At 33.2% G+C, this 72,089-nt stretch overlaps 6 protein-coding genes across 10 annotated transcripts in view; 1 reads left to right on the plus strand and 5 right to left on the minus strand.

The window, feature by feature from the left end:
- Positions 1-26,365: 26,365 nt before the first annotated feature.
- Positions 26,366-39,333, plus strand: LOC137828986 (transcription factor PIF1). Of its 5 annotated transcripts, none has more exons than XR_016523241.1 (10): positions 26,366-26,654; positions 26,769-26,858; positions 26,953-27,682; positions 28,949-29,047; positions 29,132-29,197; positions 29,316-29,381; positions 29,823-30,212; positions 38,149-38,224; positions 38,921-38,991; positions 39,073-39,333. XR_016523241.1 is itself a non-coding variant. In XM_068635784.2 (8 exons), exons 2-8 carry the CDS (start codon positions 26,776-26,778, stop codon positions 30,936-30,938), a joined length of 1,452 nt encoding a protein of 483 aa, XP_068491885.1. In that variant the 5' UTR covers positions 26,366-26,654; positions 26,769-26,775; the 3' UTR covers positions 30,939-31,462. The 5 variants fall into 5 exon arrangements, 3 of the variants coding, with proteins under 3 accessions (XP_068491885.1, XP_068491887.1, XP_090161015.1); XR_016523242.1 differs by having other exon boundaries at positions 26,447-26,654; positions 26,795-26,858; XM_068635784.2 differs by lacking the exons at positions 38,149-38,224; positions 38,921-38,991; positions 39,073-39,333 and adding an exon at positions 30,921-31,462.
- A 1,509-nt stretch (positions 39,334-40,842) lies between these two features.
- On the minus strand, positions 40,843-43,240 carry LOC137828987 (HIT-type Zinc finger family protein). Its single transcript, XM_090305247.1, has 8 exons — positions 43,058-43,240; positions 42,799-42,895; positions 42,675-42,706; positions 42,330-42,374; positions 41,632-41,706; positions 41,436-41,524; positions 41,255-41,305; positions 40,843-41,151 (listed from the first exon to the last, which is right to left on the minus strand). Exons 2-8 carry the CDS (start codon positions 42,870-42,872, stop codon positions 41,128-41,130), a joined length of 390 nt encoding a protein of 129 aa, XP_090161373.1. The 5' UTR covers positions 42,873-42,895; positions 43,058-43,240; the 3' UTR covers positions 40,843-41,127.
- Positions 43,241-48,367: 5,127 nt separating this feature from the next.
- On the minus strand, positions 48,368-50,339 carry LOC137829324 (uncharacterized). The gene is made up of 2 exons (XM_068636133.2): positions 49,612-50,339; positions 48,368-49,209 (listed from the first exon to the last, which is right to left on the minus strand). The coding sequence occupies exons 1-2, from the start codon at positions 50,212-50,214 to the stop codon at positions 48,373-48,375; spliced, it is 1,440 nt and encodes a 479-aa protein (XP_068492234.1). The 5' UTR covers positions 50,215-50,339; the 3' UTR covers positions 48,368-48,372.
- A 1,685-nt stretch (positions 50,340-52,024) lies between these two features.
- Positions 52,025-57,910, minus strand: LOC137828989 (26S proteasome regulatory subunit 4 homolog A). The gene is made up of 6 exons (XM_068635789.2): positions 57,323-57,910; positions 56,402-56,647; positions 54,749-54,918; positions 54,414-54,630; positions 53,821-53,961; positions 52,025-52,301 (listed from the first exon to the last, which is right to left on the minus strand). Exons 1-6 carry the CDS (start codon positions 57,794-57,796, stop codon positions 52,218-52,220), a joined length of 1,332 nt encoding a protein of 443 aa, XP_068491890.1. The 5' UTR covers positions 57,797-57,910; the 3' UTR covers positions 52,025-52,217.
- A 5,728-nt stretch (positions 57,911-63,638) lies between these two features.
- On the minus strand, positions 63,639-66,156 carry LOC137828990 (ATP-dependent RNA helicase). Its single transcript, XM_068635790.2, has 2 exons — positions 65,809-66,156; positions 63,639-63,841 (listed from the first exon to the last, which is right to left on the minus strand). The coding sequence occupies exon 1, from the start codon at positions 66,089-66,091 to the stop codon at positions 65,825-65,827; it is 267 nt and encodes an 88-aa protein (XP_068491891.1). The 5' UTR covers positions 66,092-66,156; the 3' UTR covers positions 63,639-63,841; positions 65,809-65,824.
- A 5,891-nt stretch (positions 66,157-72,047) lies between these two features.
- The window catches only part of LOC137829325 (uncharacterized), a 610-nt gene continuing 568 nt past the window's right edge, over positions 72,048-72,089 (minus strand). The window contains exon 1 of the mRNA XM_068636134.2: positions 72,048-72,089. This exon is cut by the window's right edge and continues 568 nt beyond it. The gene's annotated coding sequence lies outside the window, so the exon portion shown is untranslated.

Genomic DNA, 72,089 nt, shown 5'->3' on the forward strand with positions numbered 1-72,089 from the left:
CCTTAACATCACCTACTTCTTATAATATGCACATTTATGTACTGCAACATTTTGTGCATTGGATAATAATTACATTCAACTTCCACTATTTAAATTGGACTAAAATGTTTTCTCTTCTTCTATGATCTTCAATTCATAATTTTGATTCTCCCACATATTTCAACTTTTTTTTCTTGGACATGTTATTATTATTTCATTGAATTTACTTTACTCTAATGGGATTTATTAGTGATGTTTGATGATAAGAATGAATACAAGTTTTATTATATCTCATTGTTTTAAAAAGTAAACATTCATACTAATCTTTTTATTTAATATTTAATGAAAATGAATTTTGTATCTAGTTATTGATGGGTAGGTAATGATACGTATTTTCTTTCCATTTATATTTGTACATATCCAACTACTTATTAGGTATCATGAATTTAATGCTAAGAGAAGATATTTTTTTTAAATCAAATAACAATGAATAATTTATATTCACAATATTTTTGTATATGTAAGATAGAATATCAAATAAATTAAGTGCGTTTTAATAATTTAAAATAGAGATATAGAATGAGAAAATATATACATATTTATATTTGTCCTCATACCTAATTTAAATTAGGTATTAGTAGTATACTTATATCATTACAATAAAATTGGTATTTAGGATTCACCAAAATTGATAATAATAAATAAAAGTTTACAATAATTAATTAATAGATTATTTTGCAGAAACAACTTACTCTAAAGTTTTGTATGCTAACTCATTAACATCACCTTTTAAAGGTAGACTTTAAGTAGTATTGGTTAAACTAATGTGATTTCATTACGAATTATTAAATTAATGTCTAAAACATTTGATACGTTAGTGCATGATCTCATGTTGTGGTAAGTGTTTCAGTTATACTTTAAATATTTTTATACTTCTCTTGTTTAATATAGTGTAATTATGATAGCAAACTAGTACAGTATACATTTTTACTTTACTACTTATCGCTGCAAACAATATTGATGTCTAATTTTCTTATTATAGAATATATTGATGTGTGATTTTCTTATTAAAAAAAAAAGTTGAATTAAAGTTTAATAAAACTTGACGAGAGGGAAGACTTCCTTCTTAATTATTTGTAGATTAAGATATCATTTGAAAAAATTACATAATATTTTAATATACAAATAATTACAATTAACAAATTATAATAAATCTAAATTTTACGACTTTTTTTTAAATAATACAAAAAAATAACTTTTCAAAATTGATAAATATATATATAAAAAGATTAAAGTCATTCACGTATTAAACCAGTTTTTTTCACAATTAAACTAAACTTGTGCATAGATGACACAACTTCAGTGCAAAATAATAGAATTGAAGTTGTAGACGGGTGACACAATTTCAGTTGCATTATTCTATACTAAAGTTGTGTCACAAATGCATAACTTCAATTAATTAACATAATTAAATAAAGTTGGGCAAATGACATACAAATTCTACTTAGAATCGTTTTGATTCTACACAACTTAATCCAATTTCATAATTTTTTTTACCCAAATTAATAATAAAAGTTTTAAATTGACTTATTTACATACTTGAACAACATAATAATATTTTTTTTATTTACATAATAAAATTTATGTAATTATATTATTTTATGTCATTTTTATATTTATCAACTAGTTGACCAAACATTTAGTTTGGATTAGTTTATGAACTTAGAAGTTATAAGTTAGAAATTACTTAGCTAAAAGCTAATTTATCATCTACCATCTACTTCTACCAAAAAAAAAAAAAACTCTTAGAAATTACACAACAAGAGTAATGAAGGTATATAAAGGTAATTTATTAGATGGTCAAAGAGATATAAAACTATAATGATTTGATATAACTCTTTATTATAAATTATTATAAATTAGAAGTTTATCAACTAGAAGTTAGATTATCACCTACCAATTATTAGTTTTGTACTGATTGGGTTGAGAGATCGAAAGGATGTCAACATATTAAAAATTAAAATAATATAAATAAATAATAGAATAAATAACATTGTATCAAAGCTAATAAATCAGCCAAAAATACTAAAAATATATTAGTAATTGTAAGGTGTGAAAAGTAAAAACCTAATCAAGTTAAAGTCCAACAACAACCACTATAAATAGGTGATTTGTTTAATAGGTAAGTAGAGTGTTTTTGATTTGATAATCAAACAAACTGATTCTGACTTTATTATTGGACACACACCCACCCGAGAGTGATCATAAACCTAAAGGCCGAGAGTTGACCTAGATCCAATAGCTGAGAGCAAGCTCAAGCCCACGTAACAAAGAGTCCAAGCTAGTTGATCCAGTAACTGAAAACCCAAGTCATGAGTAAGAGACCGAGAAGCCGAGAGGAGGAGAAAAAGAAGTTAATTGTTTCTAAGGCCTTGTAAGAACATTTTGGTGTCCACCGTGGGCCCGAAGCAAGTTAATTAAAGAAGTAAAGAATGATGAGCACTATAAAAAAATCATTAAATAGCAATCAAATTTAGAGACAAAATAATTAGTTACTATATTGACTAAATTAGATACTACTTTAAGACTAACAAATTATTGGTATCTAAAGTTGTTTCTATTATTCATAAAAAAATTATAAAATGGTTTCTACCAAGGTTTTAGCTACTAATATTTTAGATTCTAAATTAGTCTATAAAATACTAATAGAGACTAATTTATAATATAAAGTAATTATAGTTAAAACCTTGGTAGCTAATGGTTAGATACTAATTTAGAATTTGGTTTATAATTTTTTATTAATAATAGAAGCTACTTTAGATACCAATAATTTTTTAGTTTATAAAATGGTTTCTAATTTAGTCAATATAGCAACTAATTATTTTGGTCTCTAAAATTAGTTTGTATTTAATGATTTTCTTGTACTAGAGTCCAAGAGGAGATCAAGAAGGAGGACAACCAGAATGCCATGTCAATGGCTATGTTGATGAGATTACAACATGAGTTTGAAACTCTAAAGAAAAACAATGAAGAAGAGCTGAGTATGTTGAGAGCTGAAAATGCATATCTGAATCAAAAGTTGAATGAAGAAACAATTTTGAACACAACTTCATATGAAACTGTTCAATCGAGAGCACATATTCATTAGAGCACATATAATGAAACAAGTTTTGTAGCGACAAGGAGGAGGCAACTGAAAATATCAGGCACATTTTTTAGAACATTTGTGAGAAGACATCATTTTTCTGAAGCAATTATAGAGACTCCACTGCCCGAGAACTGGAAAAATCCAACTATGGATAAGTACAATGGAAGCACAAACCCTGATGAATAAATAACAATTTATACAACACAAATAAGCTTATATACTTAGAATGATGTCATCTTATGCCGAGTATTTCCAACAACTTTAAAGGGAGAAACTTTAAGTTGGTTTACTCGTTTGCCAGCGTTGTCCATTGATTGTTTTAACACTTGTTGAGAAGTTGAAGCACAATTTGCTACAAGTCGACCACATCACCTAACTTCAATCGCTATGGTGAATATAAGGCAGGAGAAAGGAGAATCACTCAGGTTGTTTATGAAGCATTTTGGAAAGGTTATACTGAGTATCCGCAATCTAAGTCCAGAAGTAACAATGCATCATATGATCACGGTGTTAAGGTCGAGACCTTTTGTCGACAACCTTTGTAAAAAGCCAACAACTAATCTTGATGAGTTGAGACAACGTGCAACGAAGTTTATGCAAATGGAAGAGTTTAGGGATTTTCAGAATCAAGTGAGAGCGGATGACAGAGTTGAAAACAACCATAATGAAAAAGAAGGAAGGTAACAATATAGAAGAGTTAAAGAAGGACCTCGTGGACAAAAGTTTCCATATTATACACCTTTAAGCACTAATAGAGCTTGAATACTACAAGAGGTAATGGCTGCAGAGATAATACCAGCACCAAGAAAAGCATGAACACCAGAACGAGCTGATCAAAGTAAGCACTGTCAATATCACAAAAATCATGGCCATCACATAAAAGAACGCATAGCTTTGAAAGACCGAATAGAAGTGTGAGTTCAGGCTAGGCTAAAGCGTTTCGTAAGAGATGGAGGGGTAACGAGAAGGGGAAGAAGTCCAGAACAGAGGGAAAAATGGTATGTGAGTAGAAGTGAAGAACAGTTCGATAGGAGGGATGAAAGAAGGGAATGAAGAGTCGAAAGAAGAGAAGAGAGGAATCATCAAAGTCCTTAAAGGAGGAGAAGCTGTGAGCGAAGTCTAGGAAGGCCTGTCTAAGGTTTTATTAATACTATTTCTGAAGGATTTGCTGAAGGAGAAGTATCATCATCTGCCAGGAAGAAGCATTTGAGGAATGTTCAAACGATAAATTTTGTCTTTAAAAAGAGAAGTATGCCACCAATTGTGTTTACTGATGAAAATTTTCAAACAATTGATCCCGAACAAGATGATCCAATGGTGATAATGGTGGAGATAGCAGAATATGGGGTTATGAAAACTTTGGTGGATCAAGGAAGTTCCGTTGATATTTTATTTTGGGAGACTTTTCATAAGCTAAATTTGAAGGAAGTAGATATTATACAACACCGAGAACAGATAATTAGGTTTTCGGGTGTGAGAGTAGATGCAAGGGGTTACATAGATTTGAAAACAACGTTTGAAATGGGAAATGTGACGAAATCAATTAAAACCAGATACTTGGTTGTTGATGCATGCACTTCGTATAATGCTCTGTTGGGGAGGTCATTGTTGAACAAGTTGGGAGCCATAATGTCAACACTGCACTTGGTTATGAAGTTTCCAACTAAAAAGGGAGAAATTGCAACTATTTATGTTGATCAAAGAGCGACACGAGAATGTTATATGACAAGCCTCAAAATAGTTCAAAAACCAAGATTGTTGAGAAGAAAGAAGGACGAAAGAAATGTGATTGCAATGGTTAATCTTGATTCAAGAATGCATGATGAAGAAATGATGGAGCCAAAGGAGGAAACAACACTCATTGAATTAGGAGAGAATGAAAAGCAATGCAGATATGTTGGAGGGAGTATGCCTGAAGAATTGATGAATGAGCTGGTTAAAATCTTGAGAAGGAATAATGATTTGTTTGCATGGAAGGTTACATACATTCCTAGGATTAATCCTAATGTTATTTCCAACAAGTCGTCTTTATGCCAAGAGGCCAAGTCGATATCTTAAAAGAGAAGAATGAGGGGGGAGAGAAAAGAAGGGCAACTTTTGAAGAAACTGAGAAGTTAATTATTACAAGTTGGGTTTATTCGAGAAATTCAGTATACAACTTGGCTGGCGAATGTGGTGTTGGTAAAAAAGCCAAGTGGAAAATGGAGAATGTGCATTGATTATATAAATTTAAATAAAGCGTATTCGAAATATTCATATCCATTGCCTAGTATTGATAGGTTGGTAGATGGAGCTTCTGGTCAAGCAATATTGAGTTTTCTTGATGCTTATTCGGGGTATAATCAAATACTAATGTATAAGCTTGATGTACCAAATAAGGCTTTTACTATTGAGGTGGCTAATTATTGCTATAAAGTCATGCCTTTCGAATTGAAGAATGTGGGGGAAACATACCAAAGAGCAAATGGGGAGGAATATGAAGGTGTATGTAGATGACATGATTGTTAAGTCATGTGAAGTGAAAATCCATGTTAAAGATCTTAAAGAAGTATTTGCAAGAGTGAGAAAGTATGACATAAGGTTGAATCATGAGAAATGTGTTTTTGGGGTGAGAGGTGAAAAATTCTTAGGGTTTATGTTGACTAACAGAGGGATTGAAGCAAATCCTAATAAGTGTGAAGCAATCTTGAAAATGAGAAGTCCAAATAACTTAAAAAAATTTCAGAGGTTAGTTGGAAGATTGACTGTCTTAGCAAGATTCTTACCAAAAGGACGAAACCTATATTCAAACTGTTGAGAAAAGCATAAGCTTTCAAGTGGAATGAGCACTGTGAGCAAACCTTTTTAATGATCAAGAAAATGATAGCTGAACCCCTAATTTTGGTAAACTAGTGTCATCTCAACCCATCGTTGTGTACCTAGCAACTTCACATGAAGTTATAAGAGCATCCTTGATCCAAGAGTTCCCAGAACAAAAGCCAATCTACTTTGTGAGTCGAGCCCTGCAAAATGCCGAAACTAGGTACCAACTTGTAGAGAAAATAACCCTTACCCTAGTATATACAACAAGATGCCTCTGACCATATTTTCAGAATCATCATATAATAGTGAGAACCGACTGTCCAATTGCCAAAGTTTTGAGAAAACTTGAGTTTGCAGGAAGAATGGTAGTGTGGTCAATAGAGCTTTCAGAGTTTGGAATCAAATATGAGCCAAGAGGAAAAATTAAAGCGCAATTCCTTGCAGATTTCATCATTGAGTTGCCGACAACACCATTTGAAGAAGAAACGTGGACTTTATACATATATGGGTCATCAAATAAGAAAGGAAGCGAAACAGGAATAGTGTTGGAAGGATCGAGACATTTCCAACTTGAACTAGCTTTGAGATTTGATTTCAATACCTTTAATACTCAAGCAAAATATGAAGCTTTAATTGCAGGACTATTGCTTGCTAGGGACATGGGAGTTGTTAAGGTCGTGTGTAGAAGTGATTCTCAATTAATTGTGAAACATATAAGAGGTGGGTATCAAGTAAAAGATCCTTTGTTGTTACAATATTATCATAAAGTTTTAAATATCATGCAAAAGTTCAACAAGGCCAAAATAGAGCATATTCCAAAAGAACAAAATTCAAGAGCAGATTCCTTATCGAAGTTAGCCAGTTAAAGAAGACAGACTCAACACAATTCAATCATACAACAAAAAATGAATAGTCCAACAGTTGCAGTAGAAAGATGTTTGACAACAACAACTAAAGATGATTGGATCAAAATGTATAAAGAAGTAATCAAGAATCAAAAGCAAGGTGTCGAGAGCGATATCATTATTGCAAGAAAAGCGACGAAATTTGTTATGATAGGAGATGACTTGGATGAAATAGGGCACTCAACACCATTGTTAAAATGTCTTTCACAAGAACAAATTGAGTACATTCTCTGAGAGTTGCATGAAGGGTTATTTGGATTACATTGTGGTGCTCGAATAATGGCAACAAAGGTTTTACGTGTCGGGTATTATTGGCCGACAGTACGAGAAGATTGTAATGCATTTGTTAGATCTTGCAAGAAATGCCAGGAGTTTGGCAATCTTAGCCATATACCATCTCATGAGTTACAAGGAATTTTCTTGCCATGGCCATTCGCAAAGTGGGGAATGAATATCTTAGGTCCATTTCCTCTGGGACAAGGACAAACAAAGTTTTTAGTGGTGGAAGTAGATTATTTCAGAAAATGGATTGAAGCAAAAGCTCTTACAAGAATAACAACTCAACAAGTTCAAACATTTGTCTGGAAAAATATTATTTGTAGATTTGGTATCCCACATGCCATAATAACTGACAATGGTCGACAATTTACTGATAAACAACTTATGGAATTCTATGCAAATCTAGGGGTCAAGCCAATAACAATCTTAGTTGAACATCTACAAAAAAATGGACAAGCAGAATATGCCAACAAAATCATTCTCAATCAACTAAAAAGAAGACTTGGAAATGCGAAGGGATTATGGGCTGAGAAGTTGCCAAAAATATTGTGGGCATATAGTGGCACGCCACAAACGTCAACTGGAGAAACTCCATTCAACCTTACTTATGATATTGATGTCATGATACTAGTAGAGGTAGGCGAGCTAACTTTTCAAAGATAGATTGAAGATTGAGGAATAAATAATGAATGTTGAAGAACAAATTTGGACTTGATAGAGGAACTCTGAGAAAAAGCAAAGATTAGAGAAGAAGCAGTAAAGTGAAGAGCTTGTAAAGGATTTAATGCAAAAGGTCAAACTGAGAACTTTCAATGAAGGAGATTTAGTATGGCTGATGAGGATTGAAGTAAGAAAAAATCCAACCCAGAGAAAGCTAACACCAAACTGGGAAGGATCATTCAGAATAATTGAGACTATACAAAATGGAGCCTATATATTAGAAGCTCTAGATGGAAATGCAATTTCAAGAACATGGAATACAAGTCATTTGAAGTTTTATTTCAGTTGAAGACTTGCATGTATAGTATCAAGACTCAACCTATGTACATAATACCTCTCGGTCAAGGATGCTTTTTTATTCCAAAAGAGAATCCCTCCCGAGATGGAACTCTTTAATGAAGAAATCATTTCTAAAAGCGTGTTCTCATTCTCTTACTTCAAGAAAGAAAAGTAACAACTCTTGGCCAAGGAAGTTTTTACTCCAAGTGAATCCCTCCCGAGAGAAATTTTATTTAATCCACCGCTTCAAAACTCTCAGCCAAGAAAGTTTTCACTCCAAGTGAATCCCTCCCTCGAGAAAATTTATTTAATCCAAGGCTTTGAAATTCTCGGCCAAGGAACCTTTCACTCCAAGTGAATCTCTCCCGAGAGAAACTTATATAATCTAGTGCTCCAAAACTCCTGCCTAAGGAACTTTTCATCATAATTGAATCCTTTCCGAGAGAAATCTATATAATTCAACTCTTCATAACTCTCGATAAAAATGTTTTCACCATAAATAAATTATTATTTTGTTTAAGTACTATCTCTCGGTCAAAAATGCTTTCAATATAAATGAGTCCATTTTGAAAAGCATCTTATCTTGCTAAATGTTCTTCACCAAAAAATAATCATATCAAGTAAATGTAAGCTCTCGGGTAGTTTTCTTTAAAATGTTGGCTTAAAACCACTTAATCATTTTTACATGATTTGTTTTATAACAAGTAAAAAATGTCGAGAGGTTGAAAGGTCGTAAGCATATATAGTTTAAAATGTAAGCTTAAAACCATTTAATCATTTTTACATGATTTGTTTTATAATAAGTTGAAAATGTCGAGAGGTTGAAAGGTTGTAAGCAAATGTCATTTAAAATGTAAGCTTAAAACACTTAATCATTTTTACATGATTTGTTTTATAACAAGTTGATAAGGTGATGATGTCGAGGTTGAAAGGCCGAAAGAAAAATAAGAACAAAATAATAATGCTGAAACTATTATATTAAAACTAATAAGTTCAAAATGGTTGACAAAGGCCAAACCAAATCACACAAAGCCAATAACTAATAACCGGGAAGTACATTAAAAAGCAAAAAAAGAGAATGATCTTAATCATTCAACATCCATTACAGCGTCATTGACATTGGCGGCTTCTTTTTATTGACATTCTTCATAAGGTATTTCTTCGATGGGAATGAGGTTGTCGTTATAAAAAAAAATATTCAAACATTAAAATTGCCTTCATTAAAAAAAATTGTAAAAGTATTCGGTTTGTTGGAGAGCTTTAGAAAAACTCAACTTATGTTGTTCTATTACAAAACTCTGGGCTTCCTCTAACTAATTTATCTTCTCGACATCAGCATGTTTGGAAGCAGATAATTTTTTCAAACCTCCTTTCAATTTTTCATTCTCAGCTTACAAGGAAAGTCTTTCGGAAACAAAGGTAGCAATTTCATCTTTAAAAGACTCCTTCTCGGCATCACAACGAGAATGAACATCTGAAATATCTTTAATTTGAGCAGTTAAAGCCAAATTGGCATCAAAAGAAGACTATTCTCAGATTCAGCAAACTCTCTCTTTAAATTTTCATGTTTAGTGGTAGAAACACCATTTACAACTTCTTCCTTAAGTTTCTTCGATATTAGCAAACACCGAGTTGAAAGCTCAATAGTTGTATCCGCTAAAGAAGGAATGGTTGCTGACCGAAATACTTTCCTTTCAGGTCCATTTAAATTTATGTTAATAGATTCGGAAAACCGCATGGGGGCATCAAAAAGACTCTCTCAAAGAGGTAGAGAAGAGCTACCAGCACCATGACGATGACACCTTGGTTGATGAGTGGGATCGTCTACTAACTCTATCCCTTTTCTTGCTCTTCTTTTGAGGTTCAACATGAGCGTCTTCAAGAACATAATCAACCAAAGAAATGGGCTTGACATTTTTGGCTTCTCTTCTCGGTTGAGGGGTGGAGCCAATAGGCTTATCAAGAAGTTTTTGAAAATATGCTAGGCCTTTTGGATGAGTAGAAGCCATTAAACGTGTAATTCAAGAGAAAAGTTAGCAAAGTTAAAACTCTTCTATAAAGCAAGTCAAACTAGAATAAAGCATATCGATAAAGTTTCTTTCCGATTTGGGGGAGAGGTATATTCTTAGCAAGCCACAAGTTGGAAGCTTCTGGGATAAGTGATCAAGAACCGAAGTGACTTGAAGATCTTTCGACTTCATTGAATGACGCAACCAAGAGATTGATTTCAAAGGACTATTAGTCAAAAAGAAAGGAAACTTTGGAACATTTCCATCATAAAAATATATCTTCCCAGTTTCCACTATAAGAAAGTGAAAGGTGAAAGTAAACAAGCCTTAGACTGACTGATCAAAGATAGCCAACCATAACACTTGCCAGGTCGAGAGCTATAAAAATGAAGAAAAACTTCATAAGTAGGAGTTAATGAAAGAAATTTACTAACAATATGAAAAGCTTGCATTGAAACCCAACTATTAAGGTGTAATTGAGTAGGAGCTACATTTAAAAAGTGAAGAACACCCATTTGGAAGTCATCAAGAGGAAACCGAACATGAATGTTCGTAAAAAGACACTCATAAAAAAAAAATTGTAAGTCTCACCCTCATGACCATGGCAAACATTGTCGATAGCTCGACAACGCTGAAAATAAATGATTTCCTCAGTAACTTCATGAGAATAAATGAAAATATTTGACAAAAAACTACGTAAGACTGACAAACAACGATACCGAGAAAAATACCCTTGGACTCTACAGACGACCAATTATAACCTCTTATGAGGCTCCGATTTTCTTTTTCCCTTTCAGCTCGTTCTTTAGCCTCAAGGTCTAGAGCTTCATTGCTTGAGGTTAAATCTATAGAAGCTTTATTTCTTGCCATTGACATAGTTGTTGATGAAGCAGCCGAATGAACACTCCTATTGATATCTTCAATCACTCTCTCAACAGCTTGTTCACCCGTGCTCGAAAACCCCGAATCCCCATCAGAACTAGAAACAAAGATTGAGGAAGACATAATACCTTCTTAAAAATTTGAAGAAATACTTCTCGGCAACAAGACAAATCCAACAAAAGGGCCATTGTCACTCAATAACAACTATTTATAGAAATAAAAAACCTCTTCCAAACGAAACAACACAACATCTTGATCATTGAATTTCAGTGCATTCAATGGTTAAGGATTAAGAGATGTTTCACATCAAAGGCACAATAATCTTCACGCACACAAAACGATATGATATTCCATACACAATGCATTTAATATATAAGATACCCTAAAAACGAAAATGGCAATGTCAATGAAATTCATAAAATTTGGTGATTCTTATCGGCATCTCGTCATTTCCAAAATCCTCATCCCTGGGGGCTAATGTACTGACTAGGTCGAGAGGTCAAAAGGTCATCAACATATTAAAAGATAAAATAATATAAATAAATAATAGAATAAAATAACATTGTATCAAAGCCCAATAAATATGCCCAAGACACTAAAAATATATTTAGTAACTGCATGGTGTGAAAAGTAAAAGCTCAATCAAGTTAAAGCCCAACAACAACCACTATAAATTGGTGATCTGTTTAACATGTAAGTAAAGTGTTTTTGATCTGATAATCAAACAAATTGATTATGACTTTATCATTGGAGAGTTGACCCAGATTCAATAGTTGAGAGCAATCCCAAGTCCACATAACAAAGAGTCCAAGATAGCTGATCCAGTAACCGAAAGTCTAAGTCATCAGTAAGAGACCGAGAAACCCAAGTCCACGTAACAAAGAGTCTAAGATAGCTGATACAGTAACTGAAAGCCTAAGTCATCAGTAAGAGACCGAGAAACCGAGAGAAGGAGAAGAAGAAGTTAATTGTTTCTAAGATTTTGTAAGAACAAGTTTATCTACACCAAGCCAATCACGATCTCAATTCCTCATATGCTAGTAACTACAATGGATTTTATTACATTGAGGATTTAAGATAAGAGTATAGAAAAGAAAAAAAATAATATTATTTAAACTTAGAGAAGGAAGTAGTAAGGGAAGAAAAAATTAGTTATTTCGCTAATATTTTATTTAGTTTTTCTTAATTTAAATAATTCAATTTTTCACTTATTTTCTTTCTTTTCCACGGTTTGTCCACTTGTCAAATGAAAATTTTGTAGAAGTAAACGAAATTAGCCAACTATGTATTTTAATTATTGATAAAATTTATCTTATAGATCAACAAAAATTTGTTATAACGAATGTATACAAGCTTTTGTTTCATTATATAAAAAAATATTCAAAAACTAAAGAAAAGTAGGATTTATTTATTTATTATTGTATTAAGCAATATTAAATAATACATCCGTATTGTATTTACAAATCTAAATATATTCATTAATATACATATATTTTTTTCTTTATTTTTGTAACCACTACACATCGCTCTATATAATTTTCTCCAAATCAACAACTAAAGCACTTGTCATTGATAGAGAAGAAGTTGTACTATAAAAATAAAGAAGCACTTAAAAAAATTATTATTTTATTATAATATAATATTTTATTTTAGAAAATAGTTGTAGAATGATTGTTTGTATTATTTATAGTGTCAAACAAATTTTATTCATAACTAAAACTACAACTAAGGATTAAGATTAATTTTGGCCTTTAATTTATCAACGTAGTAAAATATTGTGAAAAAAACAGTTTGTATTCGACCACAAGTTTCCCTTTTGTCTTGCTTAATTAAACATGAAAGTCTGTCAAAAAAAGCTTATACTCACAAAATTATAACTATGGTGCCATTTTTTGTCTATCACTACAAGTGATATTTTTTTTTATAGTGATGTCAATAGTTTGACCATTTTCTTTTTATATATAATACTCTTACAAGAGGCTGTGATAGTTGAATAAATCACAAAAGTTATAATATTTGTTTGCATTTTCTCTTCTAAATTTTCCAATACTTTATGAGGAGAGTATGAAATGAAAATAAATAAATATACCTAACCTTTAAAAATTAAACACATTTAATAAATTAATACTTTTTTTTATATTATGAGTAGAGAGATCAATGAAGATATTTAATGATGTTCTTGAACGGGATTGGAATCAAGAGAACGATTCGAGCTACTCCTTGGTCGGTTGGTCTACACTTTCTCTCTTCCTCTTTGTACGAACTCTCTCTTCTTCTTTCGTCACTCTGCCTCTCGGTCTTCGTGAAGTCCAGGCTCGGATGGTACCTGCAAAAGGTACTACGATGCTCAAGTAAGAATTCAGTATTCGTCACCTGAGTACTGTGTCGTGACGTACCTGATTCTTGGAATTTGTGCCTATTTATATTATTATCATGAACCCTTTTTTATTGGGTCAAATTAGGGAATTGGGTCATGCTTAGGGATACATTACCTAATGTTTGATTGTTGATTAGCCTCATTAATCCTGCTTAAGCGTAATGGTCTTTGTGGTGTCTTCGGCTGGGATCGGGTGTCGAGTCATGGTATCGGTCATGCGGACCCTACAAGTACACTTGCCCCCAGGTTTGAGGATGCTTAATCCGAAGATTCTTTGTCTGAGGCCATTGTGACGGTTGGGCTTCCTGAGATTTGACGTGACGTTGGCAGCGACGAACGCATGATGTGATGCGTATTAACGACGGGGTTTTTGGCGCCATCTGATGAGGACCATTGGATCGAGGGAGATCCAACAGCTGAGATGAAAGTGATGCTTTGTCCCTCGAGCTCTTCAAAGGCTATAAATAGTGGTCCCCTACAGTTCTGAGGTACTGCTTAAGTTGTTCTGACATCCGAAACTCAATCGTCCTGGCGCGTTGCTTACCTTACACCCTGAAAGGTTAGTCATGTCTTCCTCTGGCTCCTCCACAACCAAGCCTTTTTCAGTCGGGGAAATTCAAACATTGCCCCCCATAGATGGTTTTGTAAAGGCTGATGACCGGGATGATGCTTCCGATCAGTTGGGTTCCCCTGAAGATTATCCCATACTTCGAGATTTGGTTGGGTCGATCCCAAGGTGACCGAGTTTATCTCTATCTACCGGGACTCATCTTCCATTAACTCCTTCATGGATAAGTACCATTTTTTAAAGTCGGATGCTTTTGACAGTATCTTGGCCATTGATTATTGTCGTTTGACCAACACCATCTGTATGGGTCGGTCGTCCTTTGATGGTCCTTTTTTCTTTGTATATTCCTGTCTTTTTTTCTAACCTCCATGTCGCCCTGCCCTTTGATGACTTCATGATGGGTGTCCTTCGGATGCTCAACGTTGCTCCTTTGCAACTCCATACCAACACATGGGCCTCACTCCAAGCCTTTTGGCTCATGTGTGACATGCTTCGTCTTCGTCCTACTCCCTCCACCTTCTTGTACTACTACACATCGCACCCGTCCGACCCGGTTAGCTGCTGCATTGCCGAGGGGTGGTGCTGGCACGACTTGCTGCTAACTTTTGAACCTGAAAATTTGAAGAGATATCTCGGCTTGATTACGAGTTGTCCGAGGCTACTACTTCTTTGAAGTCGACACTGGATCAAGTGTCGATGAATGAGTCGAGGGTAGTTTGGGCCGAAGCTGAGCTCGAGCTAAGCAATGCTCGGTATGCCAAGTTGATGGCCTGGCAGGAAGCTGAGAAGAAGGGGATGGTCGAGCTGGAGAAGGCCATGGAAGAGTTGAACTTGGAAAACTCGGTCTGCAATCCAATAAGACATCTTTGGAGGACTAGCTCTTCACACAGGAGAAGAACATGCTCATCATGCTGAGCAAGACCTTTAATCAGACTGTCCAACAAGCTCACCTTCTATACGGGGGTCCCCCTACAGAGGGTGACTTCGACGTCAATAAAGATGTGTATGAAGGTCGGCTGATGACCTCGGAGGCAAACAAACTCCGGGCTTTGGCATCGAGGGCTGCGCGCGAGGATGAAGACGAAGACCATTAGGCTTAGTCTTTATTGCTTTTTACCTCGAGGCTGGGGTGTGACCTCTTTTTGTTCCCTTTGGGCCAGGGTGTGGCCTCCACCTTCTTCTCTTATCAATGAATCGGTTGATCTTTCTTCATTTTCTATTTCAATAAGTTATGAATTTGAATTACCGTTCGGTCGGAATAATCATAATAAGATTTATCTTTTCTGCTTAAGTTGTTGAGTCTCAGTCGTTATGATGGATGAGGTTGGGAGTGGTTGTTTGAACCAAGTCTTTAACGTATCGGGAGGTATAGGTTACATCCTTGACTGATCCAAGTCTTTAGGTGTCAGCAGGGTATATCGGTTAAGGTTACGTCCTTGACCAATCCAAGTGTTTAGGTGTCGGCAGGGTATACCGGTTAAGGTTACGTCATTGACCAATCTAGGTCTTTAGGTGTCGGTAGGGTATACTGGTTAAGGTTACGTCCTTGACCGATCCAACTGTTTAAGTGTCGACAGGGTATACCGGTTAAGGTTAGGTCATTGACTGATCCAGGTCTTTAGGTGTCGGTAAGATATACCGGTTAAGGTTACGTCCTTGACCGAAATGAGTGTTGTAAAGTACATGAATTTATATGTTAACACATGATTGAAGAGAAATGCCTCATTAAAACCTTCCTGATCGAAAACCCTTCTTAGGGAGAAAACAATTGGGTGAGGAAAAAGTGCATAATTTTATTAAAGTTTTAATTATAGTAAAACTTGAGGTGTTTGATATTCCACGTCCTTAGTACAATTTTTCCCGATAACCACTATAGGTAGTATGCCCCCTCGACTGCAACATCTCGGATCTGAAAAGGGCCTTCCCAGTTTGATGAGAACTTGTCGTTCGTCTTCTTTGCTTCACTTCGCATCCTTCATATGAGGTTTCCCTTTTGAAAGCTCCTCGATCGGAATTTCATTTTATATCGCCTAGCCGCTCGCAGCTTGCATGTAGTTTCACGAATCTTGCTCTTGTCACGGAGCTCATTAAGTAGGCCGAGTCCGATCAAAAGAGTCTTTTATTTCAGGGACAAATCAAAGAGTTGTCTTCTGAGGGAAGGTTCGCCTACCTCAACCGATATCAAGGCTTCGGTCCCATACGTTAGACTATAGTGTGTCTTTTGTGTTGAGGTTTGGGTGTGCAACGGTACGCCCATAATACCTCTTTCAACTCTTCGATCCACCGTCCCTACGTCGTGCCGAGCCGCTTCTTTAACTCATTAAGAATAACCTTGTTTGGTGTCTTGACCTACCTATTGGTTTGGGGGTACTCGATTGAGCTGGTTATCGATTTAATGTCGAGGTCCACGTAAAAGGATTGAAGTCCTCCGTCGATGAACTGTCGACCATTATCGGTTATGATGGTGTGGGGGACTCAGAACCGACATACAATGCTTCTCCATACAAAATTTTGGACATTCTTCGCCTAGATGGAAGCGAAGGGCTCGACCTCGATCCATTTGGTGAAATAGTCGATTCCGACTAAGAGAAACTTCGCCTGCCCATTGCCTGGGCTGAAGGGACCATTCTGCAAATGGCAAATGGCCATGGCGATACCATACTATGAAGTCTCTCGGGCTTGAGGTGGGATAAGGGGTCGAACTCCTAACATTTAGTGCATTTCTTTACATAGTCTTCGGAGTCGCTCTAGACGGTCGACCAGTAATATCTGTCTCTGAGGACTTTCGCAGCCATTGTCCTCTTGCCCGAGTGTTTTTCGCATGCTCCTTCGTGGATCTCTGCCTGCTCCTTGGTAATACATTTTAGTAATACCTTGGAATACCCTCTTCTTTAGAGGTCCTGACCGATCATGGTGTATCTAGCACATTGCTGCCCCATTGTCTTTTCCTCCTCAGATTTGTGTGTGGCGAACTCCAGGTATTGAATGACTGGAGCCATCCAATTGTCGGCCTCGATTACAACTAGGCATTCATCCTCTCCTACACTAACATTTTTCAAGTGAATTTGCACCACAAATCTGTGGTGACTCTTCTTCTTAGTTGTAGTGAGTCAGGACAACGTGTCGACCCTCGTGTTGTCTTCCTGACGAAAGTGCTCCATCGTTACCTTCTTGAACCAGGTGATGAGGTTGGAGACAGTGTGGTAGTACCTTTGCAACAAAGGCTCTTCACCTCGAACTCTCCCTTTATCTGACCGCTCATCAACTGGGAGTCGCTTTTGCATGTTACTTCACAAGCTCTCATTCGTACGCCAGGTTTAGTCCATCTAGGATGGCCTCGTACTCAGCCTAATTATTGGTGGCCTTGAACCCGAATGTAAGTGCATGCTCTAGAGTGAGGTCGCCCAGGCCTTCAAGGACAACCCCTGCTCCACACGCAACCTTATTGGATGAACCATCCGCATATACCGTCCACTCGACTGAAAGATCCTACTGGGGAGTTAGCTTGGTGGAGAAATCAGTTAAGCATTGGGACTTGATTGCTCCTCTTGGCTCGTAGCGGATCCATCGACCACCGTATGATGCACCCTGCAAGGAAGTGGATACGAATCTTTTAAGCATGCCTTGTTGAGGTTTGTGTAATCGACACACATCCTCCATTTGTCATAACCTTAATGACCATGACTACGTTGGCTAACCAAGTAGTGTATCCGACTTCATGTATCAACTCAGCTAATAAGAGCTTCTCATCCTCTTCCTTCGTTGCCAATCTCGTCTCCTCGCCAAGCTTACGCTTCTTTTAAGCTATCGGATGCGCCTCTCTGTAGACCGAAAGCTTGTGGGTGATGATATCCAAGCTCACTCCCGACATATTTGATGTGTCCAGGCGAAGAGGTCAACGTTCCTCTTCAATGCTTGATGTATTGAATCGGCCTCGACTGTTGGTATGGTCGTGCCTACCAGGTGCTGTGTTCCTCACCAAGGAAAGGAACTTGACACAATTCTTCCTTAGCTTCCAGCCTCGGCTCAACCGTTCGAGGATCTAGGTCGAGTTTCTCTTTGAGGGAACCTTCGTCCTCGAGAGGATTTGTGCCTAAAGGATCGATTGTCACAGGTGTCCTACCGTGTAGGCTCCACCTTTAAGCTTTATGCGTAGCATCCTCATGCCACTTTCTGATCTACATGCACCGTGAGAATGTTTCCTGATGCCGACGAGAACTTCATGGCCAGATGTGGTGTGGAAATGATCACCCTCAACCAATTGATGGACGTTCGTCCCTACATAATGTGTTAAGAGGTGTTGGCATCGATTACCAGATAGCGGATTTTGATTGTCTTGGTTGACTTCCCCTCATCGAAGGTGGTATAAAGCTTGATATACCCTCGGTGCCCACTCTTCACCGGGAAACCAACTACATGGTCGTCATACGGCTTCATCTCCTCCTCGGCTAACCTCATCTGTTTGAACGTCTTTCAGTAGAGAATGTCTATTGAACTCCCCTAATCCATCCGCGTCTTCATAATGGTGAATTTGTCAATGTCGACCAATATCACCATAGGATCATCCTGTGAAGGGTCAACACCCTTGAAATCTTCGTCGGTGAAAGTGATGGGTGGCATCCTCGGTCGAAAAGAAATGGTGTTCATCTGATGCACTGCCCTCAGGTGTCTCTTCCTGACGCTGTTGGAGTTGTCTCTCCTAGCGATTGTGTTGATGACCTCTCGGTCACCCCTTCTTCCATCCCTTCTTAAAGGGTTCTCCCTTCTCGATCGACGTTCGGGTCAGCGGTCATCTTCTCACGCACTCAGAGGGGTGTAGTCTCTTTGTCTCGCTGGCTCTTCCCTCTGTGGGGATCGCTTCGCACCTCAGTCCCCTTGACAGAGATGCCCGACTTTGATAAGTTCATTGATCTTATCCTTTAGTGCCTAACACTCCTCAATGGTGTGTCCATTGTTTCTATTGTACTGACATTTACGAGTCTAGTCGGCATTCTCAAGGCTTGCAGCTCTCCTCGGTGGTGGAATCAACATGACACTCAAAGCCTCATCTAAGATCTTTCTCTATCAGTGCTTAAGGGGGTATATCTTGCAAATTGGTGTCTCCAACTGTCTTTATGCCTATCTCCTCGATTAGGGGCTGATCAATTCTGACACTCCTTTTTTCCCTTGTCCCCACTAGTTTCGGCCCGGGCCTGATTCCTAACTCTCTCAGGTCTTCCAGTTGCATGAACTTAGCAGCCCTCTGCCTAAGCTCGTCCAAGTTTGCAACCAGCTGCATGCATAAGTTGTCAACAAAAGGTCTCGATCGCAAGGTCGTGAGCATGTGATGCATGGCCACGTCTGGGCTGAGATTTTGGATGCTCATGGCTACTTTTCCGAACCTATCAACGATCTTCCTCAGTGATTCCCCCTTCTCCTAGCGAATGTTGACCAGGACGATGGAGGTCAGATGATGCGGTTGGCTGGTGGTGAATTGTGTCTCAAACTTGGACACCAATGTCTCAAACTTGTCGACGAAGTTTGAAGGGAGCTCTGTAAACCAACTCATAGCTCCTCCTTTTAGTGATGTAAGGAACACTCGTCATAGAACTGCTTCGTTCGAAGTGTACAAGCTCATGTGTGTGATGTACACATCCATGTGCTTGTCAGGGTCAGTCGTGCTATCGTAACGATCCCTATGAAAGTCCTTTCACTTATCTGGTAGCAACACTTCGATTATGGAGACGGTGAAGGGAGTCGGCAGGCCGAGTCCAAAGTGTCGGTCGTGAGGATCAACCTGTTTAGGTAGGATTCCCCGTCAACTTCTTGGATATGGATCTTATCCTTCGGCTTCTCAACAGTCTTTGGGCTGGTGAAGGACCTCCCGACAAGGTTGGTCGATCCGGCAGATGGACCCCCGTCCACGAACTTCCTTTTCATCTCTTCATTCTCCTTTTGGAGAGCCAAGATCTCATCCTCATTCTCCCGCTTAGTCTCCTCGTTCCTTCTCTTCATCTCAGCCATCTCTTTCTGTAGAGACATCGAAAGCGCCATCTGCTTAGCATCAAACATCTTTTCGTTCACCATGCTTCTGGTTTATACCATCTACTTTCTTCTTTATGCTAATCTCTCGGCCCCACGGTGGGCGCCAATTGTTTTCGAACGGGGTTGGAATCAAGAGAATGATTCGAGCTAATCCACGGTTGCTCGGTCTGGACTTCCTCTCTTCCTCTTTGTACGGACTCTCCCTTCTTCTTTCGTCACTCTGCCTCTCGATCTCCGCAAAGTTCAGATTCAGATGGTACCTGCAAAAGACACTTTGATGCTCAAGTAAAAATTCGATATTCAACACTCGATGTTTTATGTAATGACGTACCTGATTCTTGAAATTTGTACCTATTTAATTATTATCATAGATATTTTATTATTGGACTAGATTAAAAAATTAAACCATACTTCAAAATACATTATTTAATTATTAATTAACCTCATTAATATGCTTAAACATAATAACTTCTGCAATACCGAATGTCAAATCTTAGTCTTATCATGCGAAACATACCTATACAAAATTCAGTTATTAAAACAATTGAAATTAATGCAAATTACTGTTGCTGATAGAACATGTCTACTGCAGCTGAATTGATACTAATAATTTGAATTCCCTTTGTGGACGACAATCAACCAGCATTGATATTTGTGTTTAGCATTAATTAATATTAATATGAGAATTGAAAAAGTGAAACACACCAGATTATAATTATGATGTATTATAATATAATTAAATGTTTTATTTTAATAAAAAAAATTATTTCTTTAAATATTTAAGATTATCAATATATTAACACTCATTTCTGAATTGTTAGATTTACGTAATAAATAGAGTTTTCATGTAAATAACAGAAAATTATTCACCACTGCACCTTTTAAGATAAAAGTTGTAAATGTATAATAAGAAAGAAAAGGAGTAAAAATAAAAATATAAAAATAATAAGATCCAATGTTAAGATATTTTCACTTATTTAATTATTTCTCTCTTTTTTAAGAAAACATTTTTAACTCTCTTCTATATAAGAGTTTTAATATATATATATTGATAATTCAACAATAAATTACTCCAAATTACAATTACTAAAAAAGTAAAAAAAGAAAATTATTAAAATATAAACTCACAAGACGAGATGATTTGTTTTTAAAAGAATTATAAACTAATATATTTGAGTATTGTGAAATTTTATTATTATTATTTAAAAAACCCTATTTGGAACCCTTCACTTATTTCCTTCCATGTATTTTATCTTTGTCCTTGAAGGAAATGGACGATGGATGGGAAAGGTTTGGTTGAAAGAGTGAAATAAATGGTGGGATTGGTTTGGCACATCAACTTCATTCCAGGTTAAGATGAAAGCACCTGGCTAATGTTAGGTAATGTCAGAAAGCCACTCATCATTGCATAATCATAATAATTTTCCAACCAATTCAAATTCACTACATTTCTTTTTCAATCTTTTCAAACCTTCAAATAAATAAATATATATTCATAATGTCTTTTTAATGTTCAAATCATATCACCTCTTCACCAATAATGGTAAGAATCATGATATATATATATATACAACTTGCTCATCTAGATATCATATTTATTTTTTTCTTACAAGTTATATGAAACATTTCAAGATGAACAGATGAATAAAACTACTTTAAAAAAAATTAAGATTAATTGTACAGGATTTATAATTAATTTTTAGAGGAATTAAATGAGATAAATTTCTAAATAATTTATGCACTAATTTTAATTTATGAATCAAATTAATTTATTTTAGTTTTTTATAAATATTAATTAAGAAGAGTATTCAAAACAAGGACAAAAGTTATTGACATTAAATATAAGTGATTTTCATACATAATTTCTCTCTCTCTCTCTCTCTCTCTCTCTATATATATATATATATATATATATATATATATATATTATAGAAGGTCAATTATTTGATTGAAGAATATGTCTAGAGAATATATTGTTGAAAACACCGATGGTTCCTTTTTATTAATATTTTTTTATACATTTCGCATGTTTTATACATTGGTTCCTTTTTATCAACAAAATTTTAAGAAAATTTTCTTTGAAGTAATATATTAGGTATTAATTAATTTAAGAACCATATATAATTAGTCATAAAAACTAACAAAAATAATATTAATTTCTAGTTCATTTTTATCGAAATAATGTTTACGAGTAAGTCCACTACAAAGTGTGTTGTTATTATCTAATATCATTTGAATTCTTTGAATCACATTTAAAAAATCCTCTTAAAAAAATCTCCCTTAGAACTTGATATAAAGAAATAAAGAGTCATTTAAAACAAAATATAAAATAATGAATTAATTCACATTTATTAAAAATTATAAGATTTTTTGGATTTCATAATTTATTTAATGAAATTCTATCTTAATTATATATATATTTTTTCAAATTTAACCAAAAATATGTATTAAAAAAGTGTATTGAGGAATGTATTATGTTTCACCAATTCTCGTTAATTTATAGTCTCAGTGAATCTAAAGTCTATGATAACTTTTCTTATAAGTACTTTTAAGAAAAAAAATTATTTATAAATTAATGTTAATTACTTATAAACTAACTTTATAATTTTTTATATTAGTTATTAAAAATATTATATTTAATTTTTGTATAAATTCATTTTATTTTAAGAAGTTTATATATTATTTATTTTTATTTATAGTCTAAAAATGTTAGTTAAAATACTTTAGTTTATTATTTAAAATTTTATTTTAAGTACTTTTGAGAAAAAAATATAAAAAATATGAAATAAGTAGGAATCACACAAAAATTAATAATTTATAAGAAAAAAAATTAAACCTTTTTTAATGTATTTCATACTAATAAAGATTTTCACCTTGTGCTTTTCTTTCGTTTTTTTCTTCCTATTATATTTTATCACTACCAAACAAAACATAATAATAAGTTGAGTGTACCTTAATGGGCCAATATGTCAAGTATGTGGCTTTTAGTGTTGATTAATCTCATGATGGGTGATTTGATTTTTTGAAAAAATATCATTATAATTAATAACAAGATAGGGTACCCTTTTCTCTCAGCATTAACTTCAGGTATTAATTAAAAGCCAAATCCAAGATGCAACCATGATTAAAATTGATGAAAAATATAGTTAATTATACTAATCTCAAAACTATAAAATTGCTTGTGCCATTACATCACATCCACATCCTCACACCACATGTCATCACTTTAGTTTGATTAGCTTTCGTCACAATTCCTCTCTCAATACACATCATTCCAAGAACAAAACCCTCTTTCTTTCAAAGTCTCTATTGAATTTCCCACAAAACTCAATTTTATATAATTCAATTTTATAAAAGAAACTTATAAATTATAGGTTTGTACTTATTTATATATTATAAAATTTTTAACACATTTTTTTTTACGTTGAGACAACTAACTTGTACGTGAGACTATATATTATGAGTGATCTTATAGCGGTTCAAACTTTATAAGTCTAACAAACTCTCTTTAGGATAAGCTCAAAATGATTCTAATACTCAACTTTATAAAATCGGCTTATAAAATGAGGTTTGCACCAACTTATATATTATGAGATGTTTTAATCTCATTTAACTCAACCTTATAAAACTGACTTATAAATTGAGGTTTACATTCACTTATGTACTATGAAATGTCTTAATCTTTATTTGAGTTTTTGAGGAAGTTGGTCAATTTTTGCCCCTTTTTACCAAAAAAAATTACTTTATAAACTTGAGAAAATCGTGTCAACGTGTTACAACTTTTGTGAAATCACTTGAAACTAAAATTGTGTAACATTAATATTATGAAAGTGTGTTATGTTATCACAACTTCTCTAACTTAAAAAAGCAATAATATTTTAAAGAGCAAAATTACTTCACTTTTGTCAAAAATCCTAAATAATTTAGGAGTATTTTCTATGTACTAATTATTAATATACAGATAAAATAAAATAAAATACATGTCATAACATTTTAATATTAGTGTGAACACTGTACTAATCAATATTGCTTACAGTTTCTAATAATTATTGCTTAGAGTTACGAAGTGCTTATTTTGAGGTATGAATTTCGGTTTTATGAGTAAAGTTCCTTGAAAATATCACAATCAATTTAATAGATTATAAAATCGCTTTACTTCTCATCTTAGGACAAGATTGATTCATTCTTAAAATGAATAACACTTAACATGTTTTTTATGCATTATACTAAACTTGAATGTAATAAATAATCTCACAACATTTACATTTTTTTATTTCATTATTTAATATTGTTTTATTTAAGATTATTTGTATATTAAATGGTTTAAGTCTTTATCTTGTATATTTTATTTTATTTTTATATCAAATATATTAAAAAAAATTGTATTTTCTTTTGTTTGTCTGTAACATTTTCCTCATAAAATGGGAATGCAATTAATGAAGGTCTAAATATGCAAATTTATATATATGATTGACATATTATAGATGATAAAGTGGGTCAAATTCAAAATGAGTCAATTTTTTAAACTCTATCAATCGATATTGACCATGTCTAATCCAGCGGAACGAGGCGAGTTATCTTGTCAACCACCCTATAACGAGGCATATAACTTTGGTGGATGAACCCGTCCCACCTCTCTTATAACGAACCAATAATGAGTGAGACAAAAATGGATTAGATTGTCCGTTATTTTAATTCACTTAATTTTGGTGTAACACATAAATTTTAAATATAGATTAGTCATTCTAAACTTAATAAAATTGGGAAGAAAAATAATTTAGTAAAAATTATATAATAGCTACATATTTTAATTCAACGCATATGTAAAGTAAAATCAAGTATTTGTAATGTAATATGAATATTATGATTTCCTGTAAGAAAAAGAAATTTATTTTAAAAAAATTGTAGAGTCTAATATAAATATCATATAGATGTTTATCTATCTTATATTAATATCCATATTAATGTAACGTGATTACTGAGATCTTACAGTAAGCTATTCTTAACTATATTTTCTATCACAAGATCTAAGGCTTTGTTTGAATTGAGGAGAGGATGTGTGAGGAAATGTGAGGTTGTTTGGATTGAGGATGATAGAGTGAATCTGTGAGAATGGTTTATTGTAAGTTTACAAAATTATCATTCTTATTAAAAAATATTTAAATAATGAATTATGATTTTTTTGTGTAAGTTTAAATTAATTAAATATTTTTAATATATAATATCCATAATTATTGACATTTTTAATAAAAAATTAAAAAATATAATATAAAATATTTTGATGTTAAATTGAAATAAATTTATTAAATATATGAAAATAATATTCATTTGTTACTTTATATAATTATATATATTGTTGATATTATTATTTTATTTTATTATTTTATTATTTATAAGTATATGTTGTTATTAATAGTATAATTAAATATTTTTAAAATTATAAATAATAAATAAATTTATATAATATTTAATTTTATATATTAAAATAAAATACATGTACAAGGGTATTTTGGTAAAATGTAACAATCCTACTAAATTTCCACAAATCTTTTCATTTTGTGAAGAATGAAAAAAACCATTCATCCTCTCCCCATCCTCTCTCCCACTCTCAAAATCATGGAAACAAACACAAAAAAACTCTCTCCTTCCAATTGGAAGCAAACACACCCCTAAAATCGAGAATATCGTTTGAGAAGAATCAAAGTTATAAATTGAAATAATAAAAGGATATGTTATGATTAGGTGAGGTAAAGTTAATGATAAAAAATAATTGTATTGTAAATAAATAATTATTATGAATGCTGATAAAAAAAAACTAATTATTATGAAATAGTAATGACGAAAGTGTTTCACGGGGATCCTTATATAAATTTTAAAATCTGAAATAGGTTATAACACAGTATAAGGTAGAAGTCAGCCATTAATGTCTGCCACTAATCTGAAACAGGTTGAATTGAAATTAATATTTATGAATGAATCTAAACAAAAATGGTTTTTTCACGTATAAATAAGCGAAAAAGCAAACCCAAAACTCAGACAACTTTTAAAATGTACTAGTATTATATGATATTATGAGTAAACCGTTTTAGATTAAGAAAGTTGTGGGGAGAAGAATAAAAAAAACTAAGAATGTAATATTATAGAAATAAATAAGTATGGGCCACATGTAACAACTCGTGTCCCACAAAACGCACTTGAGTGTGCGTGAACAATGCTTATGTTAAGTACATTTTTTAAACAATCCATTCCTCTTAAATTGTTAGATTAGTAAATGGCACTACTGTCTCACTCTGTATCTTTAAGCCACATTTTAAAAGATATTAACTTCTAAACAAAATGACTAATTATTGACTTTTTATTGATTCTTTAACAGGTTCATTGACTGTGTTTAAAACAAAAGTGAATTAATGTAAACCGTCAAAAATGGCTTTCGTCGTTTAGCTTCTTCTCATTATTCGGTGAAACTCCTTATCTTTGCACAAAGGCAAACAAACAACAACAGCAAGAACCCCAGCTCCACCCAAACACACCGCATACCCTTCAATAATCTTAAACATTATTAACTTTTTAAATTAATAAAGAAGAAGAAGAAGATATACCAATTCATTCACAAAAACAAAAGCAACAAAAATGAAGTTCTAAAGAAGGAAATCTTCTCTTATTATGCAGAACTGCTTCAATAGTAAGTTCTCTTCTTTTGCTTCTTCAGTGTCCATTAACAACACCTTCATATTTCTTTTTTTTTTTCATTTATTCTTTGCAAAAATTATAATTTTTTTTATCTTGAACTCAACAGAAGCAAAATGAATCACTGTGTTCCAGATTTCGAAATCCAAATGGAGGACGACGAAGAATTCCCAATTCCCGTTTCAAAGAAACCCTCCATGTAACTCTCTTCTCTTCACTCTTATCTTCAATTCCTTTAGTTTTTTTTTTTTTTTGTGTGCCTAGTAAGTGAATGCGAACAACAATTAAAACAGGCAAAACGACGAGATCATGGAACTGTTATGGCAAAACGGTCAGGTTGTGATGCACAGCCAAAACCATCGACCACTCAGAAAACCGCCGCATACGTTGCCTTCCGGCGGAGGCGACGGCGTCATTCCGGCCAGGGAGATTCGATCTTCTGAACACGAAAACTACGGTAACCAACACTTGTTCATGCAAGAAGACGAAATGGCTTCGTGGCTTCACTATCCAATCCACGAAGATCCTCCTCCCTTCGATCATCACGATTTCTGCGCCGACATGCTCAATCCGCCGACAAACGCAATAGCGAGCCAGAGCCACAACAGCGCCGCCATACAATCCTCCATTCGCACGACGGAGCTTCGGCATCCGGCTCCTCGGCCGCCGATTCCTCCGTCTCGGCTGCCGGTGCCTGCGGCAAAAAGGATGCAGAATTTCGCGCACTTCTCGAAGCAAGGCAATGCGTCGTCGAGTTCGAAGGCCGCGGCGGCGCAGCCGACGATGGTGGATTCGTGCGATACGCCGGTTGCGACGGCGGAGCTTGGTGAAACCGGCCGCGCGAGCGTGACTGCTGCCGATGCAGGTAAGGCGGCAGAGTCTGGAGGAAGGGAGGCGGCGACGTGCGATTTGACGGTGACGTCATCTCCTGGCGGTTCAAGCGGGAGCGCGGAACCGGTTCAGAAGGAAGTGGACCGGAAGAGGAAGGGGAGAGAAGCGGAGGAATCGGAGTTTCAGAGCGAGGTGAGTGAGTCAACTCGTTTGTTTTATTTCTTCTCGAACTCTCACACGTTCCATATGCGTTAGTCTTGGCTATCGTGCACCGGGGGAGTGACGTGGGTTTACGTGAGCACGCTCCCCTGCATTCTATTCAACGTTTATGTAATTACTATCATCAAACTTTCCGTGTGTGGACATGACTTTGGTGTCGTTTCTCTATCGAAACCCTTAAACGCGACGCGGTTACACACGGTGATGCCACGTGTATATTGGAAGATTCAAAACTTCATAACCGAGGAGCATGGTGGGTTTGGTGAACGGAGTGGCTCATGTACATACTTTTTACAAATTTACTGCATATTATATTCGTTTCACATTTTAAAACCCACCCAAAGGAAATATCTACTGGTAAGGTACGGACGGAGGTCAAAATACATAGGAATTAAGCTGTTACGATGCTGACTGAAGTAATGAGTTTGGTCAAAATCTCTTTTCTTGCATAACAGTTATGCCGGAAAGTATGGTAGAAAAACTAGACACGCGAAAAGCGTGTTAACATTAATTCATCTAGTGAGGGCATGGGAGGCATTTTCCACACTCTAAAAAGAAATCCTGTACGCTGATGTAACACGAGCAAAACGGGTAGAGATCACCAAACCAATGTTCAACACCCCTCTCACAAACTGTTTGATTATTTGAGTTGTAATAGGTATATATAAACTTAAGTAATGGAGATGCAGTTATAAGCTACGTTATGTACATATCAGGTGCTTAGTTAAACATTAACTTTTTGACATTGATGACGATACGATTGTAAACTAATACCCAGTCATGACTTGCATGTTACCTCCTTTTGTAAAACTATAAATCTTTGTATTTCAATTGGTCTTATCAAACAAGAATTGTCTTCTAATCTCTCTCAAGAGGAAACTCATGATTATGATTTTGCCGGAGTATATTCTGAGAGAAAGTGCCTATGACAAAAAGATGACTTGGACATGGTTGTGAAGTTTGATGGGGCAGGAAAATAGGTAGAAATCTTGAGTTTAAGTTGTGGTACTTTTCAATTTCGCATAAACAAGGGGGAATGGGACTTTGTACGAAGATTTACAAGTTGGTGGCTTCCCATGGAAGTAGACTACTGGACATTTACGTTGGAAGAGATGGGACGGATCAATAGTTCAACGGATAATGGCATATTTGTTGACTCTTTACATTTCGCCATCTGTATAAATTTATGGTGTATATTCTACTTCTATATTCTTATCTCCATTGGTTTCACTGCAAAAGGACGTCGATTTTGAATCTCCGGAAGCTAAAAAACATGGGCGTGGTTCTACATCTACTAAGAGATCCCGTGCTGCAGAAGTCCACAATCTCTCCGAGAGGGTATACTTACATAACTTCAACGAGTCCTTAAATTTTATTCTGTTTTCCTCATTTTCTGAAGTATCATATTGTATTTTCATGCAGAGGCGTCGAGATAGAATTAATGAGAAAATGAAAGCTTTGCAAGAACTTATACCTCGATGCAACAAGGTCCATAATTATTAAATATCCCAGTACTTCTTTTTCCTTTTTTAGCACTACAGTATTTTGGTTTTACTGCTTTCTAATAGCTCTTTCAAATTTTTATTCCCTTTCCTGAATTTGATAGTCTGACAAAGCTTCAATGCTGGATGAAGCAATTGAATATTTGAAGTCACTGCAATTACAAGTGCAGGTAAATCTTATGTATACAGTGAAATATTGAATGAGCAACCTAATTGGTGATGATTAATTTACCTGCATCCATAATTTATAAAATATCGTCAAGCTTAAAAAGGGGTTAAGGAGGAAAGGCAAGAAAAATTAGGATGGAAAAAGTAAGTAATAAATGTTGCATTCTTACTGAAAGGTTTTCTTAGAGAAAACTTCACATGTTTCAAGTGAAAGTGGCAGGGTGATATATAGAGCCAAAGAGGTTGTATTTGGAATTATTTTACTTAGATGAAGGATTTTAGTTTTATTAATTGAAGTGTACGCATGTTTTACAATTGTGTCTCTCTATTTATCACCCATATACTATATCTATTGGTTATATTGTATACTATTGATACCTATTAGCATTGCATGATAATAACCATCATTTATAACGAGAACTGAATGCAATTTATTTGTGCAGATGATGTCCATGGGATGCGGCATGGTACCCATGATGTTTCCTGGAATCCAGCAGTATATGCCGCCAATGGGAATGGGAATTGGCATGGGTATGGGCATGGAAATGGGAATGAACAGACCGGTAATGCCATTTCCCAATATGTTAACTAGTTCAACTTTGCCAGCAGCAACTGCAGCTGCGCATTTGGGACCGAGGTTCCCTATGCCTCCTTTCCATATGCCCCATGTTCCTGCCCCTGATTCATCCAGAATGAAAGCACCAAATCAGTCAGATAATAATATGCTTAACGCACTTGGTACACAAGGTCCAGATCAATCACATATCCCAAACTTCACTGATCCTTATCAACAATACGTCGGCCTCCAACAGGTGCAGTTACAATTGATGCAGGTAAAGTTGTCCTTAATGCTATGTCTATTTTCTCGGTTCTTTTTCTTTCGACGGGGTGGGGGATTTAAGCTACCTGAGGGACATCATATTCCAGCCACCGTTACATATCATCTTCTTTAGTGCATCATTCTAATACAATGCATTAGGAAAACTCGGTTGGTTCCCAAGGCACCATCCCAAACAGGCCAAATTATGATCGTAATACCCTTCTTAGGGTGAGATAAGTACCTGCGAAAATCTGTTGGTTTCCGGTGCACATCAGAAACAGGCCAAATTACTTTTGTCCGCCTTGTCTGTTGGTGGTTGTTATGCTTTGGGTTTGTTTGTTTTCGTTTTCTAGAACTAGTATTGCTCTATATAAACACAGAGCTCATGGTTCTTTTCTCTGTAAGTTTTGCATGCATGCAATAAACCTGTTTTCCTTTCTTTTTGCACACTGTGGGTCCCACAGATTTTTCGTGTGAATACAACATAAGTTTGTATAGCGGAGCAACACGTATGCATCATACCATGCAATATGGTATCAGAGCGGGCACGTCCCGCTCTGCTTCTGCACATCAGCACAAAATCTCTGATAGTTAGACATTCTTGCTTCCTTTCTTTTCGTTCTTTTAGATTTTTCTTTTCTCCGTGTTGTGGTGCATACAATTTCTCTTTCCAGCATGGATCATACACAGAATCCTGTAAGCTCGTATTGCCTTCATCCAGGAGAAAATTCCGGTATGATACTTGTCAATCGTCTACTAATGGAGGTAATTACCACTCACGGAATCGTGCTATGAGACGAGCACTTCTTTCAAAAACAAGTTAAATTTTGTTGATGGCACATTAGTGGCGCCTAGCAGGGATGATTCTTTGTATGATTTTTGAGAGAGATACTATGGTAGTGTCTTGAATCACTCGTGCCATATCTGATCAGATCACACAAAGTGTGATATACATTGATAATGCAAAAGATTTTTGTGGGAAGAACTTAAAGAAAGGTTTTCTATAGAGGATCACTTTAGAATATCACTTTAGAGTATTAGATGCTTCAGGAGATACATTCTATGAAGCAAGGTGAAGAGAATGTTTCAGATTTTTTTGCTGATCTAAAGATATCATGGGAACAATGGAGGCCTTGAGACCTACACCCAATTGTGTTTGTGAAGTTCGATGTAGTTGCAATATGATAAAGAATGTTAACCATAAAGACTCAAAACATGTTATATGTTTTCTGAAAGGTTTAAACGAAACTTATAATATTATTAAGACGCAAACTTTGCTTATGGAGCCTTTGCCTTGAATCAATCATGTTTTCTCTCTTGTCTTTCAATAAGAAAGACAGTTGATGGGTGGTATGATTCTTGATAATAAAACTATTGTCAATTTTACACTCGGACTAGTTGGAGACAACATGGGAAGACTAATGCTAAGAATTACACCAATTGGAAAGCACAAGGAAGAGGACATAATCCTCATTTTGAGAAGAAGTGCAACTTGTCTATATCAAACTTGAGAGTTGATGTAGACTTATGGAGGTTCCGTAGACTCGTGGAGGCGGCTTGTAGATTCGTGGAGATTTCATAGACTAGTAAGAGTTTACTTTGTATAAAAAATATTTCAATCATACAATTAATCAAAGTATTTAAAACAAAATCCACTATATTAATAAAATAATTACATTTAGTAGTGAATGAGAATTATATAAGTTTAAAATACCTTAAATAAATTTATACAATACAAACATTATAAAACATTATGTAATTGGGTTCTATAGATAAATATTATATCCTGAAGCATTTTTACTTATTTTAATAAACGGGGATGCTCTTGGGTTATGCCTAGTTGAACTAACAAAAATTTTAAAAATATAATATTTTGAAATTGAAAAATTTTAATTGAAAAAAAACATCTAACATTCAATTAAAAAAAAACGCCTCTCCAATACTGTCCCAATATTCTCTCTTACATATGGCCAACCTTTTTAAATAAGACATTGCAACAAATTAAAAAAATCTCCAATATCCTCTTGGCTAAGAAAACATAAATCCAAACACACGCATCAAATGACCTCGACGAACAGAGCGACGCATCACCACGATCGCGGAACAAAGACTACGATAATCAAAATGAAGACCAAAAGAGGGAACACGACCACCATCACTAACATGATCGGAACAATGCACCACAATTGAAACAAAGACACACCACCACGAAGAACGCAAGCAAACCATAACGTTGGCAGTGTGAGTTTGTCTAATTTTGGGTTAAAAAACGGGTCATTTTGGGTTTAAAGAAAAACCCTCTTAACTCGTCAACTCGGTTGCAGAATTGCGAGTTCAATCATGTTCATCGAGTTCAGTGCGAGTTTACCAAGTTTACTCCAAAACCGAGTTTGCTTTCGAGTCAGCTCACCCAGGGTAAGTAGGAACATAAACTCGAACGAATTGACAAGTTAACTCGCGAGTTTGATAACCATGAGTACAACTATTACAATAAGATGAATTACATAGCAAAGCAATGTTATTTGAAGCATGGGTTTCCACCATGGTATAAATAGAAAAATGAATAACATACGTCTAACAATTATATTTTTGGTGATTTTTCTGATAGCAGCAAAAACAAGGCAGAAGATATCTCTCAAATGAATCTACAAACAACAAAAAAATTATAATAATGTGCAATTGATTTAAGATCAAATACAACAAATCTAGATTATTGTGCAAGAACTAAGAAACGACTCTACACACTGAGCAAACAATCTCACAGTGGAATCAATTGTTGTTTCATTTGAGAAAGGTAAAAATCTTGACAAAAGTTGGATTCTTAATAGGGGGCTATAGATCATGTCACATATACTACTTTGCATTTTAACTATTTTCATAAAATTAAACCTATTTGTGTTCATCTACCAAACAAGTCTCAGGCTATTGCAAAGTATTTTGGAATTGTGCATTTTACAGAGCATCTCTACATATGTGATGTTCTTTACATACTTGAATTTACTTTTAACTTGATTTTTATGCATCAGATGATTCATACCCTAAATTACACTAACTTTCTTGCATGAGATATGTCATATTCAGGATATCACTTCTTAGAGGATGATTGGAAAAGTTGAATTGTATAATGGGCTCTATTACTTGCAAGAAAAGAAACATATATCTCTTATTAATACTTTTAATTATGAAGAAAATGTTTCTCATAGTTTAGATTCTCTTGGACATCCTTTGGATAAAGTTTTAGATCATATTAGAAAGATGTTTTCTAATATACATTTCAACAAAAACATTCTTTGTGAACCCTGTCATCTGGCCAAGCAGCGTAAACTCACGTTTGCTCAAAGTAGGAATGTTTCTACTCATTTTTTTTACCTTATTCATGTTGATATATGGGATCCCATTGGAATTTCTTCTATACAAGGGTATAAATACTTTCTTACTATAGTTGATGATTTCAGTAGATAGACTTGGATTTTCTTAATGTAAAACAAATTTGAAACTAAAACTGCTCTACAAAGTTTCATTAGCTTAATCCAAAAATCAGTTTGATAGAAAAATGAAAACTCTTAGATATAATGATAGACAATAGTTCATTTGGAATAATTTGTATAATAAATTGGGTATCATAATTGTGTTAAGACATTATAGCAAAATGTTATTGTGAAAAAAAAAACATCAGCATGTCATGAATGTTACAAGTAGTTTCCTATTTGAATCCAATCTTCCTACTTGTTTATGATCATATGCTTTGTCTCATTATGTGCATCTTATAAACAAACTCAGTGTTATCACTTTTCGATTATGGCGGCGCCATGGTAGAAAGCGGTGGCGATGCGATTTTCGCATGACGGTCGCTTTTGGCATCTCGGGATGCTAATGGAAAACGAAAATATCGAAAAAGGCGGAGAAAAACTCTGTAACAGCGACGGTGCACACTGTAACAACAACGGTGCACGAGGTGGAAAATGAAGAAGAAGGGACCATCAACGTATGAAGAAGATAGAACACCTAAACCTAATTTTGAAAAAACCCTAATGGCCCATTCCAATTTTTAACTAATAAAACCCTAAAATCCTAATTATTCAAATAAAATTTGAGGCTAATTCTCCCTGCACCAGATTAATTTTGATTTGGACCCATCATTTATTTTTAAACCCCAAATTACCTTTGTCATCTTTTCCGGATTTTTGCATCCAGGATGAAAAAAAAAACTTCTGGATTTTAGCATCCAAAAGACATTATTGTGATGCGAATTGTCATATCCGGAAGACACATCTCAGTTCTAGATTGTATATCTAGAACTGTCTTACTTGTATTGCGGATATAAATATCCGAAAAAATATGGGTAAAACAAACATTTTCTTTGTAATGTTGAGTGTAGGTCATAATTGGTCTGGTGCAGGGAGAATTAGCCAAAATTTGAATGTGTTGTAGGTGCATCGGCTATTAAACCTAATTAAGTTTGGGCCTTTGGCCCATTCCAACTTTTAACTAATAAAACCCTAAAACCCTAATTATTCAAATGAAATTTGAATGTGTTGTGGCTACATGAGCTGTCAAACCTAATTAAGAATTCAAAAGCTACTTAAAATTAGTTTTTTAGCCTATTTTTGGCCCATTTAAAACATTATATTTATTGCAATCCACAATACATTTTTTTTATCTTTGCCACAACACCTATAACTCGTTATTGTTTTTGTTATAACTTTATAAAGGATTTATGGGGTTTTCAATATGATCCCTTATCCGATATCATTCCATCTGCTACAATTAAAAGAACTCCCTATGAAATTGTTTATAAACAATTACCTGATCTTAGGAACTTGAAAGCTTTTGGATCTTTGTGTTTTGTTTCTACTCTTAAAAGGAATAGAACTAGGCTTGATCCTTGAGCTAGGAAATGTGTTTTTGTAGGATATAAAAGAGAAACAAAAGGATATATAGTTCTTAGACATAAAAAGTAAGAGATTTTAGTATCCAAAGATGTCACCTTTTATGAAAATATTTGTCCATATAGAACCAAGGCAAACATTCACACTAGCAATTTTCAAGAACATAATGTTTAACTCCTTTTTTTGAAATACCTCTTATGGAAAATATTGATTTGAACAAAATCAAAATGAACAAGTTAAAAGAAACATAGTTGAGAATGGCAGTACTAATAATCTAAGAAGATCTACTAAAAATCGTAAAACTCCTTATTTCCTTGAAGATTATCGTCATAATGTTTCTAATGTGATTGAAGGTTAGAATGTAAAATATCTTATATCTTCTGTTTTAAGCTATAACAGACTTTCAGAGAGCCATCTTAAATACAATCTTACTTTATCCACTAATCATAAACCTCAAATATACGAGCAAGCTGTTAAGATTCCTGAATGGTGTGAAGCTATGGAGATTCCTGAATGGTGTGAAGCTATGGAGAGGGAGATTAACACTTTTAAATGAAACAAGACATGGGTTACACTACAAGAAAATCATGAAATAGAAACCAATTTTAGAGACAAAAAATAATTAGTTGTTATAGTGACTAAATTATAGATCATTTTAGGAACTAAATAAATTTTTGGTTTCTAAATTAGTTTCTATTATTGTTAAATGGTTTCTAAATTGATATCTAATTAGCAACTAAGGTTTTTGCTACCAAATTTAGAATCTAAATAATTGGTAGTTAAAACCTTGGTAGCTAATTAAATACCAATTTAAAAACTATTTCACAATAATAAAAACTAATTTGGAAACCAATTTTTTTTTTTAGTTTCTAAAATGGTTTCTAATTTAGTTACTATTGCAACTAATTATTTTGGTTTCTAAAAATTGATTTTTATTTTGATGATTTTCTTGTAGTGTCATGACTAATCTACCTCAAGGTAAGAAAGTTATCGACTACAAGTGTGTCTATAAGGTAAAACACAAATCTAATGGTACTATCGAATTATACAAGGCACATCTTATGGTTAAAGCGTATAACCAACAAAAAGGAATCAATTACTTAAACACCTTCTCCCTAATAGCAAAGTTAAATACCGTTCGAACTCTTTTTGCCATCGTTGCTACTCAAAACTGGCATTTGACACAACTTGATGTAGATAACGCATTTTTTCATGGAGATTTAGAGGAAGATGTTTATATGATCATGCCTTCTGGAATGAATGATCGTAAAAACAACATGGTTTGCAAGCTTAAAAATCTCTATACGAATTGATACAGGCTAGGGAGAAGTAGTTTGCCAAGCTCTCTCCATCTTTACAAAGCATTGGTTTTACCCCCATCAAGTGGAGATCATTCTCTTTACTCAACGTAGTTCGTCCACCTTCATAGCGTTATTTGCTTGCATTGACGACAACATCCTTGCAGGTATTCGTTATGTGAAATTTAAAGATTATTTTATACCTTGATCAAACTTTCAAGGTAAAAGATTTAGGGAAAGTATGCACTAGACATTCTCAATCACACATGATTGCTGCCTGTTAAACCTTCCATAACACCTACCACTAAAGATATCAATTGCCTTTTTTTTGACAAAAATCTCTTTCTTTCACTACATAAATATCATTAAATAGTAACTAAATTTAAAAATTAAAAATAATTAATCACTATAAATTAGATATTTATAGACTAAAAATTATTAATATCATATAGTTTCTATTATTAATAAAATATTATAAAATAATTTCTAATTTAGTATTTAAATTAGTTACCAAAGTTTTAACTAGTATTTAGATTCTAGATTACTCTCTGAAAAACTAATAGAAACTAATTTAGAGATTAGTAACTAAAACTTCAGTAACTAATAATTATATACCAATTTAAAAATTATTTTATAATTTTTTATTAATAATAAAAACTAAATTAAATACTACTAAATTTTTAGTTTATAAAATAATAGTTAATATAGTTAATATAATAACTAATTATTTTAATCTTTAAAATTTTTTTCTATTTAAAATTTTGTCTTACCTCTTCCTAGGCTCCCACAATTCTTCATCATAAAGCTACATAGTGTATACCCAGATACATTAAACTTGCTCCTGCATAAGGTTTGTTCTTCTCCAAAGATGTTACACATCAACTCAAAAGGTTCAACAATTCAGATTGGGTTGCTTGTCAAGTTACACGATGATCAACTACATGTTACTATTTTTTTTTATTTTTTTTTTTGCTCATCTCTCATAAATTGAAAATCCAAAAAACAAACCAACATATCTTGATCCTCCTCTAAAGCAGTGTGAGATTCAATGGCTGACATACCTATTGAAGGATTTTAATCTACAAAACATCATATCCGCACAATGGTTTATTGTGACAGCCAATTTGCAAGACACATTGCATCCAATCCAAGCTTCCATGAATGCATAAAGCATATAGATATCATTTATCATGTGGTACGCCAGAAGTTTCAAAAGAATTTGCTCCATCTTCCCATATCTTCTCAGCACCAGTTTGCCAATATTTTTACTAAGTCCCTCGAACCAAAAAATTTCATGATACTGTTCACAAGCGTAGTGTCCTTGACATTCATGGCACAACTTGAGGGGGGCTGTTAGTGGTTGTTATGCTTTCTATTTGTTCGTTTTTGTTTTCTAGAACGCTCTATATAAACAAAGAGTTTATGGTTCTTTTCTCCATAAGTTTTGCATGCATGCAATAAGTCTATTTTTCTTTCTTTTGCACGTTGTGGGTGCCACAGTTTTTTCATGTGAATACAACACAAATTCTATTAGCGAATTATATGTATCTTACCATGGAAAATTGTCAAAAAAATGACTTTCTTTTTATATTTTTGTCATCGGGTCCCGATTTTGTTCTTAGTACCCTAACTGAAAGGTTGAAAAAATAAAAAGTCAATAGGATCGATAGTATACCTCTTTTCATTTGGTGCAATTTTTGCTTTTCTAATTGTGCTAAGAAATACAAACATTTATGATAACTTTTTGCATACGTTGAATCAGGCAATGAACCAGCAAAATGTGAGCAATGCTACTACCAGTAGGAATGAAGAGAATCCACAAAAACATCATCGGTCAGGTAAATTGTCATTCTAGTCTTCTAAATTTAATTTGTTCTTAATATATTTATGAAAGATACATGCTATTTTTTGAAATCCAATTGGACTGCTCTTGCCTTTAGATAAATTTGGTAGTTCGATTTTAAGTAAATACGAGCAAACCTTTTTTCGTACTTCATGTTGCTCACAACTGTTTGTTAATAAATCACCCTCTCTTCCTTTAAAATATATTTCAATTATATTTCTCTCTAATTTTAAAAATGCATATATTTCAATTATATTTCTCTCTAATTTTAAAAATGCACTCCCTTAATATATAGAAGTAAATATGAATTACACTATAAAAAAACTTTGTAACAATGATGAATAATTATGACTGTGTCCCAATGATATTCTCTCTTTTCCTTCAACTTTCATTGTCATTATTAATTTTAATACTTTAGTAAGAAAATTTCAAGTTCCTCTATTATTGACTCTAAGATTTACTCTATAAAATGGATTGTGGGTACTCCAAACTAGTTATTGGCCTTAAATAAAAATCAGGGAAAGAAAAGAACTTATTTAGGTTAAAATGGACTCTTTATAAATAGACACAAAGGAAACACATGTCCCTTTTTATGATCTTACTATATTTTGTTATCTAACTCTATATAATCTTGATGGACATTATAAACCAAGCAGTAATGTCTAAGGTCTCTTTTTTTCTTGATATTCAGACGAAACATGATTGGTTGATATTTACAATAGCGTTGACAATTCAATTGTGCTGCTCACTATTGGATCGCTGGTACGCGTAACTCTCACTTTAGGGGATTCTAAGTCTCTCAAAACAAGAATAAGTATCATTGACAACTTGTGCATATTGCAGGTTAAGCTTCATCGGTCCCTATACAAAAGCAGCCAAGTGGTGTATTAGGTGAGAGCTAACTTTTTAGCAGTTCTAACAAGCTAATCAAATGGCTAACATGTAAATTATTTTCACCCTCGCAGTATTTCTGTTTGCTTCCTTTTACTCTGCACTTTTTCCTCGACTTTAACGTTCATACTATTTTAGAAATTATCTGTTACGGGAAGTGTAGTTCTTTATACAGTATAAGTATACAATAAACGTAGAAGCTCTGTTTACTAATTGGATTGTATTCATATCCTGTTCTGCTCCCTATTTTTGTATTACCAGTTTTTTACTGCTATACATTTCATCAGCATATGGATGGTGATTATTTGTAATGAAAAACAAGTGAAAATACCCCCTCATTTTCACGACTCTTGGCACAAATCTTCATGGAGAAGCATGCATAAACCAAACAAGAATACAACACAATAATGAATACACGAGTAGTGTACACAGCAAATTCTAAAATTTATAACGTGAGCGAGCTATAATGTAAAATTAAAATAAATATTAGCAGAAAATATTACTCTTTTTCATATTAAAATTGATTATATATATAATAAAATTTAGTATTTGTTTTGTGATTATGATTTATTTGTATTGGTATTTATTTGAACCTGATAGACGTCCACTTTTTTTGCTGAAATAAAACGTGCACTCTATTTTAGTGCCTCTCGGAAGAAAAAGAAAAAAAATAGTGACAGTTATGACAAGAGTTATGATAAAAAGGATAGACATAAAAAAGAAAATTAGAAGATATGGAAGATTAAATGTTTAAAATTTTGGTTCAGTAGATAGCCACAGGACAATGATTTTAAAGCAAAAATAACTAAATTATTAAACGTACTTGGAACTGCATTACAACTTACACTGGTCTCTGAGATCCATTGACGTGAAAGTTTCACTGCGTATCTAATGTTTGAAGTTCAACGCACTTTTATTTCTCACACGTAGGCCAAGGGATACGTAGACGGTTCGGACGAACATGCCATTAGATTAGAGATTAGGTGATTATAAAAAAAGTATTCCAAAACTACTAATAATTAATATAAAATATTATTATTAAATTTTAAAAATAAATTTTTAAAAGTTGATAAATATAAATTATATACATATTGTATTTTAATATCAACATACAATAAACATTCGTAGATAAGGATATTATAATAATTAAAATATTAATCCGTTACCTTTAAATATCCAAGAATTTTATAATATATATTTTGTAGATTTTACTTAAAGATATACACGGATGCAGATTTTTTTTGGCATCCCTATATATTCCTTGGCTATAAGAGTAGTGCACTGTACTTAATGGAGAGAAAAAAATTAGAAAGCTCTTCACAAGAATTATAAAGAACAATTTTTTTTCGGAAAAACATAGTATATCTGAGACGGCACTAATGATATGTTCATTATAATTTCTGATTCATAGTCCATGTGTTGGGTTGCGCTGCAACTTCAGAAGAGATTGGTAAATCCATCTCAGCTCAATCAGCTAACTATTGATTACCAAAATTAACTAAAGCTTTGCTGTTTGAAGTTACAATTAAATCTGATTGTTGTGTTATAGTAATTGCATTTTGTAGTTCTTTTATCTTCATCTCCAATTATTAAATAACCAACTTGGTTCACGTATCATATGTATCAGTACAACCACCAATTAACCATGACTTCAAATCCAGTTAAATGAAACGTTAGGTGAGATCTCAAGGGAGCCAAAGGAAAATCAATACAATGCCTCAATGAAGATTCCAAAATTTGCATGTATTATAGACTGAATCACGGCGAAAAACTGTACAAATGAAAAAGAAATATTAACCAAAACCTGCAAAATTTCCACTTTAGTCTTGCTGCTCAGTGAGACTGCCCCTTACCTTAGGCTGAGCTTAAACCTTCTTTGTTCATCACTAGTTGGATAACGGAAGATAAGACATAAATCCTCCCCTTAAAAGGTAAGTAGAGTTCGAGCTTTCTTTTACAGAGTAAGAAAGGATCACAAATTCTCCTTTCAGCAACCAGTGCTTGCAGTTAGGGATTGATGGTTGATAAAATCTGGAAACCATGGAACAAAAGGATAAGCAAGGCTTCAGGTACTTAACCAATATGACTCAACCCTATGATTTAAAGGTTGTATAGAAGCAACATATAGCACTACCTTTTCAGTGAGCAAGCGAAATGCCTCCTCTGCCATAGCCTTATCAAGTTCCTAACAGTGAAACACAAAATTTAATGAAACTTAATGAACTTTCTCCATAACTTCACCTCGGTGAGTATAAAAACCAGTAATGGTGAATAAATCGTGGTGTATATGAGACGGGAAAAAAGAAAGTTCTTACGTCCTCTGCATTTGAGGAAGAATCAATACGACAAATTAGTTCTTGAAGGGCTTTATCATTCAAAGAATCACGAATCTCACTGGAAGAGGCTGCAGCAAAAATACAATCATACACATTATAAATATTTAACCAATATCAGGGTTCCACCACTGGAATTTTGGTATTTTAATCTTGCATGTTGGGCATTCTTATATACCTATGGCCTCCAGTTGGAATTTTTGCAACACCTCACTTGTTTCCTCAACAACTACATGTGATTCTGAAACAGCGGCTGATGAACAATAGGAAACATTAGTGTGCTTACAAAAAATGAAAATGACTTATTACATGGACACTGGTTTCCAAAAACAAGAAGTTTATTCCATGCTTAAACATTGTTGATTGATTTAGTTTGACGGCAAAGTGTAGTGCATTTCCAAGAATAACAAATTTCCAGGAAACTACAAGGAAGATATCTAAAACAGCAGATATCACACGCCACTTATGCTTCTGCCAAATGTAAAACTGAAATTTTTGCACAATACTTCAGCATATGAAAGGTGGTATAAGATTATCATGGAATCAGCGTCTTGCTAATTCCACCACAAGACAAGGCTTCCTAGCATGGACCTTGTGATGGGTTCAACCTTTCCCCTAACCCCACCTGTCCGATGAGCATTACATTACATCACAAGGATGTCCTCGACTTCAGCATACACAATCGATAAAGCATATAAGAAGAAAAAAATGAAAAGAGAATCCTCATCTTAAATGATGCAATGGAATAACATGAACGAACCTATCAATATAAAACTACAAATCCCAATATCCACTATGGGAGCGGGTGACAAGGAAAATCAATCATTATGTAGAGACTACCTCACCAAACTAGTTATGGAGGTGAATAAAACTTACTTGTTATGGTCTCTAATAAAGGTTGCGGCTTGACACATGGCAATTCTGCAATATTAAAGTATGTATGATCAATTCTATAATCGAGTAGCAAATTCGAATAAAAATCAGTGGTTATAGAGAGAATTACAAGTACCGCATGACAAGCTAACACTAAATAGGCCCCAATTTTGATTAATAAAAATCAATAGTAAAGAACCATGGAAGTCAGCATTTAGTACTAGAGCATCAAAGGAAGATAAAATAAGATATTTTCCATTCCATTGACTTGGGAACTTTTCCCGCATTACATCAAACATGAAACGTGCATGCAGACAACATGAGGAGCCCATAAATTAAAGGTCATACCTTTGTGTTTCTTGAAACAGCCCAGTGAACAACTGCAAGCAGAAGCAACAGCCCAACAATTTTCAATAGCAAATTAACAACAATAAGCTCGAAGGAAGAAAGTAAAAGTTGAGTTTTTGCTTACTAAGGTATGTAGCATGAAGGACACTTGTACTTGGACGGAGCTTCGTTGCAGACTTTACACTGTCGAGGACCCATTCTCAAGGGAAAACAAAGGGTCCCTGCAACAGAAAAAAGAAGCGTTTATTTATGCTTTATGTGTAACTGAAGCCCATAAAATAGAATGGATCATTTCAATGGAAAAGGCAAAGATTGATGTTATCACTCATTCATCACTATGAAAAAAGAGAAAGATAATCGGGTGGTGTATATAAAATAATTACACGGTTTTGGTTTGGGAAGAGCTTGGTTGCTGAGTTTCAGAGAACTCAAAGACGAAAGCGCTTCGATCAAAACACCTCCAAAACCCGATGCTTTGATTTAGCAGCTATTCCCTGTCACCAATTCCTTTATGTTGTCCACTGTATTCAATAGGATAGATTTCGAATGGAAAATAAACATTTGTTAAACGCGATACACTCCATAAATATTAATATTTTAAATTTTTTAATTTTAAAAATTATTTTAATATTTTGTATTTTGTCTATATTTTCATTAAGAACATTTTCTTATTTTTTTAAAATTTATTTATTATAAATATTAATATTTTGTTATGAATATAAAATTAAGTAAAATATCATGATCACCATTTCGAAATTCGAATATATAACTGATTTAGCTTTTAAGAATTACCTTTTTTATATTTTTTTTTATACAGTCATGATATTTTGAGACGGTATACAGTGAAAACACATTCAAAAAAACTTTTTTCTTTTTAAATATTAAAAAAACTTTTGCTTGATACCACAAATAGTAACTAAGATACACTTCATACCTCTTTATAATAATATAATAATATTTTAAATTAAAAAAAAGTTAAAATATTAATTTATTTCTAATATAAGGTGTATGTTTTTACTGTTTATGTTTATGGTATTAATATATCACCATCTTTTATATTAATAGTTTTGGAAGTAATAAAATTATATAAATATTTTTTAAAGTATTCAATGTCCATCAATTTTGTTACGAGTATTACTTTTTCTTAATAGTATATAAAATAATGAAATTATATGTATAGGTGATTTCTAAAGTATTTAATATCTATCAATGTATTCCCAATATTAATATTGTTTATTTAAGCTTAATTTTGTTAATGGACATCGTTTTAATTAGTTAATCGATAATGGATGATGATTAAGCGAACACGGTTGGTGAAGCAATACATGAAATGTGTCCTTCATAAGGGCAAGATGACAAAATTTTGAAAATAAGAGGTAAAATTAGCATTATAAAACATTAATGTCAAAAATATGAAAAATAAATAAATAATTAAAATGTTCATTAAGATATGATTAGAATCTTCACTACTTTCTATTTGTGAAATCACTTGACTTATTTACCTAAGAAATATTTTAAATATAAATTAATCTAATTATTTTTAAAGATTTTATTACTACTTATGATGTTTTTCTTAAGCATTTTTTTAAAGAATAGGATTTTCGCCTCACATCTCAACAATGTCAGTTTTTGACAGATATATTGAGACAAAACAATCCTCGTGGTCCTCCTTCTCAAGCTCAGATAAATCAAGTTGACACCTTCTTTATAGATGCAACAAAACCAAATTAATCGTCTCCAATAGGTAAGTTTCTTCCTTCCACACCTAATATTACAAATTCTTGGATAATTGATTCTAGTGTCACTGATCGTGTATGCATTGCTCTTTATGCTTTCTTACATTACAAAAAAATTCAACCTTTTTAATTAATTTACCAACTAGTCAATTTGTTTCCGCAATTATTCTGGATTAGTTAAATTCTCTAACAAATTTTATCTTCTTGATGTGTTATATGTGCCTGAATTCCAATTAAATCTCATTTCTACTTCCAAATTATCTCTACAACTTATATGCGCTTTAACTTTAACTTCTACTCAATGTATCATACAGGACAATCTATCTCGAGAGAAGATTGATATAATTAAAGTCACTATTGCCTTGTATCTCCTTAATTCTTTTTCTGGTTTTTAACACACTATCCCACAAACATTTGATCCTTTTATTAACTGCAATATTAAGGTCATGCATGTTAAGCTTACTGCTCTTTCACTAACAACACCTGACACATCGCTCTTCTTCCCCCAGGAAAGAAGACTATTGGTTGCAAATGAGTATACAAGGTAAAACACAATTTTGATGGCACCATCAATATAAGGCACGGTTAGTTACCAAAGGATTCACCCAACTTGAAGGTTTAGACTTTCTAGATACTTTCTGATGTGAGTTGAATTTAGAATTGCACATTTTATGGTGACACTTGTTTATGATTTTTGGATTTTAGGAATTATGGTGTGAGACCTAGAGAAGATTCCCACTGGACACGAACTTAACCAAGTGGTTAAGTAAGTGTGAATGTTCACTTCTAGGCAGCCTAAGGGTTTTACCTAGGTCAATGTCGCCCCTTAGTCCTACATTCCTTCCCTAAATGGCTAGGCACAAACTAAAATGATAAATACACCCTCCTATTATGTTAAATAGACCCAACTTGAAATTAAAAATAAAGAAACTGGATGATGTTCAACTCCCATGGCTTGGGCTCTACTCCTTGTAATCCTCTGAGGAATAATGGACTCTGAAGCACTGGCTAGGGGTGGGTCCTGACCTAGCCCTGAATCCTAGGTCATGCTCATGGTCATCCTTCTAGAGGACTGGGCTTGGTCAATGGGTGCGCTATCTCTCAGGTCCGCATCACTTTCGCTTCAGTAGCGAAACTCACCACCTTAAGGCTTTTACTTGCTATTACAACATCACAAAATTGGATCTTGAAACAACTTGATGTAAACAATGCATTCTTTCATGGTGATCTTCTCGGGGAAGTTTATACGCATCCTCCTTCTGGCCTCTCTCTACCCTTTCTCCAACATGTATGCAAACTTCAACATTTACTTTATGGACTTCGCCAAACTAGTCGACAATGATATTCCTTATCTCTAACAAATACATCTTGTTTGCGGTTGATTATTCTCTTTTCCTCAAATACAATGGCACCAAACTACTTGTAATCCTTGTTTATGTTGATGACTTGGTACTCATGAGTGATGACAATGAGGAACCACTGCTATTACTGCTTCATTGGATCATCACTTCAAAATCAAAAACCTGGGAAACCTTACTTAATTCTTAGGACTTGAAGTGACTCGCAACAGTGCTAGTCTACACCTAAGTCAATGCAAATATAATCTTGATCTACTCCATGAAATTGGAATGCTAGACTCATCACCCATGCCCACTCTTATGACGCATTCCTCGCGACTCTCCTCCTCTGAAGGAACCAAACTCAATCCCAAAGACACTCCTGTTGAACCAAGTGGCGTTCAAGCTTTGAAGAATCCAAACCCTTTGAAGGATGTTGAAGGCTTGGTTGTGTTTGTTGTTGCTGAGCTGTCTTAGATAGGATCTGGGGTAATTTGAGTTTTGTAATCCACTCTTGATTGAATCCAAAGCATAAGCATTCTCAATCTTTTAAAAGAAAAGTGTTTTTCAAACTAAGTGAAAAACAACCGATTGTTTTGTCAAAACAACCGATTGTTTTGTCAAAACAACCGATTATTTTATACTTAGGTGTTTTGAAAAAAAATTGAAAACTGTTTTTCAAATGGTTGAGCTGTTAAAACCAAAACAACTGATTGATTCGAGGAAACAACCGATTGTTTGTTTTGGTACCATAACAAAAAAATGGTTTTTGTTTTGGCTGAGCTTTAAATTATTCTAACTGATTACACTCCAGTCTTTAATGCTTTGACCAATCTTTAAATGCAATGAATAAGTTTGTTAAGATTTGATAACAAACATCTTTGAATAATTCAGTAAAACAAATTTGAGAAATAACAATCTTTTTAGAACAACAAGATTCTAATTTTCAAAGAGTTGAGATTGCTTAGAGATTAAGATTGATCAAAGAGTGTGAGATAGGATTTTTGCTTGTATTGATTTTAGATTTACTTCTGTAACAAGTGTAATCCTTGTATCTGTTGAACAAGTATCTTCTGTGTGTTTGCTAAGAAGTGTTGTGTGTTCTTGAGGGGATCAAGATCAACATTCTTAGTGTTGGTGTGTTGGCCAAGAGAAGTGTGTGTCTTGAGGGGATCAATGTCACTTTCTTGGTTGTGTTGTAAGTAATCTAGGTTTGATTGCTTAGTGGATTTCCTCAGTGGTTTCTGAGAAGACTGGATGTAGCTCTGGGTTTAGAGTGAACCAGTATAAACATCTGTGTGCATTCTCTCTATCCTTAACTCTTTAAATTCAGTTTTGATATTTGTAAATTGGTATAAACAACCGATTGTTTTTCTGGTGCTGTTGTTTTTGCTTATTGTTTTGGCAAATTGGATTCCTTATCAATTGTTTCTTGAGATAATTTCATTCTTGACTTAAAAGTTTTCGAAATCCCTCTTTAAACCATTCACCCCCCCCCCCCCCTCTAGTTTAAAGTCATCCATTCTAACAACTTCTACATACAAAAGACTAATTGGGAGACTCGTCTACTTGACCAACACTTGACTTGACATTGCCTTTAGAGTCAACAACCTTAGCCAATTTATCTTTATTGCTACTACACTCCACCAGCAAGCTATTTCTCGACTTCTACGTTATCTCAAAGGCAATCCTGGAGATGGCATGTATCTACCTTGCACCAATACTCTTCAACTTCGGTGTTTTAGTGATTTTGATTGGGCCACATGTCCTGAAACAAGCAAATCCATCACGGCTTACTCTATCTATGAGGTTTTACCTAGTATATATGAAGTCAGTTTTATCCTTGTGTCTGTCGTTATGATTATCTTTTTACAGTCTGGTTAATGCTAATAAATCCAAATTTCCTTCTTATGTTATTTCTTTTACATTATTCATTTACATCAGTCTCTTACCTAAATGATCAAGGGTGGACCCAAGGCCCGTAACCCAACAATTTTAATAAAAAATAGAACATTGAAAGTTGATTTTTGAGTAAGTTTTTCTTTGCTATTTTTTTTTTTTTTTTGAATTGGTCTTCCAGAAAAGAGATTTGTTAAGGGTACCATGTTAAGAGTAATGACTACGAGGCTTTTTATTTGAGATTTTTGAGAGTTAAATATTTATTGGTCTAAAAATTTATTTAGATTATTGATTAGTTCTCGAACACTCATTCGATTATGATAAAGAAAAAGAGTTATTGATTCAGTTTTTTATTTTATTCCTTTATTAGTGAATTTGGAACTGTAAACTTCATTAATCTAATTATAAAGAAAAAGAAAATTAGTTATAAATATTTTTTATAGCACTTTAAAATAAATCGTATAATATTTTGTTTAAAATAAATCGTAGACACAACTTGTTTCTAATATTTTGTTTGAGAATATTGAAAGTCTTGTAAATTTTGATATAGATAATGATGAATTTAGAAATATTCGTTATAATAGTTTTTATCTCTGAAATATATTTAAGATGCTTATAGCCACCTCTAATTTCTATACATTCTTTCCAAATGTATTTCAAAGTGATGTGAATCAGTTCAATCAAACGCATGTAATTAATTTAAATTTGAATTATGAAATTCATTCATCAATCTGATCCACTGAACACTGGTAACTGGTTTGAGCTACATAGCAGCTTCACTTGAAACTTCTTTGCACAGAAGATGAGCAAATGAAGCACGTGAAACAAAAGCACAAGAACAGTTATGATTATCCAAATAGCAGACAAAGACATGTTCATGGTATCAACTTTGTGAGCAAGGTGATGGGGTGTCACCAATCGCTGCGCCGAAACGTAGGTGTGACTCATTGAAGTGAGTGCCAAGAACAACGCAGCGATCAACATCCACATCATGGGCTTGTTGTCAAGCCGAAGGCCACTAACGAGCATCACCACCACACAAAGAGAAGAAAAGAATGAGATAGTGTTGAAGGTCGCGAATGTTACAAACCCTTCTTGTGTCAAATCATAAGCCAAAATTGCAGTGCCTGCTTTACATATGCCATAAGAACTGCAATTGAGTCCACCAGAGAATGTGTCTTCTTGCCAGACCCCACCCGGTGGAGTTATTACTGACTGAAAAGTCATGGTGGCGATTACAGTGGCCACTACCATCAAACTCCCACGTTTTTCTTCTATCCAATTAGGTCGGTATTGCAGGTACCTAAACCATAGGGTTTCCCAGAGTTTCATTCTCTTGGATTCTTGTGGTTGTTGAGTAGGGATAATGCGTGGTGATGATGATGATGACCCTTGTTGTGCCGTGATGCTTTGAACTCCATCTTCAGTTAGCATGTCTTCCATTTTTAGGGTTATGAAATCACTTGGACCACGCTCCAAAACCTCAAAATTTGTTAAACCTACCTCGTTTAAATCTCTAGCTGCTGTTCTCATTTCTGGTAGCGTAAGTAAGTATTTTATGGTCTACAAAATTATATAAAAACGAATTACTATTGTTTAATTTGTTTTCTCAGCATAATGATGACATGCAGTATCAACAATAGGAGATATAGTATTTGTAATCTCAAATCATGCTTCACTTAAATTCCTTAAGCTCGTGCAGTTATTGATGACGCAAGAAGTCTACAATCTTACATAATTGGAAATGCTAATGAGATAATAATTTGGGAGAGTCACTACTATGAAAGGAAAATGATGCATGAACACAACATACTAAATGATATCTATTGAAAGAAAACAAAATATAAAATTTGGTAAGTTTTTTTAACTTATTTTAATGAGCTTTTGGGTTTAATTCATGAATTAACGCAGAGATATGTGGTTAATTAACTATCTATCTAAGACGCTTTAGATACTAAATAGTACCTTAATTTGTTTGAGCTTCAGTGCTAAATGCAGAACCGTGTTACCCTTCTTATCTTTGGCAAGCAGGAACTGTTGGTTCATTGTTGCTGATTGCACAAAGAATTTCAAGGCCTCCAAATGATTATACCTAACACACAAGTGCAAAACAGAACCATCATCAGTGATACGATGAATGGAGTCTGGTCTGGCTCTGGTCAACTCCTGAATAGCTCCTAGGCGTCCTCTAATTGCAGCCAAGTGGAGAGGAAGCATGTCATCTTTGTCCACAGCATAGCAAACATCAGGGTTTGTCAGTAAAAGTGATTTCACAACCTTAGTGTGCCCTTCAGCACAAGCTAGATGAAGAGGGACACGTCCTTCGGAGTCAGCTTCACTTACTAAACTGGGTTTTCTTTTGACAAGAGCCTCACAGAATTCCAAATGTCCAAGCAAAGAGGCTATATGTAATGGGGTTTCACTGAAGGGAGAGAGTGAAACTCTATACAGAATTAGAGGGTTCCTTTGGATCAGGGTGTTTAGGGTACTTACACAACCATTTAGTGATGCTTCATAGAGTGTTGTTATTGTGTGATCCTCTAGATTTGGAGTTGCCTTCACCTCCATTATTAGAAAGGGTAACCAAATGAAATATCTTTCTTAGGAAAGCCAAAGAATTGGTTGATATATATAGAAGGTAGAGATGTATCACACAGAAGACTAAACAACAACCCAGTATACAATCCATGAAACATGAGACATGAGACAAGACACAAAATAGGAAATAGTCTCCAACGTTGACACTATATGCTACCAGTCAGTCAATGGAAAGACTTGAACTCACCAAACATTAATATTGCAGAAGATTAAACATAGCTAGTCAAGGTATTTTGTTAGCAAATCAGCTAATGTTCATACTTGGATCTTTTTTTATCTTCCGCGAATGTTTATTATCCAATCAAAGGGCTTTACTTTGCATTTTGGAGATCGATGGTAAACAAGGGCACGTATATAGGACTTTTAGGGTGGAATTGTGTGTGAAGGGATGGAAGCAAGGTCATGTTGTACTAAGACATTGATGGTCAAAAACGGTATGTACGACTTGTGTGTGGGTTTGCCGAACTATGCTCCAACGACTGGTTCGATTGTTGACAATTGAACTTGGTTGAAGACCAAGGATTTCAATGTCCCAAATATCATGACCAATAATTTCTGGTTTCATCTTTGTCAAAGTTTTTTATGTTGTATTTAACTTTTTTTCAATTTCGTTATTTGGTTCAAAGAGAGGTTTGTCATTTCGCCCACTCATGGAGGTGCCGGTTTATAAACATGGAATACCCCCCGCCAGCATAGACAAATGTATTTTCCTCATTGTCCTTGCCAAATTTCTCATGATCAAATCCTGCTCTCAGCATTAAAAATCCAGCTCTTTGCACAAAGATATGAGAACTTTTGTGAACCTCAGAGTATACAACCCTACAAAAGTTAAGACGCACCCCTTCGCACAAACAAAAAAAATATCTTGAAATGTTTCCAGAATTTCCTTTCCAAAAGTAAAGAGAATGTGTGTTGATTTTTATAAAGTACGTGTAGAAATACCCATTTTTTCACAGTAGTAAGTTGGTTCATTTCAAGTCAAAAAAAGTTTTACAAATTAAGTAAGCCTCAATTAAATTTGTTCAATTTTTATAGAAAAAATGTATATTATAATTCATAACCTTGTTCTTAAGGAGCAGATCGTTGATTATGTTGAGTCTTGACCATTGCTATGACCGTGGAAGTCACAGGATTTGTCACCCCTGATTATATTGCTGGGATATCCTTCGGTTATTTATGGGGACGATGCTTTTAGTTATGGGTTTGAGTCACACACTCCGCTAGGTCTCTGAGTAAAGAAAAGGAAGAAAACTGCATAACCACAAGAAATAGTTCTTTAGAGATAGAGAGAAAGAATTGCCCTGAATGATAGCCATATGGGAAATTGTTGTCTTAAAGAGGCTAACATGTATGTGTATCCTTTTATAAAAAAAAAAACTATACAGCCAATACATTTCGCTAAAGAAATAAGATTGTGATAACTAATACTGCTAGATTTGAACAGGAGTAGTATATCTCACAAGCGTCATCTTCATCGCAGTGAGAAAAAAACTCAAACAGAATGTAGATTTGGGGGAGGTTAACAGCAATGCCACGTTAATGGTGGTAGGTACTATGAATGCCCCTAAAGCTAAAAGAATTAATCCGTTACGAGACTAATTTAAAACAAGTAATCCAAATTAAATTGAACTCTCAAAAGCTGTAAATTTCTGAAAATTACGATCCGATTGTCCCTTCAAAAGTTCAAACACCAGTTTCTCATCAATCAAGCTATATAATTCAACAGCAGTGAGAAGTTTCTCTATAAGCACGCTCATCTTTAACATGACTAAACAGAATATGGATCAATTTCCAAAATCAATGAAATTGGAAGAGAACTATATATTGAATTAAAATCAGTCATAGTTTGAGATTCAAAGCCCCCAAAATATAAATGACATTTGTTCGCATAATACAAATGAATTGAAATTTGTTCGCGTGATTAATACATTAAAAAAAAGGACAAGAGGACTGGGGATACTAGAGGAACTATTTCACATATACAGCCCTTCAGGCACCCCTTCTTTCTTCTTAAACATCACTTTATCCTTGGCCTTCTTAAAGTCAGCATGAGTCACCTAAACAAGACAACAGAAAAAGCATTAGTAGGAATATATCATAAATTGGGGAGAGAAAACTTCAAATGATTTATAGATATATAATACAAACCAAAGAGAATACAAACAAATGAAAAACTTTGATAGGTAAAGATATTATTTACTTCAATAGCATACAAAATTTGACCCAAGTCCTAGTGTATGCTCGTCATCTTACTAACTTATGACTTATCAGTGACCACCACTGGAATCAAAACGCAGCATCTTTCTGTCGACACTGATTAAAGAGGTAACAAAACAAGGAATACTTCCACAATATATAAATTAAAAAAATTTGCTAAATTAATGTCCGTTAACTATCTTGTACCTGCATATTCCTTCAGTTCAAAACTTATGACTAAAATGATAGGATTTCAACTAAAACGTACTTGAAAGGAAAATAGTTGGAACTCTAATATCTACTTTCAGTTGTTGCAAGGCAAGGAGAGGTGGAAAAAGTATGCAAGAAACTCCATTAATTATAAATGAAAACAATTTGCTAACATAATTTATTATTTTACATTACTTGTTTTGCACTTGATTATTTCTTCTGTTCAAATATTATGTGAAAACTGATTGATTTCATTCACTAAAACACTTGTAAAGGAAAGTAGTAGGAACTGTAATATCTACTGTCAGTTGTTTGCTGGGAAAGGTTGAAAAAAGTATGCAAGGAACTCCAATTACTCTTACCTTGTTTAAAATAAATGAGGTGGAAAAATCTTTGTGCCTTTTAAAGAAAGGCACACTCAAATTTCATTTCATCCCAATTAATCCATAAACTCCTACTATTATTAACTTAAAATAATAGTTTAAAGTAATAGATTAAAAAAACTAATGGATATAAACTGCAAAAATCTCAAGAAGTCTATTTGCAAGGCATAAACTTAAAGATGATTGTTTACTCTTTTCCCTAATAAAAAGAAACTAGAAGGTTCAATTTTGTTTATCATTAGTAACTTAATCCCAAGTTATAGAACTAAAAGGTTCAGTTCTGTTTATCATTAGTAACTTAACAAGTTAGTAGAAGGGTTTATTATAACAATAGTAAAAGAAAGTTCAAGGAATCTAAATTTGCAAAAATAGAGTTTAGGATAGTTACGTATTCTTTTCTCTTCTTTTTCTAACTTATTTCTACTTTCGCTTTCTCTTGTACTACACCATTAAAGGATGTCATTACATTTCCTAATATAAAAGAATTGATTGATAAAGCCACAACAAATATCCACACAAAACCAACTCTGTATGTAGGAACATCATTCTTCTCAATCCTATACATTCTGTCTACATTCATTGAGATAGAGTTGAGGGATATTATTTTACATTTCCTCGGAAAGATTCCAAGCATTGTAACTTTTGGAGAAATCCACCAAAGCAATAGTTTTACTTGGCTTAATATTTAGGCCTTATCAAAATGAGCTTGCAAAAACTAGCAACTTCCAAACAACAATGAAGACTATTTTTGTATCATAAACAATAGAGAAACAATGAGATTTCTTACCTTCATTCGGCGTTCTCGCAGAGCAAGTAAACCAGCTTCAGTACATATTGCCTTTATATCAGCTCCAGAGAATTCATCTTTAGTCATAACAAATTCTTCCAAGTTGACATCATCAGCTAATGTCATCCTCGATGTGTGTATCTTAATTTAAAAGTATGAAAACTTTAGGTGTATGGTTGACCAGAGCATGCATATCAAGATATAACATAGAATCCAAAGAAACAACATTGCGTGAATTTGGGTTAGTTTATTTAGGAAAATAATTGTTTTTTTTAACAGCTTCCTAAGAGACATTTAAGAAAAAATATTATTTTATTTCCCATGATTGGCCATTTGTTTAAGCTTTAAAAAGGTAATTTTGCAATATAGCATTGTTTCTCATAATTTATTTGTTCCAAAACAATTTACATATTTAGCTCATGCAAAAAAGGAAAAAGAATTCTTTAAATTTTTACTTTTTCAAAAAGTGACACTATTATTATGATTTTTGAAACATGTGTTGTAATTAAAAAAAAGAGCACAAATGAACCAGGCCATAAAGCATTACCAAAAACACGGTATGTGTATTGCCTCACAAAATTAATCATGCCTACCTGGAAAATACGTCTCCTAGTTTTGATATCTGGAAGAGGAAATTCTATCTTTCTGTCAATTCGACCAGGTCGTAGCAAAGCTGGATCAAGACTTTCAATTCTATTGGTTGCCAGAATCACTTTTACATCTCCTCTTGAATCAAAACCATCTAACTGGTTCAGCAACTCTAACATGGTCCTTTGGATTTCACGTTCTCCACCTGAGTGAGCATCATACCTGTAAAAACGTGTTTATAGGTAAGCTCGTGAATATAGGAAAAGAATCATAGGAAAAGAATCCTATACAATACATCACTCTTCGACTTCATGACAGTTAAAGTTGGGGTTTAAATTACCTTTTTGTACCAACAGCATCAATTTCATCAATGAATACAATGGAAGGAGAAAGATCATCAGCAACTCTGAAAAGTTCCCTCACAAGTTTTGGGCCATCTCCCAAGTATTTTTGTATCAATTCACTACCAACAACACGTAAGAATGTAGCCGATGTTGAGTTTGCCACAGCCTGAATAAACAAAAGGCAGTGTCTTATTAAAAGCAATAGCATTACAGGCAATCATGCATTAGAAGACACAGGTCAGTAATGCTTGTAACTGCATAGGTCAAGTATTATTTTAAAAGATCGAAGAATATATACACTCAAGGATTATTGATAAAAGTAACTTGTCAGTTGCTTATTTTCCATACAAATAGTTCTATTCATTCTTAAAAGAGCTATAAAATTCTAATACAATATTACAGTATTGTCTACCAATCAGAAAGATTAAACAACTTTGACCTGGGATTTTGCATACGCCTTTAAAACCTATGGTGATCAACACACTCAAAAACACCTTGTAGCATGGTGAATACGAAGTAAAACACCTTGTAGCATAAGTGAATACGTATTAAAACACCTTGTAGCATGAGTCATGCTTAACAGTGTCAGCTGTGCATGCCGGTATTTCAAATCCAACACAGAAGCTTTCATTGTGACATCCAATAACCATTTACTTGTGTCATTCAGTAACTCCTGCAAAGTATGACAGGAATCTTGGCCTGGACATAAGGGATTTAGAGGAAGACAAATTGTTAGCCTAGGTCCAAAATTACCACCCATATAGAAGGTATATTCTAGGAGGGTGGCTGGGTTCATGTGAGGGATAAACCTGCTATTCAGCTGAACTAGTCATCATTATAGGGAAGAAAAGGGGAGTGCAGAAGGCAGGTGGGGAGTACTAGGTTTTAGTAGCAGTGAATAGTCTCTAACAGGAGACTGGCTCTGGTAGGAGACTTACAAGTTACAACTGTCTGGTTTTCTGAATTCCAAGAATACAATGAACATCAGAAACTGTGTTTGCATTCTCTTTTTCCTACTGGTGTTCATCAAAGCCACAGACAAATAGCTAGGAAACAACAAGAGAATTCCTGAAAGTACCATTATAAACAAGGCAAACACAGACAATGATTTTCACACAGTACAAACAAGACAATCAGACGAAATCTCTTTTTGTCCACATACATTAGAGCAAAGTATTCAAAACTACATAGTATTAACTTATCATGAAGAATTCTCAGCATTTCAGCTTAAGGAAGCATTTAGTACTGTGAATCTTTTATTCCCCACTAAATCAGTTTCCTGTGAATGAATTCCCAGAAAAAGGATTCCCAGGAAAATTTGTAAAATATATTTTATTATTATTGAACTTTTCTGGGAATAGTATGTTTATTACCAATTACTATGAGAAAGTTTAGTAACTTTATCACAGGAAAGTTTTATTTCCATTTATTGACATATTAACATTCCCAATAACCTTTTTTGTCTAGCAAATATTTTTATTCTCTTCTACCAAACATGGGAAACTTTTATTTGCATGTCACTTTCCCAAGAGTGTCAAAACATTCCTTAAATCAAAACACCACTTAAATATAAAGGTAGTAAAAAGGAGAAAAAAAAATGCCGAAACTCCATTAAAAAAGCCCTATACGAAGCAAAAATTAACACAAACCTTTGCAAGCAAGGTCTTCCCAGTTCCTGGTTCTCCGTATAATATGACCCCCTTAGGAGGCTTAATACCAATGTCTTCATATAGTTCAGGATGTGTCAGGGGTAGCTCAACTGCTTCCTTAATTTCCTGTATCTGGGCGTCTAAACCACCAATGTCAGCATAAGATTCCAGAGGAGCCTTCTCAACCTTCATGACAGAGACCATCGGATCAACTTCATCTTGAAGAAGCCCAACAACAGAAAGAACCTGATAAAAAAAATACAAAATCATTAAACCACCTGAACCACTCCAAGCACATGACCAATTCAATTAAAAAACAATAATCATGTCAAAATCAAAGATCACGTTATGCTTCAGAAGAATATTTCAACCACAAACTTTTCCTTCTCTCTTATCAGCTTCAGATGCTCCCAAATCACACACATTAAGCTTGTTACTTCCAAAAAGATAGGACTAATTCTTTAATTATACATTGTGTAAATATTATTAGACAATTTACCATGACTCCTATTCACAAACTATGTACTCCAACATCCTACTGTCAACAACCTCAAACACACACACACACACAATAACTTTAACAATCTAAGGATACATATTCCATGACCCCCTAGTTAAAATCCATTGAAATAACCTAAGAAAAGTCCACGACTGCAATCTTGGCTACAAAATTGAGGTGTTTGGGATCTCAGTGACCGCAATTGTGGCCACATAAGCCACTTTTGTCTGCAATTTCCACAAAACCTCGCCTGGATATAAAAACTTCATACAAAAAAAATTGTTATAAGCTTCACACAAGCAGACGAACAAGTGATTCTTATCGATCTCAAAGTCAAACCCTAGGCAACGAGCAATTTCCAATAATTTCACACATTTCATTTCTATAATTGAACCAAAAAAGCGTAAAGCGAGTAAAATAACCTTATTATGCATCAAAATAGCGCAACCAGGCTCCAACTGATCCTTATCGACGAAAGACAAGATTCCGACGTAGTACTCCGGGCCAACGGAGGAGGAAACAATGGCGTGGTTCTCGTCGATGAGTTCTTCGAGATTTCCGACGCTCATGGGAGAGCCTCGAAGATCGTCGACCTTGGATCTGTCTTCCTCGGCCTTCTCCTCCTGAGGCTTGAGGCGCTCCTGATTCGCCACGAACTCCTCCTCCATCAACAGGTAATCCTTGATTCGCTCAAGCTTCAGTAGCCTCAGCTTGCACTTCGTCACCGGAGTCACCGTCGGCAGACGCGCCGCCGCCTCCGGACCCTTCTGCTTCCGCTGTTTCCGCCCGACGCGGGTTGGCGGCGCCGCCGGCTCAAACTTCTTCTCCTTCTTGTCGCCGCCATCAGGCTTCCGGTCGCCCTGCCGGTTCATGCCGCCCGGAGTTCCCTGACCCATAGATTCCAAAATTCAAAAGTCGAAGAAGGCGTACACAAACCACAACGAGGGTTCACTCGGAGTTACCAAAAAATAACCTCAAAATCGTGTGATGTAATACACTACTCTAAGATATACACTATTTAGTTAGCTCAATAATAATAAAAATAATAATAATAATAATAATAACAATCTATTTTATATATTTATACCCGATAACTAATTTAATATATAGATTAAAAATATTTTTTATCATTTTACTTAAATCAAATATATTTTTAAAAATGAAATGAATATAAGTTTAATATGAATCGTATGTTGAAATTAGCGAAGAACCTTTCCCAAGAACTCGTTGTCTTTTTCATTTATAAAATTATTTGTTATGCCCATATTATTATTATTCTTTTTGTCTTCTGTTTATTGACCTTAAACATATTTTATGGAGTAAAGGGGAAAGAAGAAGATGGATCTTCCATTTTATTAGATAAAAAATACAAAAATCTTGCAGAGATGTCGAAAATTGTTAACATACAATAGCTAAAGAAATTGTTGTACTTGAGTTTTTGATCAAGAATGGGTGCAAAAGGAATAGATGAAATTTGGGGAAAACAAGAGAGAAAGAACTTGATTCTTTCTTTTTTATATTTCTTGACACACAATTCTTGAGTAACAATTAAACCCTCAACCTCTTCAATGGTGCTTTCAACAAAAACAAAAACAGAATTATATTAAAAAGTAAAGACCAAATGTTCTTTAACAGATATTGGATATCTCTCCAATGGAAGAAAAAGAATGAACAAGAATTTGATATGATTGAATGTATGATGAAAAACACACATATTTTCCATACTTCAGATGAATGAACATATCCAAGAACAGATGAGAAGATAGCACTAGAAAGAAAGGAGTAAAGTTACAGAAGAATCATTTGATGCTGTTGTTCTTAAGAAAGATATTCCATAGTAATACAATTAACATCAAAGTCTTACCATATGAGAAAATGTGATGGAACTTGTGGACACTGCAATAGGAAGTTCTTGTGATCAAGCTTCTCAAAGAAAAAAAGAAAGGCTGACAAAATGGCAAGAAAAGAAAAGGATCAAAACTATCTCTTCGTATCGTATTAAGACTAACAAAAATGAGTTTCATTATATATAGAGAGAGAGGAGCATACCAAAGGAAAACCAATTGTAGTAAGAAACTATACAAGACACAGAAATCTGTAACATATATCGTGTATATGTATTGAAATTCGAATTACAAAGTTAATTGGTTCATTCGTCTATTAAAAATATTATGGTAAAATTGTTTTAATTTTTTGTTTGCTTTGTGCAAGTATAATTGCAACATCAAATAGTGTTCGTGTCCAATAAAAATCAAGATTTTAAATTCTAAAGTTGGTAAGTAGAATATTAGTAACTCATTAGATATTAATTTAAAATTATTTATTATTAATAAAAATTATTTAGTTTTTATAATTTCTAAAATAATATTTAATTCAATTAATATGGTAACTAATTATTTTTAAAAAATTATTTAATAATTTTCTTCTATTTGATAAAAAAAATACATTCTTTATTTAACTTACACACTTATAAAAGTCAGAATAGACTAAATAATAATAAAATATTTATATTCTATATAAAAGAGAGATAAATAGGATAATTAGGAATAATAACTCTATTGAAATGAACTAGTAAAAAAAAGCTTTTATTATTATTTGTTTACTCATTTACTTGGTTTATTTGTTATCCTTGCATAAGCTTTACAAAAACTGTTTTTTTTATATAGAATATCCTAAAATTATCTTTTGAAAAAATTTGCAAAACTTTTTTAAACTCTATTAAATCTCTTATCTTTTAGAGCTAAACTTGGTACAAATTAGTATAGATTACTGTCCAATTTTTTGCTTACAAGGTTAAATAATTTCAAGAACTTATTATAATTTTTGTGATTTTATATATTTGTTTGTGAATCATGAATAACACTACGAAAATTCGTAACATGTATTATGGATGAATTGTCTTAAGAAACATAGCAATATATTTTTTAGAATATATCATAAATATTTAAATGCAAATACTCTAAACTTGAATATGTTTTTTAATTAAATAATTTGAAGATGAAAAGGCATCACTTCATTTTAATTAATTGGAATAAATAATTCATTTTATGTTTGCGTATTTATAAAGAAAATATTACAACAACAAAATTGTATATTTTAATAGATTCATTGGATTTGGCTCAAATTTAAGTAATATTTTTTCGGAAAAAACGGTATTATACATAAGTAACATTGTTAAACTTGACAATGTGTCTGGATGAAGAATTTTAAAATTTGTAGGAAAATTAAATATATTAAATTTGAATTATTTTTATTCGTAATGGTTTAATTTTTAAAATATTTTGTTTGCATAATACAATTAAAAGATTATTCAATCTTAATTTTTTTATTTAGTAGAGTATTTTGATTATCACTAAATATAAAAAATTACCACAAAAATAATATGAATGACATCGATGAAAAAAAAAACAATTCCTGCAATCATTTAAAAAAAATAACTACTAAGTACTTTAACTAAAAAATTTGGCTAATATTCCACGAAGAAATAAATTACAAAAAATAATTGTATCGATAAGTAAATATTATCCAAGTCCATAGGATGACGATTTTAAAAACTAAAGCAAAAAATTATAATATAAGAAACTGGGAAGATTCAACATTTAATTTAAATCCCTCAATGTTTTTTTTTTTTAAAATAAAACTTTTCATGTTAAACATTACTATGCAACTTAAAATCTCAACTAAACTGACACTTCAAGTAACAACAATTATTTGTCATCACATGAAAAAAAAAGTATTATTAAACAAAATAAAATACAAAAATACGGGAGACTAGACTAAAACTCATATGTTAAGAAAAACGATACATAGGTAGATTATACCTATTCATAAAGAATTTTAAGAACAAACAAGATGAAAGCCTATTATACCAATGAAAAGATTCTCTATGAAAAAAATCCTAAATTAGCCAACTTATCAATCACACGCATTTCTTTCACGAAAAATATGAGTAACCCCGTAAACCTAATTTTCCCACATTAATTAAGACAAACATTTCATAAGCAGGAACATTTGTCTTAGCAGTAAACGCAACACAAACCAAAGCAGAATCACATTCCAACCAAACATTAGTAAGCCTCATCTTTTGAGCTTCCTCCATAGCATGTATAACCCCACAAAACTCAGCAACCAGAAAAAACTCCAATAAATTCTCCCGTACTCCCATGAAAAATACCTCCACAAGTAGCAAGACCAGAATATCCCTAGCAGCCCCATCAGTGTTAATTTTAACCCAGTCTGGTGAAGGAAACTTCCATCTAACAGGAAGAGGACGTAGAACTTTACCAGTACGAGTGTTAATACCAAAAAACTTGAGCACATTGAAATCAAACATATCATTCTTCATTGAAGCTTTAGACGAATTACTCACTATACAAGTTAAATCTTTAATAACCAAAATAGCCCTAGAAACCGCAATCTTATCCTGAAAACAAGCATAATTCCTCATACGCCATATCATCCAAATAGAAAAAGTTATCACAGCTAGCTTAATCAATTTAACCAACGGACTACCATCACTCTTTATAAAAAGAAATAAGATCCTCCTTATTAGAGAAATGATAAGTAGGAAAAATGTGTCGAACCCAACTCAAAAAACGCAAAGCATTAGCACATTCAAAAAGTAAATGTTGAATAGATTCCTCGTGCTTTTCACAAAGCGTACACATAGAACAAATAGGCAGACCTTTATTTTGAATATGTTGATATGTAAGAAGTTGCCCAAGAAAAACTTTCCAAATGACGAGTTTTGGAAGGTGGAATATATGAAGACCAAATGAATTTACCCCAACTACAGGAAACCCCTGGATCCAAGAAAAAAGTCCTAGCTGATTTAAGAGTGAGACAACCAGACTCATTTAGAATCCAATTAGGAATATCCTGTTCCGCCCTAACCATGATATGACTAAAAAGATGAGGCATCTGCTGTAAAGACAATAAAATATTTCAATCACCACCTGCCCAAAACTGAGAGACTGTATCGGAATACTAGCACCATCAGATAATCCTGCAATATTTGCTAAAGAAGTAGTAGCACACCATTTATCATTTCAGAAATTAATAAGAGAACTTGTACCAACAGTCTAAGAAGTATAATAAAGTATAGTAGAATAAAACTTTTTAATTCCAAACTAAAGAGATGAAGATCTATAAACTATTCAAAACTTGTATTTTGATTTAAGGACCGTGACTTTCAAGAACAAAGAGCAAGACTTTTCGTCCTCACTTCTTCGTCATCAAATTCTTCGTCATCAAATTCTTCATTATTAGATGCTTCAAAGTCTTGATTCTGAACGCCATCAAAATTTAAATCATTGGAACCCAAACCAACCCCACACCTTAATAATAGTAATCCTTCTTCTCTCCACTTACCATATTACAAATGTTGTCAAAGCTAACGAAAATGATATCAATATCTAGCGCATATTGTAAAAAGTAATTAAATCCCCACCTCATCTAATCTCCCTAATTACAATAAACAAGAAAGGAGTGCATCGCTCCAATCCCAAGCTCCTCTCATCTCAAGTATCTTCTTTTAGGTTTTTCTTTTCAATGTAAGTATTAAATCAACCCACTTTGACCCCAAAAGAAAAGTAGCAAAACTAAGCCCAAACGAGCAACAAAATGAAGGTTGCTTCTTCCTGCACCTCCATACCTTCTTCTCTCACCTCCATAGATTTTCGTATTTCCAAAAATGCCCCTCTATAATATTCTGGATTCATTTTTCAAATTTGTAATTAACTTCCGGATTATATAATCCAGAAGTCTTTTTTCAGATGCATGATTACTTTCCGGATTACATAATCCGGAAGTCTTTTTTCAAATACGTTTTCAGATTACATAATCCGGAAGTTATTCTATGGGGATGACACAAGAAGGATAAAAATGTATTTTCATATTGTGTATGGAGGTACCAGAAGAAGATATGGAGGTGCAGGAAGAAACAGTCCAAAATGAAGGGTCACTGATCACAGGGCCGAAGAAGTAACTTGTGGCTTGGCATGGCGTTTCTAGTCGTCGACTGCAAGTAGCAGCAGGTTTTCTCAAAAAGTGTTTGAAAAAAAACTTATTTGCATAAATGAATCAAGGATTCTTTTTTTTTTTCTTCCTTCCAAAAAATCTTTTAATCCGAGCTCGTGGCAGAACTCAAATGTCTGACGAGTATAATTCGGTTTCAACAAATTTAGCACTGAGCGAGTAAAGAAACAAGTTGTCTAGTTTTTTGTTACTCAAACTCGTGCACTCAACCGATTGAGTTAACGCTAGGATTTAACAGCCATGTTGGAATGATATTCATGTTTGTAATTTACATTGATATTTTATGATTACAAAAATCTGACATGCAACATTCCTTAACGCTATCTTACTTGTAGCTTACAACTTTCCTAAAAGAATCATGATACACCAAATTATAAATCTGCAAGAATATAAACCTCAATTTTTCTAAGTAAAAACTTCATTCTTCCTCATAATTAAAAAGAGCTTTCAAAAGCTGAAGAGCCTTCTAATAGGATCACTGAAACCCGAATACAGATCAAGAAGCTTTTGTATAAAACAAAATTTTATACATTTTCTAAGACGAGCGATTTATTGTAAACGTATACAAATAATGATGCAGAATATTCAGATGCATATAAAGGAAACCCATTATTCAGTTTTGCCTTATGGAAACTCAACTTTGGCACACTGTTTTTGAGATGTGAAATTGATTCCACAATAGGGCTAAGAGACAACCAAAGATAAAAAAGTATGTTTCCTTTTCACCCATTCAATTAACATTAAAGTGCAGGAAAAAATGAGAAATGTATCAAATACAACTTATTTTATCATCCAAACGATGAAACACATCGATGCTGACGGTAACTCTTTCAGCCGTAATTTTAAAAGTTTAAAACAAAAGATCAAGCAAGCCAACCACCTCCAATTCAATAACCAGGCTCCTCCTAAAGAAAACAAAATAATTAAATATATTAGCCACAAACACAAAAGAAATAGGTACTTACAGTGAGTTAACACGTAATTGCATTTAAACAATAGAATAGTGGTACTCACCGACTTATAACTTTTTTGTATTCTGTACATCACTGACTTAGAATTTGCATTAAGTATATCTAAAATTACTTTGGAAGTTTTGGGGGTGTTTGGTTTGTTTTACGATTTTCATTACAAATTCCAGTAATGAGTGCAAACATGTCAGCTTGTTTTCATTATCTTCTTGTTTTCAAGTTTAGTAAAGGAAAAGGTGACGACGATGAACATTTCTTTGTTTTCATCTCCTTCAAAATTTAGAAAATAAGAATAAAAAATAAAACAAGATAGCATTTTATTGTAAATGGAAACACATTAACTGAAAATGAACTATACCCTTAGAATGTGGATTAGAAGTGCAAAAAAGAAATTTGAGACTTTGTAGAGTGAGTCCCCTATTTCCTAGTCTGAATCAAGAAGATTGCAGATCATAGATATGGGAACTTACAAGAATTATAGAATAAAACCTGTCTCCTCTCAACTGCAGGAAGCTGAGAATCCTGCTCCTCTTCCCGTCAGTTTCCAATGAACTCCTTCCCTTAGTTCACCCCTTTTTACTACCTACTACTTCCTCCCGCCCCATCCTAACAACTTCAGTTCAAGAATCCTAACTAACACACTGTTAACAGATACTGAAAGAGATCCTACAAATAAATGCGATCATCTATTATTACACACAACACACACCCCTTGACCACATAGGGTTTCCTAATAATGTTAATTATGTCCCAACATCCTCTTCCCACATTTGAGAATGCAGATATGTGAAACAATTTAGGAGAAGAGAAGATGCCAAACAAAATTTGTGAAAAGAACTTTTCCAAACATCTTTTTTGTAGCAAAACCTTTAACATTTTTCTTCTGCAAGATTACTAAAAGTTTAGAACCTCATAAGTGGCATAGATGATTATGTGTCTGGAAAAACTAAAATTCACATATTTTGGGTTCTGCAAGCCTACAAACAACTTCATTTACCATGAACATGAACAGTTCAAATGATGTACAAAATTAAAATGCAAATAGCAATAAAAAAACATAAGTTTTAGGAGGCCTTTAAAAGAGATAATTATTCATCAACAGGCCAAAAGCACTGCAACAACTAAAAATTACATTATCTTTCACCCACAAAATTATCATCAAGTGCAAGAAAATTCATGATCGTATCAAAGAGAACTAACTATCATCTAATCTGACCAATTAAATACATCAAAGCAGAGGTAACTTACAGCCCTTACTTTGCAGATTCTTTTAAAACAAAAAGATCAAGCAAGCCAACCATCCCCAATACAACAAGAAAAAATTACTCCGGCATCAACCACCAAATATAAAAACAAAACAGCACGCGCACATAGTCAACAACAAGTAAAAGTAATGTTCATTAATAGCAATATAAATTCTGAACTATATTTCCTATAAAAAAATAGCCGCACTAATCAAAGGTCATCACCAACCAATAAATTTCCAAAGGAGAATGCATTCTGGAAAATTACGCTAAAAAAGTTTCAGATCTTAAGGAAAACAGAATTCTGTAATTACCCTCAACAAAATCACCCCGAAACTTCTGGCGTGTGTTTGGCTTGTTTTTTTTAACATTTTCAATGTCATTAGCCGTCAAGTTCCCTATTCCATCACAAAACTTCGAAATAAAATAAAAAAAGTGACATTTTTCTCTCGATTCCCCACAGGTAAAGAAGACAATCATGTTCGAGCTTATCTCCCAAAATACCCCGTTCGACAACCCTAGATCCCACATGTATATGAAATTCACAATTACAAATGAAAACAGCGTAAACGTTTAAAATCAACAAACACAAATGACCGAAACACAGGATCTATCTAACTGCTCAAAAGTAGAATAAAGGGCGTGGCATGAGAAAGGTACCAGAAGGAATGATGAATCAGTGGTGCTGCTGAGCGTGCAGGCGGTGCTCAAGGTGGCGGCGCTCGTGAGGGAGAGCGACGAGGTAGGATAAGATCATGCCGCCGTAACAGACATGGAAGATGGGATCGGGGGAACTGGTTTCGATGTACTTGGCGTGGTAGTTGTCCATGCCACGCTGAATCGCTCTCTTTATGTAACCCAACGACAGCATAGGTTTCACGTGCTCTGGAACCTCGTTCAACTTCTTCCCCCTTATCTCATTGAAGAATCTTCTCAACGCCATTGCTTCCCTCTGCAACAAACCCTAAGCAAATTTTCCGATTGCAACTCTGCCTAATTCAATTGCAAAATTGGGATAGTTATGTGCGTAGATGAATGAGACAACGTGGCCCCGTGTTGCACGTGACCCCCGGCCCGGCCCGTTCAATATGGGCCTGATGCTATAATGTAAGCCATGTTATTCGCATGTTCCTGGCTCAATATTCGAACAAGACCATGCTATTATTTTCTAACCCAATACTGTTACATTAATATAGTCAAGACAGTTTTTTCCTACACCCGCTACATTTTTCTTCCTACACCTCTACATTTTTTCTTCCGGCACCCCAAAGCTGACCTCTACCTTTTATTTTGAAATTGGAATCTGGGAGTGTGCTACGGATTCATCAATCCAAAAGTGAATCTTGCTTTCCAAACCATATTACCATTTCATTAAATAAATTATTTCGTTTTATTTTTAAGAATAATATGAAAAGAAAACTTACTAATTTAGAAAATAAATTATGTCAATGAGTAATGTTACATTGATAGGTTTAAAACATGTACCGGTAAAAACCTTGTGGTATATCGCACATCGACATATAGAGTAAACAAAAGTTAGCCTAAGAGCAAGCACTCGGTCTTTCAGCTTAATTAAAGAAAACACACTATAACGATTAACAATTGAATAACTTAATTAAGCCCTTAAATTATTATTAGGAGGATATAAGCACAAATACGGATACGAACACTGACACGACATGCATACCGACACGGAGATACGTATAATTTCTAAAATATAGGATACGGGGACACGGATTTATATATTATATAATTTTGAATTATATAAATAGAAAATAAATATTATGTGCAAAAGTATGTTCCAGATTCTTTTGGGAGCAGGAAGATATTTTTCATGACTGGCTCAAAAGAATTTGTTCTTATTTTTATAATCATAATAAAAATTAATACAATAAATTTGAGTTTTTAGAAAGTTATTGTATTTATACCTTTTAAAATTATGTTAGAACCGTGCTAGAATTTTCAAAAATCCAACAAATATTTTTTTGAATTGAACACTTCACCGATCAGTATCCCACGAGTGTCGACACAGATACATATGTCCAACACGGATACGCCATTTAAAAATAAGTGTCCGAGCCTTATAAGTTTACATGGATCTATCCCAATCTCTCTCGTATAGGTAAGAGTCTCTGACCATAACATAAAATTAAGGTACGATTTTCTTTTTTTACCAGAAAACTCGAAGTTATGAAGTTATATAATAGAGATCCGACCTAATAATTTTTAAGAAGAAAACATGTTGTGGAGACATAGGAAGGAATGAAGACTACCGAAGGGTGGTTCAGAAAGTAAAAGATAAAATTAATTGGATAAAGTTAGTTGGGTCAGATAAACAGCACAGAGTGGCATGCATGAGTAGCATTCATGGTGGCATAATGATACAGGTGAGTTTGCTTACCAACTTCAAACACAGAAATGGTAATATGGTTCTACTATTTAAGACAAACTTAACTTTTTTTGTGTCTGTAAACAGTGGGATAGTGAAAAAAGGACAGAGACAACACAACTTTTTTCTTTTTAAAATTTAGATTGTTCATACATATCACAACAAGATTAATGCATAAAGTAGTTACATACCCAAGAAGAGTTTAATTCATAAGGATAGAGCTAATACTTCACACCATCATCAGTTCGAATAGAGTTACCATATCAAGATTTTGTTTATGAATATCGTACGTGCTTGTAACTTAATAACCACTTTAAATAATGATATACTTTTAACTTTATAATGTATATCATACATGAAATTTTGTTCCCAAATACACTTTAAAAAAAATATTACTCATGATTAATTCAAGGGACTTTTTTTTTCTAAGTAAACCGATTCACTGTTTACAGTGGAAATAAATTTAGTCTTTGGAAAGTCGAATTGCCATATCTATTTGCTCTTTTGTGGATGAAACCAATTAGAATTCCACAGATCTTTAATCATAGAAATTAATTTAATTAATAAAGATTTTTTTTAATGTTGTTAAGTTTCAAAGATTATTAAAAAACTTTATAGATTTTTTAACCTTGTTAAATTCTAATGTTAACCTTATAAAAATAATGGAGATTTTTTTAACATTTGTTAAATTTTAAAGATTTTTTTTTCTAAAACTTCAAAAAAAAATGGAGATTGTTTTAACTTTCGTTAAATTTCAAAGATTTATGATAGAATCTTAATAAAACACTCTAGATTTTTTTAACTTCAATAAATAAATATAATTAAATTTATTTATAAATAAATAATTAAAAACTACATAGTTTTAATATATTTTATAACTAAATTCTCTAAAAAAATTGAAAGTGTAATTTTTACAAGTAAGTTTTCTAAAGTTTCAAAATTTTATTTTAAAAACTTTGCAAAATAACCTGGATAATAAGTATATCAACAACTAATCTTGGATAATAAGTATTTCAACCGTATTTGCATATTTTTTATGATTGATGATAGTTGGTTTATATAATTCCTAGTTTTTTTTGTTACGAGCTCATATTTTAAAAAACTTGACTTATTTTGTTTTAGTTTTTGATGTACATATATTTTATGTGCAATTAGTTTTAGTTATAATTGTTAATAATTAATTCTCATAATTTTGAAATATTTTAAATTAAGATTTTTATTTTAAAATGCATCTAATAATTAATTCACTCTGAAAGTGAGGAGTGAGAAGTGAGAAGTGATAAAGTTAATTTCTCCTCACAATATGTTATTGCAATCTTTAGCCAAAAACACACGTAACTTTGAAGTCCACATCTAATAGATAATACAATTATTTAGGATATATAAAACAGTGATAAACACTAGTTGTTGTCGAGTTAGGTAAAAGTGGTTTGTGACCTAAGTTGGGGCAGTAAGGTGATGGAAGAAACAATATTGGAGTAAAAAGAAGATAATGTCTTATTTAATGTTTCTTCTCCTTAAATATAATAGACATAAGTGTGGCTGAATTGTGATTCCTTGTTAGGACTGTTGGCAGCGGCCATTGAGCTTGTGCCAGAGAGCAGTATGTCTACGGTGGAGGAGAGAAATTAGGAGGATCGTAGACAAGTCATTTTACGAGAATTTCGAAACTCATAGTATTTTATAGAGGTTTTTAAACCCATGATATTTAACAAAAGTTTTGAAACCCATGGTATTTTATGAAAGTTCTTAAACCCATGGTATTTAACCGGCTGAAAGGCTTTTCCAGAGGTTTAAAAAACTCCAGGAAACACACATCTCCCAGGGATGGTTTAGCGGGAGAAACTACAATCCTTAAAAAAATGACTTAATAAAAGTTTTAACCTTGGATAATGTGAAAATAAACTCCGTTAAACCATTTTTTTTTTCTCGCAGTTAAAGTACAAATTAACAGTATGCAATTAATTTAAAAATTAACTCGTGTTTTCCTTTTCATTGTAAAATGCAATTACTCTTACTCATTAAGGTGTGTGTTTTTGTATTTTATAAACTTTCTTTAATAGATACATGTGACAATTATTTATATTATCACTAATGAAGATTGAACAAAAACTAATAGAATTAAAATTTTATATTAAAATTATAATTTTTTTATTATATAAAAATAAAATATATCAATACTTATTAGATCGATTATTTACCTTAAATATTTTATCTAAAATCATTTTTTTTCTATTTTCTTTCCCATAAACCCTAAAAAAAAGTCTCAAAAGACTCGTGAAAAATTGACTCCCAGGAACTAAATTGCAAAGGAGTTTCAACCACAATTCGACTTCCCAAAAACTAAATTTTTACTGTGTGTATGCATCGGTCTACTTGGGGAAATAAACTCCCATGGATAATATTTTTTTGAAAGTTTATTATTGGGAGAAAAAATAGTTTTAATAATTTAGTGTGAATATTATGCAGCAATAAGGTAGAATGCAGATGTTTTGTAATTTTAGTCTGTTTGAAAAGGCCTTGAGTTGTTTTGGGGTAGAACTAGCTAGGGAAATTGAAGAGCAGCTAAATATGGAATATAAAAGAGAGTAGGTAACAGTGTTTAATGGGTTATTTACTATTTAGTTGACCTCTCTTCTTCTTCTTCAATTGTTTCATTCAAATAGAACAATTGTGACTACTGCTACCATCTTTGCCAGTTGCCATTGCTCATGTCTTTGCCTATTACCATTCTCAATTCTTCATTCAATCCCTTTACCTAACCTATTAACTAACACTCACCATACTTATACCAACAAATATCTTTACTTAAACAATCATTATTTCTTTTAATCAACTTGCATTCACAAATTAGGCTGGGAGGAGTTGGTTGGTAACACTCTAAATATACAAAACACAAGAATTGTTAATGTTAAAAAAACAGTTATAACTGTTGCTTTGTTTAAAGTAGATTACACTATAGTATTATCAATTTTTCAAACTTCTGTTATACTTGGCTTTTCTAATTCTCTATAATCGTTTGAAAAACATTAATGCTACTGATCTTGTTTATCATATAAAAAGTATTACAGTTTATAAAGTTTCCTGTTAGGAAAATGAGAAAATGGTAATGTAATTTATTCAATTGTTAACTTTAAATATTTTAGCACATGAAGCATGTTAAAAAGGTCACAGTTCTCTCTCAATAGAGTTTGGAATTTTGAAAGAACACAAATCCTCTATTTTACTTGTTTATGGATTTTATATCACTTAAAAAAACCATTAAATAAAATCCATTCTTTTGTGTATGGATTTTATATTACTATAAAAAAATTATTAAATAAAAATTAATTTTAAAGATAGAAATTAGTTAGTTGTTATATTACTAAATTATATATTATTTTAGAAATTAAAAAAATTATTGATATCTAAATTAGTTTTATTATTTTTTAAATTGATATCTAATTAGTTATCATAGTTTTATACCAACTTTATAATTTAAATAATTGGTAGTTAAAACTTTAATACTTTAATTAAATATCAATTTACAAATTATTTATAATAAAAACTTATTTAGATACTAATATTTTTTTAGTATTTAAAATAATATATAATTTGGTCAATGATTAATTTCTTTTCTTTAAAATAGTATCTAATTAATTTAATCAATATAATAATTAATTTCTTTTTTATAAACTCGGTTTTTATTTTGTGTTCCTATAATAATATAAACAACAAGTTGACACGTGTGTTAATAAATGACTTTTTATAAATGTTCTTGAGAATATAAGTTGTGCAATTAATTATTTATATGAGAACTAAAGAGTAAAAATTATTATAGAAGGATATAGGAAAAAACGGAAACAATTTTGTTTTCTATACGTTAATTAGTGGGACATAATGTGAGATAAAGAAGTGAGTCAGGCTACAGCAGACCAGAAACTACACTGGAAACGGGAACTGATCTAATTTCAAATACAACTGATATTATCCTTCATATGTTGGTGACAAAACAGATTAAAACTAAGTTACTGCTGCAAAAACAAACATCACTGCTGTTATAATTACTTCTATATTTTTTTTTATGTATGGATCAACTTGAGTTTACATTTCTTCTTTAAATTAAATTAAGGTTATTTGTGGTAGAAAACTGATCATATTATTTAAAAAATTATTTTAAATTTAATTTAATCTTACAAAATTAATTTATAAGTGTGAAATTTCATGTATATATTTTACTTGATATAAGATTTCAAATACATATTAGATTTAAAACACATATTGTAGAATTACGAGTCCGGACGGTTAGAATTTTGTGTGCTCATGCGAAATAATACATAATATAGAAAAAAAAAATGTTTTTTACTTATATTATGATATTAACACTTGTCAAAGCGCTTACAACAAAATTATGATACGTATGTTCATGTATAATTTATTTTGACCTCATTTCAACAAGATCTTTAGAATAGTAGTTTAGAAAAACCTTAATAGTATGCATGTAGTTGGGTCTGAGAGAGAGAGAGAGAGATAAAGTTGAAATAAGTTTATAGATAAGCACACACGTACATGC

This window comes from Phaseolus vulgaris, chromosome 7 (genome assembly GCF_051622355.1).
Source record: "Phaseolus vulgaris cultivar YP4 chromosome 7, ASM5162235v1, whole genome shotgun sequence".
In the NCBI taxonomy this organism is placed as follows: domain Eukaryota; kingdom Viridiplantae; phylum Streptophyta; class Magnoliopsida; order Fabales; family Fabaceae; genus Phaseolus; species Phaseolus vulgaris.

Bases quoted from the DNA above. Each gene is read 5' to 3' on its own strand.
- LOC137828986 (XM_090304889.1), top strand. From the start codon at position 26,776: ATGAATCACTGTGTTCCAGATTTCGAAATCCAAATGGAGGACGACGAA. The intron at 27,683-28,948 runs GTGAGTGAGTCA...TCACTGCAAAAG, and splicing joins AATCGGAGTTTCAGAGCGAG to GACGTCGATTTTGAATCTCC. The intron at 29,382-29,822 runs GTAAATCTTATG...TTATTTGTGCAG, and splicing joins CACTGCAATTACAAGTGCAG to ATGATGTCCATGGGATGCGG.
- LOC137828987 (XM_090305247.1), bottom strand. From the start codon at position 42,872: ATGGGTCCTCGACAGTGTAAAGTCTGCAACGAAGCTCCGTCCAAGTAC. The intron at 42,375-42,674 runs GTATGACCTTTA...TTAATATTGCAG, and splicing joins CTGTTTCAAGAAACACAAAG to AATTGCCATGTGTCAAGCCG. The intron at 41,525-41,631 runs GTATATAAGAAT...TTTTTGCTGCAG, and splicing joins ATTCCAACTGGAGGCCATAG to CCTCTTCCAGTGAGATTCGT.
- LOC137829324 (XM_068636133.2), bottom strand. From the start codon at position 50,214: ATGGAGGTGAAGGCAACTCCAAATCTAGAGGATCACACAATAACAACA. The intron at 49,210-49,611 runs GTACTATTTAGT...ATAATTTTGTAG, and splicing joins TGAAGCTCAAACAAATTAAG to ACCATAAAATACTTACTTAC.
- LOC137828989 (XM_068635789.2), bottom strand. From the start codon at position 57,796: ATGGGTCAGGGAACTCCGGGCGGCATGAACCGGCAGGGCGACCGGAAG. The intron at 54,919-56,401 runs GTTTGTGTTAAT...TTGTTTATTCAG, and splicing joins GGAAGACCTTGCTTGCAAAG to GCTGTGGCAAACTCAACATC. The intron at 53,962-54,413 runs GTAGGCATGATT...TTTTAAATTAAG, and splicing joins CTAGGAGACGTATTTTCCAG to ATACACACATCGAGGATGAC.
- LOC137828990 (XM_068635790.2), bottom strand. From the start codon at position 66,091: ATGGCGTTGAGAAGATTCTTCAATGAGATAAGGGGGAAGAAGTTGAAC.